Raw genomic sequence first — 72,089 nt, forward strand, 5'->3', positions numbered from 1 at the left:
GATGACAGAATTTTCTTGGCCCAGCAGAAGGTCCCAATACAAAATATCTGTGTCTTGTATACACTTTACTTTGTTTTAATTCCCTGTGACCAAGTATAGACACATGCCTTCTATGTCCACAGTGCTTTCATCCCTTTTAGAATGTCAATAAGAAGAGAGAGATGACTCAGTTATTTCTCTCCAAGTTTTTTTCATCTGGAGTTTGGAAGGGAAAGTAAACGGCAAGTTAAGTGGGCAGATGATGAAATATGTGGATTATGGCTTGGACTACTTGCTGCAAGGTGAGCAGTTTAACACCAAAACATACTCTGCTAGAGAAAGAAGAGGTTTTCTACTCAGAGATTTAAAGAGTCAGAAACCCACAAGAACAATTCTATACTGTCTTACAGAGTAACTCTAAGTCAGAATTGTCTCAATGGCAGTGAGTTGTGGTCCTGTGAATTGAATCTCACTGCCAGGCCAAAAACTGAGATAACAGAACTATGTTTGTCTAACTCGGTTTCCTTTATTTACTTAGGCTATCTTGCACCATTCATCTGCTCTGTCTAGAGGGTAGCTGTGAGTAAGAATCATCATGATGGCAGAGACTACCTGTGCCAAAGTTTTGTGTTTTCTTTGTTATATACTACTTCTTCCTTTATTATTTATTAAATGTAGTATATTCAGAAAAATGTTCAGAAATTCAAGAGATTTTCATAAAATGAACACAGAAGAGGGAAAAGAGAAAGTGTAGGCATTCCTTCTTAATGTAATAAGAGAGTTATCAGCTAACTTTCTGCCATGTATTTTAAAATAAGATGATTGACCAAATTTTCATGGCATTGCTAAGAAAGTATTGAAATTTTTTGGTGTAAAAACAAATACTAAGATGAATAAATTTGATGGAGAAGTCATAACAAACTACTTATTAAATGCCAGACTGTCAGAGAATCAAAGATAGGGGACCATATGAGCCTTCGTTCCCTCTATCAAAATAGATTGAAGGCTTTCCACTTCATACCAACTTTGTTTCAAGGTGAACAACTGCATTCACTTCTCCTCTTGAGATCTGCTGAGTTCACCTGGAATTCACATGGAATGAGGCTGCGGTTTATAGGAATCTTTACAGGGCAAAAATTGTGGACCAAAGAGCTTTGATTGATATGGTAATAATTTATTGGACTAGTAAATTTACATTGAACACTCATTATTAGCTACTCCTCAAGTGACTATCCTTCATTTATACTTTTAAGTTATACAGATATTCTCACTTGTGGAAGTGGAAAAAGAACAAGGTTTACATAAGAATAGCCCTTATAATTATAATAAAAATCATGCCTGAGTGATATTAGTCTATTGTTTTCTGGAAGTATCTTTATCATATTTCATATCAGGGCAAAGGTAACCTCATCTCAAGAATTCCAGAGCATGTGTACATCATTTCATTTATTTATTTTTGAGTTAATAAAGCACTGGAGTCACTTCTGTAAATGATCGTTTGGAATCTCCAGTGAGACTTTGTCTCTGAACTCTCTTTGTTGGGAAATGTTTAATTACTGCGTTAACTTCTACACTTGTTATGATCTGTTCAACACTTTTATTTCTTTGTGAGTTATTTTTTTCATACTTTCTGTTTTAGTGTCTGTTTAAATGTGTATGTTCTTCTAAAGTCCTTCAGTAGAATGACTCTACATTAGTGTGCACAGACAGGGGTACAGAAACCAGTGAACAAAGAGTTCTTGGATTAGTGGATGTTCTATAACTGAGAAGTGTTGTTGATGGTGATTTTTGGATATTTAAATGGGAACATTTTCCACGTGAATTTCCAGAACTCAAAAAACACCCATTGGCCTTTTATTAATTTCCTCTCCCCACCCCCCCACCCCCCACTTAGGAACCTTCCTTTTTCTTCTCAACAGGTGTCTATGCTACATGGAAGCAGAGAATTTTACACGTGTCTCTATGTTCATTCTCCTGGGCCTGTCAGATGATCCAGAACTGCAGCCTCCTCTCTTCACAATCTTCTTATTCATGTATGTGGTCAGTGTGCTTGGGAACCTCTTCATTATCCTGGCAGTAAGCTTTGACAGCCGCCTCCACAGCCCCATGTATTTCTTCCTTGCCAACCTGTCCTTGGCGGACATTGGTTTCACTTCCACCACAGTTCCAAAGATGCTTCATGATATTCACACACATCTCAAATTCATTTCTTATACTGGCTGCCTGATTCAGTTGTCTTTTTTCTACCTTTTTGCATGTATGGACAGTCTGCTCCTCAGTGCAATGGCCTATGACAGGTTTGTAGCCATTTGTCATCCCCTCCATTACTCAGTCATCATGAACCCCCAGTTCTGCGGTCTGCTTGTTCTGGTAGCTGTTTTCAGTAGCCTTTTGCCGTGCCTGTTGCATTTGTTGGTGGTCTCACTCCTTTCCTTCTGCACTGAGGTGGAAATCGCAGGGTTCTTCTGTGACCCTCCACAACTCATCAACATTGCCTGTTCTGACACTCACACCAGTATCATATTGACATATTGCATTGGGGCCATCTTTGGTGGAGTTCCAGTCTCATGGATCCTTTGGTCATATACACGAATCGTTGCCTCCATTCTGAGAGTCCCATCAGCAGGTGGGAAGTACAAAGCCTTCTCCACTTGTAGCTCTCACCTCTCAGTTGTCTGTTTATTTTATGGGACTGCCATTGGTGTGTACACTGGTTCAGTTGTCTCACCTTCCCACAAGAGTGGTGTAGTAGGCTCAGTGTTTTATACCATTATCACCCCCATGCTGAACCCCTTTATTTACAGCCTCCGGAACAGGGATATCAAGAGAGCTGTGAATAGATTCTTCAGCAAAACACCTTATTTTAAATAAATATGCCATCTCCTCTCGTCTGTAGATTGGAGTAAGCAGCAAGCCAAGCATGTGAATGGAGAAAACATACTCCTTTGATTATCAAACTTTTGTACTTCTTATATTTTTTATTTCCTCTGGTTTTACTCTTCATAATAACTTTTTGTGATTTGTGACTTAGTAGTTTATTCTATTCGAGATGAAATTTGAATGCTTAGCCGATTGAACCCACTGACAACTCCAGTAGGATTGCAGCCTTCAGTGTGGACTGCAACTCAATGTAAGGAAATCCAAATCTTCAAAGCTTGACCATTAATTATCATCATGATAAATGGAGAAAAGATTTAACTTGTCTAGTCTTTAATTTTGCTTGTGTCCACGTTCAAGGCTCATGGACAATATGGACAAGAGATGCAAGGACACATTGCATGGGAAAGTCAAGATGTGACTTTGAGAACAAAGGGGTGCCCAACCCGATTCACGGTATTTACAATCACCTCATATCTATGTAAAAGTTGGATATTGAAAAAAGAGGAACACTGAAACATAATCAATGAATTTAAATTATAGTAGTGAAGAATATTGAAAGTACCATGGACTGATAAACAAACAAGTCCATCGTGGAGGACTATCATCAGAAAGCTCCTTAGAGGCATGGACGGCAAGACTTTTTCTGATGTATTTTGGAGATGCCATCAGCAGTAACCAGTCCTTGGAGAAAGATTTTATGCTCAGTAAATAAGAGGGGCAGTGAGAAAGAGGAAGACCTTTGACAAGATGGATGGATAGTGTACTTGCAACAAAGACTTCAAGAGAGGAACCATTGTGAGCATGGTCTACTTTTCCATTTTTTCACTCTCTGTTACATAGAGTCACTATGTGTCAGAGCAGACAAGAAGGCATCAAACAATAAAAACAGGAATTCTGTGGGAGAAAGAGGAAGCTGTCTACTGCAGCAGATTTTTAAAGTCTCAGAAATCCTTTACAGTGTTGCTACAGACTCAGTAGAAGGTGTTGTTGTTGTTCTTTTTCTATTCTAGGGTTTGGCAATATTGTGAAATTCATATTATACCACAATTTCTGATACTGAGTCTTATAACATCCATGGAGCATTCTGCTTTTGTCATCTATGAAACATCATGCTAATGCAATTCAGAACTGAATCTCTACTTTATAAATGTAGTCTCTTGGTGTTGCTGTTTTTGTATGCGTTTCAGTCTTTTAAGAATGAGTATAGACAAGTGAGCGCTCAACTTGCAGCAACTGTAGAGAACTAGTATAGTAATTTTCATATGAAGCGATGATTATTAAAGTGACAAATGTGGTTTACTGATTGTTCATGAACACTAATTGACTTCTTGATTAACACTAACTGACATATCTTAACAAAGCAAATAAATGCAGTTTTCCATGTATCTGCATTAAGAAGACATTGTGGGATAAAAGTATTTCTAGTCTTTGGTCAAGAGTGAACAAAGGAAAATAAAGCTAGTGGTAAGCTAGTGGTATCGTAATTTCAGACATTGTATGACTCTAATTGTGCCTCATTACATTATGTCATCAAAGTTTAATGAAGAAATTGAAATTTTTCTCTTCTTGTTTTGACTCTAGAACACTGAAGAGCCCATTTTCTCAACAAAGAGGAGGTCTTCTTTCTCTAGTAATAGCCTTGTTAGAAATTAACTCTGTAACCTGGCTTTCCTGACTTCCCTCCCGATGAATCTCTCTTGGGAGTCCTTCTGCCTTTCAACACATGGGTATCCAACTTTCTTATACAGATGCTACACACAGTTCCTGATTTAAAAATGAAGTGTATGAACATCTGTTGAATCACTAGTTTAAATTACTCTGTATCACCACCATGGTGAAACCTCACCGAACTTCCTTGATGAGGAACTTTGAAACTCCATGTGACCTTCAAGCTAGATGAGTAACAGAACACCTTACAATTTCATCTTTAGACAGTGAAAAACCTGTGGTCAAAGGGCAAGGACAATATATCATTGGTCCATATAGTAAAACTATGCCTTAGTTAGGGCATTGTTTTTGTACATTGCACTTTGTTTAATTTGGAATAACGATGCACTATCCCTTAAAGAAAAAAAAATCTTTACATTAAAGCATCCATTATCAGATGGCTCCATAGACTTCTGATGCAGATCTCAGTTCAAACTTTGATTTAAGATACATGTTGGAACTGTGTGTTTTGTACACTTAAATAAACAGATACATTTTCAGTTATTATGAATATCTCATGATAGCTTTTTTAAAGCTAACAATCTGTGTAAATTAAGAATCGTGGAATAAAGAATGGGTTTTCGTAAGTTATGCAAAACACGCCACTAGCAACATCAGTTGTAGATGAGTCACTCGGAAGTCCTGGTGACACCATATATGTTTAGAGTAGAACTGTGCTCTTGATATCTAAAATGGCTAATGTTTCAGAAGTAGCATATGATGACATTTTTCAAGATAACATTAGGTGAACTTGAAGTTCCAGCCTTTCAATTAGAAGCCAAATGAATGGACTGGTTGTGTCACTCAGGCATACTATAAATGCTCTTACTTTTTGTTTTGTTTTGTTTTCTGCTCTTACTTTCTATCATGAATGCCGCAATAGGAATGGGAAGGAGCACTGGTTACCACTCGCTCATTATTCTCTTTGGTTTTCAATTGCTTGGATGTGGCCTGATTCTATTCTCAGAAGGTTTATGTTTTTAAGGGCAGTTTAGTTGGTTCCAGTGCATCGACAGCCTGTGTAAAACAGAAGAAAACACTACACCATCCTTTACATGACACCATTACAGTCACTGTCACATTTCAGGCCCATGGTTGCAGCAACAATGGGCTCAAATATAAGGAGATTGTGATAAAGCCGCAGAAGCAGCTCTGCTTTGTTCTGTGGTACATAGGAATGTTATGAGTTTGATCAAACTCAAAACCTCCTACAAGGTCAACAAGTTATTTCATAGACCCCACCCAGACTGATCCCATGCATAATAGTTAAAAACACTCCTTAGTCCTGAGCTATGCTCACAGTGGTTTCCATGACTGAGCCCATAGTTATAGCCACTGTGTGAGGGGAGGTCAGATGCTCACAGGCATCCTCCCTGAGGGCGATCAGTTGCCAGACTGCAGCAGACCCTACTCCCTGCTGTTAAAGACAATGGATGCCTGCAGTCATCTATTTGGTTATTGTAGGTGGGGTTTATACCCCACTGATAACGGTTCCAATGGAGATCCAGAGAACAGGTCAAGCAAGGTTAAGCTGCCATCCTAAACCTAGGATCCGCCCTTCTTCTCACATATATATCCCCAATCCCTCCTCTTCCTATTGTGTGTATGTCCCTAGACCATCCCCTCTCATTACTGTATTACTTATAACACAGCCCCTTCCAGTGGCGTATGTCCTCACCTGTATTTAGGGGGCTTGTACGACCCCAGAGAAGATAAAAAGCCTGGGCTAGCATTAAATCTCTCTCTCTCTACCGCCACGTGGACCATCAGTTGGGGCTGAGGTGAGCATGTACCATGAATTGTGTCTGACTCCATTTATTTCAATACTTCACTTCTATCTCTCATGCTCTCTATAACTTTACTATGAGCTTTACTTATTATCGCTGTACAATTGTACCTACCGCACCCGTAATGATGTGTTAGGGGCTGGCTTCTCCTGACACCACTGTGTCAATCTATCTCCCTGAGAGCCTTCGTCGTTTTCACTGCCCCTCCACTTTACCAAGCATGATGTCCTTCTTCAGGGGCTGGTTGCTTCTAACAACATGCACAAAATATGTAAGACTAATTCTTGTCATATTCATATTTACGGATCACTCTGGCCATGCTTCTTCTGAGACTGATTGATTTTTTCCTTTTAGCATATGAGGACACTCTCAATATTCTTCAGGACCACAGTATAAATGTGTCAATTGTACATGAACTACAGGCAAGGAGGTGGGATTGGTGTTATCATTCAATGATCCAGTCTAGCTCTACTACATCATGAGTCTTTCAGATGGTTGTAAGTTAGGGTTTGTCTACTGTTACAATGGTAAACATTATGGTAACACTACCAAAAATATCACCCATGTTGGATTAGTTTCATAAGCTTCCCAGTGAAGACTGATTAAATAAAGGATAGAAGATACATAGACAGCCTGTCCATGATTTGGACATGTTGTTAGCAGTGACCAGTCCCTGAAAAAGGACATGATAATTGGTGAAGTAGGGTGGGCAAAAGAGAGGAAGGCCCTTAATGGGAAGGACTGACACAGTGGCTGCAGCAATGGGCTCAAATAGAGGAATGATTGTGAGGAGGTGCAGGACAGGAGGTGTTTTATTCTATTGTGGATGCTGTGGCTCTGGGTTAGAATCTTCAATGGTACCTAAGACCAAGAACAGATAGAAGGAAGAAGTGGACCACATCTGGAAAATTGTCCACTGAAAATCTTATGGATAGCACTGGAACATTGTCTGAAATACAGCCAGATGAGGAGCCTCTCAGGTTAGAAGGTCTAGAAATATCAATAGTGAAGAACGACCTCCTCAAAGTCCGGTTGTGCATAAAATAAAGGTCTCAGAATCTCCATTGGTATGATCTGAAATTGAGAAGAAAGAGCTGCAAAGAGACATCAGGCTGAAAGAGATACATGTGTTTGTGCCCGTTCCAAAGAAATGACTCAACGTAAGTAGGAGATCATTGAACAATGTTATCATTACATCCAAGATAACTTTTCTTAACAACATTCAAAATAGTTATACTAATACAGCATGAGGGAACTCCCTGAAATTCCAGCCAGACTTACAAGAACACATGAAATGAGGGATATCATTGCAGATATTGGAAACATGTTCGTTAAAAGCCAGGATTACAATAAAGATACTAATGCCTCTTATTAGGATGCGAAGGCTTCAGCTTGTAGATCATAATTAACTATGGATAGCATTGTGAAGGATGGGAATTTCAGAATGCTTCATGTGCTCATCAGAATCTGTAAGTACACCATGAGGTAATCTTTTTGGGAAAAAAGCAAGGGGCTATTGAGTATTTTAAAATCAGAAAAAGTGTGCTTTGGGTTTGCATTTCCACCTATTTTTAACTGGAAAACTGCACATAATTGATACAACCAAGAATGCAGCTTCGTGATAGGAGGCTCATAAACAGCCTGGGTAATGCAGTTGACCGACCTTACATACTAGTAGTGAAGAGGATGTGAACCCCTTGATGATGCAGATCCAAGAGTACAGCCTTCTGTTTGATTACGTGTCCATGAAAAGAAAGCAAGAGCCTCACAACTGTACCGACAAACATCGTAATGAGTGGAGAAATGATTGAAGTAGTCAAGGAATTTTATTTTTTCTTAGAAGTAGCAGTCAAGGAGTCAAATGAGGTATGAGTTGGGCAAGTCAATTTTAGAAGATCTCTATAGGGTTATAGTGCTCTATAACTAAGGTGCGTTTGACCCAAGCAATGGTGTGCCAATGCCTTCATATTCAGGTTTAAACTGGACAGTGGATAATGAAGGGGGCCAAAGGATTGGTGTATTTGAATTTTGGTATTGCTGAAGGTTATTGAATGTTTCAAGAACTCCCAGAAGAATGGACAAATCTGTCTTTGAGAAGTACAGCTGGAATTTTGCTTGCAAGCTTGGATGGCTTATATGGATGTGCTTGGGTCATAAATGACCTACACTCGCAGGGGTCCTCAAATATTTTAAACAGGGGGCCAGTTCACTGTCCCTCAGACCCGTTGGAGGGCTGGACTATAGTTTAAAAAAACAATGAACAAATTCGTATGCACACTGCACATATCTTATATTGAAGTCAAAAACCAAACCGGGCAAAAACACCTGGCGGGCAGGATAAATGTCATCGGTGGGCTGCATGTGGCCCATGGGCCATAGTCTGAGGATGCCTGAAGGGACCACCACAAGAACAGATAGAACTCTAAATAATGTTAAAGCTGAACAATGGAAGAAGTTATCCTTGGGAAAGGCATCTTAATTCAGAAATGGCAAAAAAACATCTTCATGATATAGAAGATTTTACTCTTATTAATGTTAGGAGCCATTAATTTGGTTCTTACACACAGGGACACTTTGTGTTACAGAAGAGAACATAGGCCTATTTTGTGTCAGATTCACAATCTTTGTGCATTTGATCCCATTTTTGCAGTCACTCTGTCAATCTCTCTCTTTGAGAGCCTTCCATATTTTCACTGACCCTTTACTTTCTCAAGCAGTTTGTCCTTCCCAGGAAGTAGAACCTTTTGAAAATAAAAAAGGCCAAACTATGTGAGACTAAGTCTTGTCATCTTCACTTCTTTTTTAAATTTTTTTTAATCATGCAAGTGCTCACCTCCAGATGGCCATGATCTCAGCACTCAGATCCGCAAAGAGAGGGAGAATATATTTCCAACCAAGGCTTACATACACTAAGGGGGCATGCATGCCCCCCTATGAACAGGTTCCCACATGCATAACAGGAAGGTGTCTTACAATAGGTATATGTGTGACAGGGTGGGGACGAGCTAGGGATATACAGGCAATAGGAAGGGGAGGCACAAGAGGCATATATGGGACAGGAAGGCATACAGGTTCAGCGGACTCTAAAATCAAGATGGCAGCCTAACCTTGGTCATCCCTGTGTTGGCTTGACCTTAGCTGTCTCTTGACTTACCTTCAGGGGAACAATCCATTACTCTTATAGAAGTGAGTGGGCTCTACTTAGGGCGGGATAGACTATACGGTCTGATTGCTCTAGATGGTTGATAACCTTCATACAGGTATCCTTTAAGCAGTTGACATACAAATGTATAGCCATTGACCCTGTGTTAAGCAAACAGCACACATCATGCCGCCCTCACTTCTAAGAAGTATCTTTGTTGTACTTCTAAGATCATTACTGGTTCAAAATATCCAGCCTCCCTAAATTACATGAATGATTCAGCAAGTTTTGGAATATAAAATCACATACTGAGTGTTTTGTTGTTGTTGAATATCTGTACTATTATACTAAGATGGGTACAATGAGGAAATGAGAAATGGGGAATAAAGGCGCACGTCCTCTTCCGAATAGACACAGGGACTCACTTTCTCCCCTTCCTGTTTCATTAATATTAAGGGGAACTCAGTAATTGGAATAAGGTGCACTTGTTTGACTACTTGTATGCTCAGGACTTTGAGTTCTAAGGCCATATATCTGCAAAGAACACATCTGTAACATATAGGACCTACAGTTTTCCACTCCCAGTCTAGTGAATACCGTACTTGTGGCTCTCATCTAGACACATTGCTTCCTCTATCTCTCACCTAGACTTGTTGCTGTGTCTGATTCCGGGGTCGACAAGTGAGTTTCTCATCTTCCCAGTCATGGAAGAAGCAGTCTCAGCCCTTATCACCCACCAGGCTATGGAGAGGTGGTATATCTGCACGTCTTCATACCACAGAAATAAGTTCGCATATTTCAGGGAGTCCTGTGGGAGGTAATGGAAATGGGAGGAATGAGCATTGTCTCCTCCTTATGCAGACAAGCAGCCCACGTTGATGGGCATATAAGACACTCAGAAGCACTATTCAAACTCAGCAGACTGTGAAGTTTCTGCTCCTGGTTCTGGTAGAGGCTGAAGAAACTTCATTTGGAGTTTGTTTTGTTTTACATTGCTTTTAGTTTCCATACAAAAATTCCCAACCTTGAAGGACATGGTCTCTCTCATCTATTCCCCGAACTTCCAAATGCTCTTGTACATGACACTGATAATGCAAATGATGAGAATGATGGTAGTAATCCCATGTCATGAATATTTATTGAATTCAGTCCACTGTCAAGGTCCAAGTAGAACTTTTTATGTAACTTGTGTACTTTTATTTTTTTACACAATCAAAACCAGAAAAGAGTAATGCAATTCCTAGTCAATCTATAGAAGAGAAATAGCCCTTTTATGGACCGTTTGCAAGTCCTGGACTAGAATATTTTTCACCCGGTTCTGAATCTCCACAATCTGACAGCAGACACAAGACACCTCCCGTGCTCACTTTTGCCATTTCATTTCTCCACATGCATTCGCATCTCTCTCCTGCTCGTTGGTGATAGCGGGGGCTGGGCCTGCTGGACTATGGTGGACAGCAGCAAGTTGACTCTAGGAAGGGTGGCTGAACTCACATATGGGAATCAGGAGAGATTTCACAGATGAAAATTAAGGACAGATCTGTCTCCGGCCACCATTCCTACATTTTGTCTTCCTCCCACATTCTCTTCAATTAGCTCTTCCCGTCTCAAATGGGGACCCTAAAGGTTAGTTCTGGGTTCAATTCTTTGTCAAGAAATTGGAATATGGTTAAACATGAAGCTTAGATGTGTTTTTGTTCATTTGAAGTGTGAAGAAAGATAGTTCAGAGACTTAATAGAGTTATAATTTAGTTGTGGATCCATGTTCTTAGTTTATTTTGACCACTGGATTGTCCCTAGAATTGATATGAACCCGACAGAGTAATGTGTGCTGATGTAAGGGTTGGCTAGATAATGGATACTGTTCCAGTGAATAAGATGTGATGGATGCATATCACTCATTTCCATGGTGTTGATACTCACCCACAGCAACGTTACAGGACAGGGTAGAACTGTTCCCTTGCATTCCTGAGACTCTAACTCTTTCCTGGAATAGAATGTTCCCTATTTCTCCCTCAGAATGGCTAGTGGTTTTGAACTGATGACCTTGCCGTTAGCAGCCTCATGTATTATCACTATGCCAATAGGGCGCCCGGATGAATATATATAATAAGGACAAATTATATTTTGGTATTATTTTTAACATTAGTTTAAGAGAGCCTCTTTGCTACGTTAGAATTTGTGGACATTTGATCATTTCAAAAGATACATATCATGAATAACAAATGGTATTGAAGGAAGTCCTCCAATTACACTGAAGACATTAGGGAAAAGCACTTCTTCTTGTGTAACATGCACCCGCGGTGTGTAGTCCTGTTGTAGGAACTGCTTTGAAGCATAGAATACTTGGACAGCTATGGAATGTCACCTTCAAAATTAGGGTGCAATAAAGCACTGCCATTAGTCTTGCAATGTTCCCTTCACATCCTTCTGACCCTCAATCAAAACGACTGTCATGTTGTCAACTACCTTATACAGAAGCCCATGTAGCTAGACACTGAGGGAGACCTTCAGAGAACTAAAGACAGACAGAATTACCCCAGAGTCACACAGGCGAACACAGAGGTGAATCCCTTCCTAGTCACGTCTTGGGATGACTGCACCCCTGGCAACACTCCAAATGCTGCCTTGTGGAATCCATTGCTATAAAATCCTACTAATCCCTGGTTATATTTATAAAAGTACTGAATTTGCTGATATTAGATACACTCTCTGCATCTTTGATGAAGAAATGAGGATGAATCACACATTCAGATGCCTGCTACATCCTTGTGTGATACAAACGTTCTATGCTTGACTAGTAACCCAATGTTTGGGAGTTTAACCTAATCAGCTGTGTGGTTGAAGAAAGGCCTGGTGATTTGTTTGCACAAGGAGTCCCATGAGCACAGTTCGACCTTATAACACATTGGTGGGCAGAGCGCAGAACTGAGATGAAAGCAATGATGTACTGTGTTAGCTTTTAAATGTACAAGTTAGAAATGAGGCGTTCCCGTGTGATTTCCCTTGAGCCTGGGAAGGATCCTGTCCCTTTCTGGACACTCACTTTCATCCTACCTCATCTGGAACATAACAAGTCCTCAGAGACTGAGATTACATAGAACAATAATGCGTGAGTTGAATTTTCAGAAACAGAGGAGTATAAATTTTTAGGCTAGCTGGCCAATCCTGCAATGTGCATGAAGCCTTCCAGCAGACTACATGTGTGGCTTCTTCTCCAAGAGCCATTGTCTACAACAGGAAACCCATGTCTGAGTCTGTCTTCCAGTCAGTCTTGTGGAAGAAACCTCAGCACCATTGCACACCAGAAAGAGAGGAACATTGAATGGACAATGATTGACCAGACCCCGCACTGAAGTGCAGCAATCCAGTGAGAAGGCGACCGCCGCTCCAGAAGCATCAATTGTCATTGGTAGAACCAACAGAGCAATCAACACTGTAAGGAAAAAAAGGATGCAATGGATACTTTTATCTAAGAAGACTCTGAAATTGAAGTTCTTGGCATTGGTAAGGAGTTCAAGATTCATCCAGGGTTCTGTACTCAGGCTCCACTGCTTGCAGCGTCCATAGCCATTGCCTGCAGCCGAGAGCAAAGCTAGTTCCTCGATATTATCCCATCCAGGTTCCAGGGCAGTGCATTCATCGAATGCCCTCGGCAGCTAAGGGGAATGCTGACATTCAAGTCAAACCTGTAGATTGAAAGTCTGGGGAACCGCATCCAGCAACCCCGCTATAGAGAAAAATTTTACTCTGCTGCCCATGGGGTCTGCATGTGGCAGAGTACACTGGACTCTGTAGAATACGGGTTTGTTTGTTTTTTGGTTTGGAGCAATCAGTTCCTTAAAATTGTCCCTGATAGCTCTGGGGTCTAACTCTTTGACTAGTAACTGCCAGGTGTTAGGTTCAATACCAGAAGTAGCTCCCATGGAGAATAATGAGGCTGTTTGTTCCAGCAAATATTTATCGTCTTGTAAACTCTATAGAGATGGCTATGAGTTAGGGCCAAATGCATAGTGGTGGGTTTGGTCCTTTAAGAAAAAACGTAAAACAGAACAGAATAAAACAAAGAACAGTAGCTAGTGGGTTTGAATCTCATGAATGGTGACTCTTCATATGGCACTGTAGAAATAGACTTTGTTGAGGTTTCATGGCAAGTACCTTTAAAGAGCAGATCATTGTGCATCATATTGAAGTGCCTCCCCATAAGGTTGGAGCAGCTGATCTTTTGCTTAGTGAATGCTTAACCTTCAACCATCTCTTAAGTACTGCTAATAGACGAGGAGCTGGAGCAAGATGAGAATGATGCTGACAGCAGTAGTCGCCATACTCTCCAGAACATGTGTGCTGGTGTTCTTGGTGCCAGACTTTGCAACCATTACCATGTAGTTTTAAAACATTGTCTTTAAACCATATCTTTAAAATCACTTTCAGGATTCAGATGTAAATGTTATTTCTATTTAAAGATAACGAATGTATTTTAACTGCATTTGGAGCACAAGATGTGTTGGCAGTGCTACTCCATTCACAGGTACCTAGCCGGTTTTCTAACCTGTCAATTCAACTGTTAACACACCCTATCTGGGTTAGCTGGGGTGCGATGCTTGAGTGAAAAAGCAAGAGTTGCATTTGTTTCCTACCTAGAGCTGACAGCATTTCATGGGCCAGCAGAGTGTCCCAATACAACATATCTGTGTCATATATACATGTTACTTTGTTTTAATTCACTGTGACCAAATATAAACACATGCCTTCTGTGTCCAAGGCTCTTTCAGCCCATTTAGAATGTCCAGTAGGAAGAGAAATGTGATTCGGACTCAGTTATTTCTCTCCAAGTTTTTCATCTGGAGTTAGGAAGGAAAGATAAATGGCAAGTTAAGTGGACAGATTAGTAAATGTGTGGTTTGTGGCTTGGGCTACTTGCTGCAAGGTAAGGAGTTCTAGCTCAATACATACGCTGCTGGAGAAAGAAGAAGCTTTAAAGTCTCTGAAACCCACAAGAACAAGTCTACGCTGTCTTATAGAGTAGAGATTTAAAGTCTCTGAAACCCACAAGAACAAGTCTACACTGTCTTATACAGTAACTATAAGTCAGAATTGACTCGATGGCAGCGAGTTGTGGTCCTGAGAATTGGACCTCACTGCTTGGCCAATGAATGAGATAGCAGGACTATGCGTGTCTAACTCAATTTGACTTATTTACTTAGGCAATGATACTCCATTCATCTGCTCGGTCGCAGAGGGTTGCTGTGAGTCAGAACTATCTTGATGGCGGAGGCTAAGTGTGCTGTAATCATGTTTCTATGTTATACACTACTTAGTCATTTATTGTTCATTTAACGCAGTATACTCAGCATAATGCTTAGTAATTCGAGATTTTCATAAAATGAAAACAGAAGAAGAGGGAAAAAAGAATTTGTAGACATTCCTTCTTAATGTGATAAGATAGTTTTCAGCTTTCTGCCATATATTTTAAAATAAGGCGATAGATCCTTCCATTGCTAAGAAAGTATTTAAATTTATGGGTGTAAGAACAAATATGAAGTTTAATACAGTTGCTACTCCACTAATGATTCAAATTTGATTTACAAGTAAGAATGGACGACTTATTAAATGCCAGACTGTTAGAGGATGAAAGATAGGGGATTCTCTGAGCCTTTGTTCCCTCTATCAAAACAGATTGAAGGCTTTCCTCTTCATACCAACTTTGCTTCAAGGGCAACAGCTAAACTCATTTCTCCTCTTCAGATTTGCTGAGTTCACCTAGAATTTGTTGAATGAGGCTGTGGTTTACGGAGTCTTCATGGGATAAATATTGTGGACCACAGAGCTATCATTGATATGGAAATAATTTATTAGACTAGTAAACTTAAATTGAACACACTTTAATACCTACTACTGAAGTGACTATCCTTCATTTATACTTTTAAGTTATACAGATAGTCTCACTGTGGAAGTGGAGAAAGAACAAGGTTTACATAAGAGTAGCCCATATAATTGTAATAAAAATCACTGCTGAGTGATATTGGTTTATTGTTTTCTTGTGGTATCTTTGTCAGATTTCGTATCAGGCTAAGGTAACCTCGTGGCAAGAATTCAGACACAGTTGTACATCGTTTCATTTATTTCTTTTTGAGTTTATAAAGCACTGGAGTCACTTCTGTAAATGATGGTTGGGAATCTCCAGTGAGAATTTGGCTCTGAACTCTGTGTTGAGAAATATTTCATTACTGCGATAACTTCTTCACTTGTTATGATCTGTTGAACACTTTTATTTCTTTGTGAATGATTCTTTTCATACGTTCTGTTTTATGGTTGTTTAGATGTGTATGTTCCTCTAACATTCCTTAATAGAATGATTCTACCTTGGTGTGTATAAACTGGGGTAGAGATTGCAGTGAACAAAGAGTTCTTGGATTAGTGGATGTTCTATAACTAAGAAGTGCTGTGATTTTTGATATTTAAATGTGGATGATTTCTGTGTGAATTTCCTGAATTCAAAACACACTCATTGTTTTTTTTGTTCATTTTCTCTCTCCCACACTCCCACCCCCTTTGGAAACGTTCCTTTTCTTCTTTGCAGGTGTCTATGCTACATGGAAACAAAAAATATTACGCGTGTCTCTATGTTCATTCTCCTGGGCCTGTCAGATGATCCCGAACTGCAGCCTCCTCTCTTCACACTCTTCTTATTCATGTATGTGGTCACTGTGCTTGGGAACCTCTTCATTATCCTGGCAGTAAGCTTTGACAACCGCCTCCACAACCCCATGTATTTCTTCCTTGCCAACCTGTCCTTGGCAGACATTGGTTTCACTTCCACCACTGTCCCAAAGATACTTCATGATATGCACACACATCTCAAATTCATTTCTTATGTTGGCTGTCTGATTCAGTTGTCTTTTTTCTACCTCTTTGGGTGTATAGACAGTCTGCTTCTCAGTGTAATGGCCTATGACAGGTTTGTAGCCATTTGTCATCCCCTCCATTACTCAGTCATCATGAACCCCCGGCTCTGTGGTCTGCTTCTTCTGGTAGCTGTTTTCAGTAGCCTTTTGCTGTGCCTGTTGCATTTGTTTATGGTCTCACTACTTTCCTTCTGCACTGAGGTGGAAATGCCAGGGTTCTTCTGTGACCCTCCACAACTCATCAACATTGCCTGTTCTGACACACACACCAGTATCATATTGATGTACTGTATTGGGGCCATCTTTGGTGGGGTTCCAGTCTCATGGATCCTTTGGTCTTATACCCGAATCGTTGCCTCCATTCTGAGAGTCCCATCAGCAGGTGGGAAGTACAAAGCCTTCTCCACTTGTAGCTCTCACCTCTCAGTTGTCTGCTTATTTTATGGGACTAGCATTGGTGTGTACATTAGTTCAGTTGTCTCACCTTCTCACAAGGGTGGTGCAGTGGTCTCTGTGTGTTATACCATTGTCACCCCGATGCTGAACCCCTTTATTTACAGCCTCAGGAACAGGGATATAAAGAGAGCTGTGCATAGACTCCTCAGCAAAACATCTTATTTAAAATAAATGTGCCATCTCCTATGGTCTGTAGATTGGAGCATGCCCCAAGCCAAGCACGTGAGTCTAGAAAACTTTCTACTTTGATAAGAAAACTTTGTATTTCTTATATTTTTTTATTTCCACTGGTTTTTCATTTCATAATAACTTTCTGTGATTGGTGACTTAGTAGTTTATTCTATTTGAGCGTTAATTTGAATACTTAGCAGTTTCAACCCACTGAAAACTCCAGTAGGACTTGAAGCACTTGCTGATGAAGATAAAGGATTGCAGCCTTCAGTGCAGATTGCAACTCAGTGTAAAGAAACCCCAAATCTTCAAGACTTGACCAATAAGTAACATCATGGTAAATGGAGAAAATATTTCAGTTTGCCTAGTCTTTAATTTTGCTTGGGTCCACAATCAAGGCTCGTGGCAAAGGACACATAGCAATGGACAAATCTGCGGCACAGGTCAGTTTTAAAGTTTTGAAAAGTCAAGATGTTACTTTGAGGACAAAGGAGTAGCTGACCCAACTCACGCTTTGTTCAATCACCTCATAGGTATGTGAAAGTTGGATATTAAATAAAGGACACTGAAAGATAATCATTGAGTTTAAATTATGGTAGTAGAAGAATATTGGAAGTACCATGGACCGATAAACAAACAATCCATCTTGGAAAACTATCGTCAGAATGCTCCTTAGAGGCATGGATGGTGAGACTTTCTCTGGTGTACTTTGGAGATGATGTCAGCAGTAAGCAGTCCTTGGAGAAAGATTTCATGCTCTGTAAATTAGAGAGGCAGTGAGAAGGAGGAAAACCTTGGAAAAGATGGATGGACAGTGTACCTGCAATAAAGACTTCAAACAGAAGAACCATTGTGAGCATGGTCTACTTTTCCATTTTTTCATTCTGTGTTACATAGAGTCACTATGATTCAGAGCAGACAAGAAGGCATCTAACAATAAAACCAGGAATTCCATGGGAGAAAGAGGAAGCTGTCTACTGCAGCAGATTTTTAAAAAAGTCTTAGAAACCCTTTACAGTGTTGCTATAGATCCAATAGAAATTTTTAAAAATGTGTTTGTTCTGTTTCTCATCTAGAATTTGGGGATTATTCTGAAATTCATATTATACAATAATTTTTGAAAATGAGCCCTATAACATCCATGGAGCTGTCTGTTGTTATCTAGGAAAAATAATGCTGATGATATTCAGCACTTTATTTTTTTTTAATTCCACCTTCTTCATGGTTTATGCCTATCTCCATATATTTGTATATATCTTCTCTATGTAGTTCCGGTGCGATGGTGCTTACAGGTCCTCAATTTGGGCTTCACATTGCAAATACCTGGACATCTCCAAAATTACTCATGATTGTCTTGACTCTAGAGTTCCTTACTTTTTTAGACTGAGTGTTTGATGAACCTGTGTATTTTTCAAAACACCCTAGCAGATGCCAGTAGGCAGGCAATGTTGAAGATTATTGATAACTCACACCATTAGTTATCTTAGGTCCTTTATCCTTCATGTGTTTATGCCAAATAGCTTTAATTTATCAGAATTCTCATTCGGTTATCATATTACAGAAATAGCCTGAAATACAGGCAGTGTTGTTTTTCTTAATATGCCTGGTAATATTTCATCATATATGTTCTCCGCAACAGATACCTAGTTACACTGCTGGATATTGCCCTGGAGTCTCCCTGCTCCAAACCACCTTTTTATAGAAAACATCGTTATGCAAGGCTAGAAATCCTCTTATTAGGCTCGTGTGTTCCACTGGCAGTTCTTACGCGATTCTCCTAATTTTTTATTATATAATAACCACTGCCAATCAGCCCAAACTTTTCATTGTACTCCTTATAACTTTGAGTAGTCTCTACTTCATCAAAGTAGTATCTTTGTGGTAATCTTTGGGGTATGTGTTTCGGTCTTTTAAGAACTATTATATAAATTACCATATTAAATGATGTCCATTAAAGTAACAAATGTGGTTTGCTGATTGTTGATGAATCGTAATTGACGTCTAACACCAATTGATATATCTTAACAAAAGAAAGAAATGCATGTTGTGATATATCTGCAATAAGAAGGCATTGTGAAATCAAAGTATTGCCAGTCTTGGGTCACGAGTGAACAAAGGAAAATGAAGCTGGTGGTATCATAATTCCAGACATTGAATGACTCTAATTGTACCTCAGTATATTATGTCACCAAAGTTGGATGAAGAAATATAAATGTTTAGTTTCTTGTTATGACTCCAGGATAATGAAGAGCCCAAATCTTAACAAAGAGAGGCTCTTCCTTCATCTAGCAATAGCCTTGGTAGGATTCCATTCTGTAACCTGGCTTTCCTGATTTCTGTCACGATGAATCTCTCTTGGGAATCTTTATGCCTGTCAGCACATGGGTACCCAACTTTCACACAGTTCCTGATTTGAGAATTAAGTGTATGAAAACTATTTAGTAAATAGTTTAAATTACTCTCCATCACCACTATGGAGAATCTTCACCCAAGTTTCCTGATGAGGAACTTTGATCCTCCAAGTGTCCTTCCAGCTAGATAAGTAACATGACACCTTATAATTTCATCTTTATACAGTGAAAACCCATATGATCTAAGGACAAGGACTTTATATAAATTGATCCTTATAGTAAAAATGTAGCTTAGTTAGGGCATAGATTTTATACATCTCAGTTTGTTTAATTGTGAATCACGGTGCGCTATCCCTTAGGGAAAAACAAAGATATCTTTACATTAAAGCATCCATTATCAGATGGATCCATAGACTTCTGATGCAGATCTCAGGTCAATCTTTGATGTATGATATGCTTTTGAACTTTGTATGCTTTTGTACACTTAAATAAACACATATACTTACTGTTATTATGAATATCTAACAATAGCATTTTTAAGCTAATAGTGTGTTTAGATTAAGAATTATAGATAGAAAAAAGAATGGGTTTTGATAAGTTATGCAAAGCACACCACTATTAACATCAGTTGTAGATGAATCAATCAGAAGTCCTGGTGATACCATATATGTATAGAGTAGAACTGTGCTCTTATTATCTCAAATGGCTAATGTTTCAGAAGTAGCATATTGAGTTAGTTTATTGTGCCAACCTGGCCATTAAACATATGTGGGATTGATTGAAAAGTGGGGGGATAAATGGCTTGGTGAGCCTTGCCTTTCGAGTTCTTGGGTCTCTTGCTTTCTGATGGTCAGACCAGGGTGCAGCTGCCTTAGCCAGTTCCCTGCTTCAGTTTGCAAGACTGACTTCCTACAAGACATCCCCGAGGAGAAGTCACATGGACCAACCTCGATGCAGCCCTGGGTGCTGGAGCAGCCCTGTGGAGACCCCTTCCAGTGCTGAGATGCTTACCCATTCACTGACTCGGCTTTCCTCCTGCAGTTGACATCATTGTGTCTGCTTTGTGAGATGGAGGAGGACTTTCTGGATTGGTGTTGGACATATGGGTTAATGGGTTAATTTTGGACTTGTGGGCTTGGGCAGCACTGAGCTGGGATGTGTTCTTGATGCGCACTTAACCTTTATATAAAACTCTCTCTCACACATGAGTTTCTATGGATTTGTTTCTCTAAAGTACCCAGACTAACACACACATGATGACTTTTTTTTAAGTTAACACTAGGTGGACTTGATCACACTTTCCATTGTAAGAAGAGCCAGCCAAAAATCTTCCCTATATTAGTCATCCTAACAAAACTTGTGAAAATTAGCAAAGATAAGATCACTCAGAGCCTCTCCTTTTGCCAGCACCTCATCTATCTGTGATGCTACTGTGGATATTAGCTTTGCTATTTCACACAATGGATTAGTAAGAGTAGCAGACTTATCCTTGCTTTGGGGTATAGAATTAACATTATTAGTGCTGTTAAGACTAATCAGGCTGGAGAGCCAATTTAAGAATCCCATATTTATGATTTATTTCTCTAGAAGAACTCCTGGTACCAAATGTGTTAGACAGGATTCTCTAGAGAAACAGAATACTAATAATTTTTACATATTTATACAGATAGATAGATAACATAATAGACAAACAGTTAATTAAACTATAAAACAGTACAAATGGCTCAGTGCATCTCACTCCCGTGAGACAGTTGTGAGACACTGGCAGTCCTTCAAGTCTTCAGGACCGTTGGATATTCTTCTGTAGAGTAATTCAGGCTATACAGGCATATGCAGCAAACAGCAAGGCAGGTCACCAACAGTCAGCCAGATGACAGGGTCTGAGAGTACCCACCTAAAGAGATGTAAATTCCAATTGTGTGGCAAAGCAGGTCTTGAAGAAACCTAATATTACAATGACACAGTGCCCGGGATAGGTGTCCCACAAGTAGTGTAGCTTGCAAATTGAGGCACAGAACAAGCAAGGAGGCTGCACACTGATCCGATGATCAAAGAGCAAGAGACAACAAAGGCAAGGCTCCCCGAGCTATTTATCTCTCCACCGTTCAGTTAGTCCCATGTCTGTTTATCGACCAATTGGACACAATAAACTAATGACCTCACTACCTGCAAAAATGTAGAATTGATGTTACCATTCAAATGATGCAGGATAAATCTGCTACATCACTTGTCTTTCAGTTTGCTGTAATGTAGGGACTTGTCTGCCGTTAAGATGGTAAACATTATGATAACGATATCACAAATATCAGGAGCTTCACTCATGGTGGATCAGTTTCATTAGCTTCCCGAAGAAGACTGAATAGATAAAGGGTAGAAGATCTATAGAGAGTCTGTCCATGTTTGGGACATGTTGTTAGGAGTGACCAGTTCCTGGAGCTGGACATCATACTTGGTGACGTAGGTGTGCAGCAAAAGAGAGGAAAGCCCTTAATGAGAAGGACTGACACAGTGGCAGCAACAATGTTCTCAAAGAGAGGAATGGTTGTGAGGATGGTGCAGGACAGGTGGTGTTTCATTCTATTGTGGATGATGTAGCTCTGGGTTAGAACCCTCAATGGCAACGAAGACAAAGAACAGAAAGAAGAAAGAAGTGGACCACATTGGGAAAATTATTCACCGAATATCTCATGGCTATTACTGAAACATGGTCTGAAATACTGCCAGAAGTAGAGCCACTCAGGCGAGAAGACGCTAGAAATGTGAATGGGGAAGAACTAGTCGGGTTGTGCATAAAATAAAGGTCTCAGAACCTCCATTTGCATGACCTGAAATTGAGAAGAAAGAGCTGCAAACAGACATCAGGCTGAAAGAGACACATGTGTTTGTGCTCGTTCCAAAGAAATGACTCAACATAAGTAGGAGATCATTGAACAATGTTATCATTACATCCAAGATAACTTTTTCTTAACAAAATTCAAAATAATTATGTTATTATAACATGAGAGAACTCCCTAAAATTCAAGCCTGGCTCACAAGAACACATGAAATAAGAGATATTATTGCGTATATCAGAGGAATTTTGGTTAAAAGAAAGGAATACACTAAGTTGATGCCTCTTATTGGGATGCAAAGGCTTCAGCTGTGCAGATCATAATTAACTGTGGATAACAGTGGAAAGTATGGGAATTTCAGAATGCTTCATAGTGCTCATGCAGACTCTGTATATACTCCAAGAGATAATCTTTTGAATAAAAAAGTAGGGGCTATTGAGTATTTTAAAAAGAGAAAAGGTGTGCTTTGGGTTTGCATTTTCACATACCTTTTAACTGGAAAACTGCGCATAATTGATATGAACAATAATGCAGCTTCATAATAGGAGGCTTATATACAGGCTGGGTAATGCAGTTGACCCACCTTACTTACTAGAAGTAAAGAAGATGTGAATCACAAAATGACACACATCAAAGAGTAGAGCCTTCTATTTGATTACCTTTCCATGAAAAGAAAACAAAAACCTCACAGCTGTACCAACAGACATCATAATGAGTTGAGAAATTATTAAAACAGTCAAGGAATTTTAATTTCCTTGGAAGCAGCAGACAAGGAGCCAAATGAGGTATGAATTAGACAAGTCTGATTTAGAAGATCTCTAAAGGGTAAAAGAGGACCAAGGTGGGATTGACCCAAGCAATGGTAATTCAATGCCTTAATATTCAGGTTTAAACTGGACAATGAATAATGAAGAGAGACAAAGGGTTGATGTATTTGAATTATGGTATTGCTGAAGAATACTGCATGTTTCAAGAACTCCCAGAAGAATGGACAAATCTGTCTTTGAGAAGTACAGCAGGAATTTTGCTTATAAGCTTGGATGGTTTATATGGATGTGCTTGGATCAGGAATGAATGAACTACAGGGACCAACACAAAAAATAAAGAACTCTAAACAATATTAAAGCTGGATAATGGGAAATAAAGAAGTTACCCTTAGGAAAGACATTGAATTCACGTATGGAAAAAAATCTTCATGATATAGCAGATTTTAATAATATTAATGTTATGGGCCATAAGCTTAGTTCCTACTCATATGGATCCTTTGTGTTACAGTATAACATGTGGGCCTATTTTGTGTCAGATTCTAATCTTTTGTGTATTTGATCCCATGTTTGCAATCACTCTGTCAATCTGACTCATTGAGCATCTTCCTCTTGTTCACTGACCCTTTACTTTATCAAGCATTCTGTCTTCCCTTGAAAACAAAAGCCAAATTACATGAGACTAAGTGTTGTCATCCTCGCTTCATTTTGTATTTTAACTATTTTTAAGCATGCAAGCGCTCATCTCTAGGATGGCTGTGATCTCAGCACTCAGATCCGGGCAGAGAGAGTGAATATATTTCCAACCAAGGCTTATATACACTCAGGGGGCATGCAAGCACCCCTAATTAGGTAATCGCATGTTTACAGGAAGGGGTTGTATAAGAGGCACACCCGTGGCAGGGTGGGGACGAGCTAGGGGTGTACAGGAATAGGCAGGGGAGACTCTAGAGGCATACATTGGACATGAGGAATACAGGAGGAGCAGACTCTAAAAACAAGATGGAAGCCTAGCCTTGGTCATCCCTATGTTGTCTTGATCTTTGTTGTCTTTGGCTCTCTTTCAGGGGAACAATCCATTACCCTTATAGAAGTGAGTGGGCTTTATTTAGGGTGGGACATGCTAGAGGATCTGATTCCTCTAGATGGTTGATAATCTTCAGGCAGATAACCTTTGAACAGTTGACCTCAAAATGTGTAGTCATTGACCTTATGTTAAGCAAGCAGCACAGATAACGTCATTGTCCATTCTAAGAAGTGTCTTTGTTGTACTTCTAGGACCATTCCTGGTTCAGAAGATCAAGCCTTCCCTAAATTAAATGAGTAATTCAGCGAGTTTTGAAATATAAATCACATACTGAGTTTTTGTTGTTGTTGTTGTTGAATATCTGCATTATTATATTAAGATGGGTACAATGCAGACATTAGAAATGGGGAATCTAGGTACACATCCTCTTTAGAATAGACAGAGCAAATCACTTTCTCCTCTTCCTGTTTCCTTAATATTAAGGAGAATTCAGTGATTTGAATAACATACACCTATTTGCCTAATTGTGTACTCTGGACACTTAGCTCTAAGGCATATGTCTATAAAAGACACCCCTGTAACATCTGAGCCCTACAATTTTCCACTCCCAGGATAGGGAACACCATACTTGGGTCTCTCATCTAGACACGTCGCTACCTCTCTCTCTCATCTAGACTCATTGCTACCTGTGTCTGACTCCAGAGGTCCACGTTTGCATCTCTCCTTCCCGTCATGGAAGAAGCATTCTCAGCTCTTATTATCCACCTGGCAGTGAAGAGGTAGTACCCAGGCACTTCTTCATACACAGAAATAAGTTAGCACATTCCAGTGAGCGCTGTGAGGGACTATGGAAAGGGGAGGGATGAGCATTGTCTCCCCCTTATCCAGAGAAGCAGCCAACGTGGATGGGCATATAAGACACTCAAAAGTTCTATTCCAACTCAGCAGACCGTGAAGTTTCTGCTCCTGGTTCTGGTACAGACTGAAGAAATTTCATTCAGGGGGGACTTCCGGGAAGATGGCCATGGAGAAACATACAGCAGAGGGACTCTGTAGAATTCAGCCCAGGAGAGTTGCTTAGAGGGAAATATAACACAGCTGGAACACAGGAGGAGCATGATAAAGATAAGTAGGCACAGACCCACTGGGTTTTCAAGGGCTAGCAGCTTTGGGCTTACCTCACTGGAGGCTGGCTGGGGCTTGACCTTGGCCCTGCCACTGTCTCTGTGGGAGCTGGGACAATTTGCAGCCTGTGAGGGGTCTTGATCTGGACACCGCCACAGCTTGCCTCCACTGCTACACAGGCGGGGACTAAACCCTTGCTGGTCCACAGGCAGGGATCAGCTACATTGTTGCTTTTGTTTCCATCTGTCCCCTGATACTATCACTGAAGACAAATGGGTGCATAAGCAAATGTGGTGAAGAAAGCAGATGGTTCCCGGGTTTCAAAAGCTATGGCATCTGTGGTCTTGAAGGCTTGAAGGTAAACGAGTGGCCATCTAGCTACCAGCCTGTGTGATCACGAGATGTCGAAGGGATCAGGCATCATCAGAACAAAAAATTTTACCATAGTGATTGAGCAGGGGAGTGCGGAGTGGAGACCCAAATCCCATTTGTAGGCCACTGGACACCCCCTTGCAGAAGGGTGTCGGGTAGAAGATGAGCCAGTCAGGGTGCAATGTAGCAAAGATGAAAAATACAACTTTCCTCTAGTTCCTAAATGCTTCCTTAACGCCCCCCCTCCCACCCCACCCCCACTATCATGATCCCACTTCTCTCTTGCAAGCATGGCTAGACCAGAGGATGTACACTGGTACAGATAGGAACTGGAAACACAGGGAATCCAGGACAGATGATCCCTTCAGGACCAGAGTTGTGAGTGGCAATACTGGGAGGGTGGAGGGAGGGTGGATTGGAAAGGGAAAACCGATTACAAGGGTCTGCGTGTGACCTCCTCCCTGGGGACAGACAACAGAAAGGTGGGTGAAGGGAGATGTCAGATGGGGGCAAGATATGACAAAATGATAATTTATAAATTATCAAGGGTTCCTGATGGAGGGGAGAGTGGGGAGGGAGGGGGCAAAAAGAGGAGCTGATGCCAGGGGCTAAAGTGAAGAGCAAATGTTTTGAGAATGATGAGGGCAATGAATGTACAGATGTGCTTTACACAATTGATGCATTTATGGACTGTGATAAGAGTTGTATGAGCCCCTAATAAAAATAAATAAATATTTTTTATTCATTTGGAGTCTTTGTTCTTAATACATTGGTTCTAGTTTCCACACAAACCTTCCCACTATTTTTTTTAATTTTAACAATTTATTGGGGCTCATACAATTCTTATCACAGTTCATACATATGCATACATCAATTGTATAAAGCACATCTGTACAGTCTTTGCCCTAATCATTTTTTTCTCCTCTTTTCTTTTTTTACCTTCCCACTATTGAAGGCATGGTCTCTCTCAATTATTCTCTGAACTTCAAAAGGCTGTTGTATATGATTCTGATAATGATGATGATGAGAATGTTGAGCGTAATCAGATATCACAAACATTTATTGAATTCGGTCCAGTGTCAATGTCCAAGTAGTGCTTTCTTTGTAACTTGTATACTTTTTTCACACAATCACAACCACAAAATATTAGTGCAATTAGTTGCCAATTTATAGGAGGAATTAGCCCTTGTATGTACCTTGTGCCAGGTCTTGGACTAGAACGTTTTTCACTCAGAATTGAATCTGATCAACTGACAGCAGACATAAGACAGCTCCCATGCTCACTTTGCCATTTCACTTCTCTACAGGAATAGGCATCTCTCTCCTGCTCTTTGGTGCTGGCAGGGTAGTGCCTGCTGGACTACGGTGGACAGCAGTAGGTTGACTCTAGAAAGGTTGGCTGAACTCACACATGGGAATCAGAGAAAGATTTCACAGATGAAAATTAAGGACAGATCTGTCTCAGGCCACTGTTCCTGCACTTTGTCTTGCGCCCACATTTTTGTTCTTGAGCTCATCTCAGTCTCTAATGGAGACGTTAAAGGTCAGTTCTGGCATTCATTTCTTTGTCAGGAAATTGGGATATGGGTAAACATGGAGCTTTGATGTGTTTTGTTAATTTCTCGTGGACTTTTTACACAATTTGAAAAGTGAAGAAAGAAAAATAGTTCATGGACATAATAGAGTTATAATTTATTTGTGAGTCTAAGTTCTTGGTTCCTTTGGGCATCTGGATTTTCCCGAGAATCAATATGCACACGACAGAGGAATCTGAATAGATGTAAGGAATGAAGAGATACTGGATATTGTTTCTGTGAATAACTATGTGATGGGTGCCTATCACTCACATCCATGGAGTTGAAACTCACCCACAGCGATGTTATGAGACAGGGTAGAACTGTTCCCTTGTGTTCCTGAGACTTTAACTCTTTCCTGGAGTAGAATGTTCCATATTTCTCCCTCAGAATGGCTAGGGGTTTTGAACCGATGACCTTGCAGTTGCCAGCCTCATGCATTACCACCATGCCATCCCTGATGAATGCATATAAGAAGGACAAATTATATTTTGGTATTAGTTTTAACATTAGTTTAAAGTAGCCTCCTTGCCAGATTAGAATTTGTTGACACTTGATCATTTCACGAGATGCATGTGAGAAATAGCAAATGGTTTTTAAGGAAGCCCTTCAGTTAGATAGAAGACAATAGATAAAAACACTTCTTTCAGTGTAACATGCTCCCGTGGTGTGAAGTCAAGGTGCAGGAACTGCTGTGAAGCATAGAATACATGAAAAGCTAGGAAAAGTCACCTTCAAGACTAGGGGGCAGTAAGGCACTGCTGTTGGTCTTGCAATGTTCTCTTCACATCCTTCTGACTCTGAATCAGAACAACAGTTATGTTGTCAACTACCTTATACAGAAGCCCATGTAGACACTGAGGGAGACCTTCAGAGAACTAAAGACAGACAGAATTATCCCAGAGTCACATAGGCAAACACAGAGGTGAATCCCTTCTTAGTCACGTCTTGGGATGACTGCATCCCTGGCAACACCCCAAATGCTGCCTTGTGGAATCCATTGCTATAAAATCCTACTACTGCCTGGTTGTATTTATGAAAGCATTGAATTTACTGATATTAGATTCACTCTCTGCTTCTTTGATGAAGAAATGAGGATGAATCACACATTCAGACTCCTGCCACGTCCTTGTGTGGTACACATGTTCTAAGCTTGATGAGTAACCCAAAGTTTGGGGGCTGACCCTAATCAGCTGTGTGGTTGAAGAAAGGTCTGGTGATCTGTTTGCACAAGGAACCCCATGAGCACAGTTCAACCTTATAACACATTGGTGGGCAGAACGCAGAACTGAGATGAAGGCAATGATGTACTGTGTTAGCTTTTAAATGTACAAGTTAGAAATGAGGAGTTTGTGTGCGATTTCCCTTGAGACTGGGAAAGGCCCTGTTCCTTTCTGGACACTCACTTTCATCCTCGCTCATCTGGAAACTAACAAGTCTTCAGAGACTTAGAGTACATAGAACACTAAAGCCTGAGTTGACTTTTCAGAATCAGAGGACTATAAATTTTGGGGCCACCTGGCCAATCCTCTAATGTGCATGAAGCCTACCAGCAGACTACATGTGTGTGCTTCTTCTCCCAGAGCCATTGTCTACAGCAGGAAACCCATGTCTGAGTCTATCTTACCATCCGTGCTTAGGAAGAAGCCTCAGCTCCACTGCACACCAGACAAGGAAGGAACTTTGAATCAGCACGGGCTGACCAAACCCCAGCCAGGAAGCCAGGTAACCCGGTGAGTTTTGTTGAGTTTTCATGGTGAGTACCTTTAAAAAGCAGATCACTGTGCTTCACACTTGAAGTGCCTCTTGATAGGGTTGGAGCAGCTGGCCTTCTGCTTAGTGAATGCTTACCCTTCAACCGCCTCTTAAGTGCTACTAAGATGATGCGGTTGAGGAAGTTGAGAATGATGCTGACAATAGTAGTTGCCATAAGATCAAGAGCGTGTAAGCTGGGTTTCTTCGTGCCAGACTCTACAACCATGTGGTTTTAAAACCATTTCTATAACATCACTTTCAAGATTCAGATGTAAAGTTTATTTTGGTTTAAAGATTAGGAATAGATTGTAACCGCATCTTAAGCATAAGAGGGGATCAGTTCAGATGTGAATGCTGGCAGTGATACTCCATCACAGGGCACCTAGCCAGTATTCTATCCTGTCACCTCCCCTGCTAACACACCTGCAGTTTATCTGTGTTAACTTGGGTGTGATGCTTGAGTGAAAATGGTTGAGTTCCATTCATTTTTTTCCCCTAGAGCTGACAGCATTGCTTGGCCCAGCAGAGAGCCCAATACCAAATATCTGTATCATGTATATGCTTCACTTTGATTTAATTCCCTGTGACCAAGTATAAACGCGTGCCTTCTATATCAAAGGTGCTTCATTCCGTCTTAGCATTGCCAGTAGGAAGAGACAGATGACTCAGACTCAGTCATTTCTCTCCAAGTTTTTCATCTGGATTTAGGAAGGGAAGATAAACAGTAAGTTGAGTGGGCAGGTTATTAAATATGTGGTGTATGGCGTGGGCTCCTTGCTGCAAGGTGAGCAGTTTAAGACCAATACTTACTCTGCTAGTGAAAGAAGAGGTTTCCTACTCAGTAGAGATTTAAAGTCTCAGAAACCCACAAAAACAATTCTGAACTGTCTTATAGAGTAACTATAAGTCAGAGTTGTCTTGATGGCAGTGAGTCGTGGTTCTGCGAATTGAATCTCCCTGCTTGGCCAATGAATGAGATAACAGGGCTAAGCGTGTCGATCTCAATTTGATTTATTAGGCAATGATGTGCCATTCATGTGCTCTGTCCTAGAGGGTTTCTATGAGTAACAAATATCTTGGTGACAGAGGCTAACTGTACCTAAGTCATCAGTTTCCTTGCTATAAATTACTTATTCATTTATTATTCATTTAACGCCGTATGTACAGCACAATGTTTAGAAATTGGAGAGATTTCCATAAAATGAAAACAGAAGGGCAAAAAGAGACTGTGAAGGCACTCCTTCTTAATGTGATAAGATAGTTTTCAGCGTTCTGCCATATGTTTTAAACTATGGTGATTGACCCGTTCACGGCATGGCCAAGAATGTATTAATATTTATGGGCATAAAAACTAATACTAAGATTAATAAAGTTCCTACTCCAATAATGATTCAAATATGATGGAGAAGTCATAATGGACTGCTTATTAGATGCCAGACGGCCAGGGGCTGAAAGATAGAGGAACCTCTGAGCCTTTGTTCCTTTCCTCTACATACCAACTTTGTTTCAAGGTGAACAATTACACCCATTTCTCCTCTTGAGATTTGCAAGTTCACCGAGTACTTGTCGAATGAGGCTGTGGTTTATCGGAGTCTTGATGGGATAAATATTGTGGATCATAGAGCTTTCATTTCTAAAGTAATACTTTATTGGACTATTAAACATAAATTGAACACATATTGATACCTACTACTCCAGTGAATAGTAAACACCTAGATCAGTCAGATGTTTCCTACAATTCTTCATTTATACTGTTAAGTTATACAGATATTCTCACTTGTGTAAGTGCAGAAGAAACAAAGGTTACATAAGAGTAGCCCTTACACGTGTAATAAAATAAAACGTATCTGAGTGATATTGGTCTATTTTTTTCTTTTGGTGTTTTTGGCATATTTCATATCAGGGTGGGGTAACCTTGTGGCAGGAATTCAGCAACAGTGTACATCAGTTTATTTATTACTTTTTGAATTGATAAAGGACTGGGATCACTTCCTTAAATGATTGTTTGGAATCTCCAGTGAGACTTTGTGTCTGACCTCTCTTTGTTGAGAAATGTTTGATTACTGCGTTAACTTCTTCACTTGTTATGATCTGTTGAACACTTTTATTTCTTTGTGAGTTATTTTTTTCATACTTTCTGTTTTAGTGTCTGTTTAAGTGTGTATGTTCTTCTAAAGTCCTTCAATAGAATGACTCTACATTGGTGTGTACATACAGGGGTACAGAAACCCGTGAACAAAGAGTTCTTGGATTAGTGGATGTTCTATAACTGAGAAGTGCTATTGAGGGTGATTTTTGATATTTAAATGGGAACCCAGTCCATGTGAATTTCCAGGATTAAGAATTCCCTCACTGACGGTTTGTTCTTTTCCTCCCCCTTCACCGTAAGGAACCTTCCTTTTTCTTCTCTACAGGTGTCCATGACACATGGAAACAGAGAATTTTACATGTGTTTCTAAGTTCATTCTCCTGGGCCTGTCAGATGATCCAGGATTGCAGCCTCCTCTCTTCGCAATCTTCTTATTCATGTATGTGGTCAGTGTGCTTGGGAACCTCTTCATTATCCTGGCAGTAAACTTTAACAACCGCCTCCACAGCCCCATGTATTTCTTCCTTGCCAACCTGTCCTTGGCAGACATTGGTTTCACTTCCACCACTGTCCCAAAGATACTTCACGATATTCACACACATCTCAAATTCATTTCTTATGTTGGCTGCCTGATTCAGGTGTCTTTTTTCTACCTCTTTGGGTGTATGGACAGTCTGCTCCTCAGTGCAATGGCCTATGACAGGTTTGTAGCCATTTGTCATCCCCTCCATTACTCAGTCATCATGAACCCCCGACTCTGCCGTCTGCTTCTCCTGGCAGCTGTTCTCAGTAGCCTTTTGCTCTGCTTGCTGCATTTGTTGGTGGTCTCACTACTCTCCTTCTGCACTGAGGTGGAAATACCAAGTTTCTTCTGTGACCCTGCACAACTCATCAACATTGCCTGTTCTGACACGCACACCACTATCATATCGATGTACTTCATTGGGGCTGTCTTTGGTGGGGTTCCAGTCTCATGGATCCTTTGGTCTTATACCCAAATCATTGCCTCCATTCTGAGAGTCCCATCAGCAGGTGGGAAGTACAAAGCCTTCTCCACTTGTAGCTCACACCTCTCAGTTGTCTGCTTATTTTATGCGGCTGGCATTGGTGTGTACATTAGTTCAGTTGTCTCACCTTCTCACAAGAGTGGTGCAGTGGGTTCAGTGTTTTATACCATTGTGACCCCCATGCTGAACCCCTTTATTTACAGCCTCAGGAACAGGGATATCAAGACAGCTGTGCTTGGGCTCCTCAGCAAATCATCTTACTTTAAATAAACATGCCATCTCTGTTGGTAGGTAGATTGGAGTAGCTAGAAAGCCAAGCATGTTGATCTAGAAAACATACTCCTTTGATTATAAAGCTTTTGTATATCTTATTTTTTATTTCCTCCAGTGTTTCATTTCATAATAACTTTTTGTGATTGGTGACTTAGCGGTTTACTCTATTTGAGTTGCCCTTTGAATGCTTAGCCATTTGAAGCCATTGACATCTCCAATGGGACTTGGAGTCTGTGCAGATGAGATCAAGGATTGTAGCCTTTAATGTGGATTACTACTCAATGTAAAGAAAGCCCAAATCTTCAAGACTTGACCAAGAAGTAGCATCATGGTAAAAGGAGAAAAGATTTCAGTTCTCTAGTGTTTATTTTGCTTGGCTCCACACTCTAGGCTGATGGCAAAAATGGTCAAAAGATGCAATGACACATTGCACAGGGCAAATCTGTGGCATAGATCTGTTTCAAAGTTTGAAAAGTCAAGATGTTACTTTGAGGACAAAGTATCACGGTTGGGTGATTTTCAATCACCACTTATGTAAATGAAGGTTGGATAGAAATAAATAAAGGACACTGAAAGATAATCATTGAATTTATGTATGGTACCAGTGAAGAATATTGGAAGAACCACGGACTGATAAACAAACAAATCCATTGTGGAGAACTATAATCAGAATTCTCCTTAGAGGCATGGACTGTGAGACTTTCTCTTATGTACTTTGGAGATGCCGCCAGCAGTAACCAGTCCTTGGAGAAAGATTTCATGCTCAGTAAATTAGAGGGGCAGTGAAAAGGAGAAAGGCCTTGGACAAGAGGGATGGACACTGTACCTGCAACAAAGACTGCAAACAGAAGAACCATTGTGAGCATTGTCTACTTTTCCATTTTTTCATTCTGTGTTACATAGAGTCACTACGAGTCAGAGCAGACAAGAAGGCATCTAACAATAAAAACCACGAATTCCATGGGAGAAAGGGGAAGCTGTCTACTCCAACAAGTAGCAGAGATTAAAGCCTCAGAAACCTTTGACAGAGTTGCTGTAGACTTAATAGAATTTTTTTTTAATTTTTGGTCTGTTTCTGTTCTAGGGTTTGGCAATATTGTGAAATTCATATTATACCGTAATTTTTGATACTGAGTCCTGTAACATCCATGAAGACTTATGATTTTGTCACCTAGGAAAAATCATGCTGATGAAATTCAGTACTTTATCTTAATAAAGTCCCACATTTTTGATGGTTATGTATATCTGCATACATTTGTATATACCTACCCTATATAGTTCAGGTGTGATGGTTCTTACTGGTTCTCAATTTGACCTTCATATTGCAAAAACCTGGACATCTCCAAAATTACTCATGATTGGATTGCACCACTAGACATTCTTATTTATTTAGACTGAGTTTTTGGTGAACATGTGGAATTTTCAAAACACCCTAGCCGATGCCAGTAGGCAAGCTATGTTTAAGATTAGTGATAAGTCACGCCATTAATTTTTTAGGTCCTTTATCCCTCATGAGTTTATGCTGAATAGCTTAAAGTTACCTGAATTTTCATTGGGTTATGATATTACAGAAATAGCCCAAGACACAGGCACTGTTGTTTTCCTTAATATGCCTGGTAGTATGTCTTCATATATCTTCTTCCTCCAACACAAATACCTGGTTATACTGCTGGATATTACCTTCCATTCTCCCTGCTCAAAGCCCACCTTTTTATAGAAAACAGGGTCATGCAAGGGCAGAAACCCTCTCATTATACCCTTGTTTTCCATTTGAAGTTATTACGCTAGTCTCCTAATTGTTGAATATAAAATAACCACTCCCAATCAGCCCAAACTTTTCACTATACTCCTTATACCTCTGAGTAGTCTCCACTTCATGAGAGTAGTATCTTTCTGTTACTGATATTGTATGTCTTTCAGTCTTTTAAGAACTATCATATTAATTATATTAAATGATTATTATTGAATTAATATATGTTGTTTGATGATTGCTGATGAACACTAATTGACGTCTTGATTAACAATGATACATCTTAACAAAAGAAATAAATGCAGGTTGCCCTGTGTCTGCATTAAGGAGACATTGTGAGTTAAAGTATTGCCAGTCTTGGGTCGAGACTGAACAAAGGAAAATGAAGCTGGTAGTATCATAATTCCAGACATTGAATGACTCTAATTGTGCCTCATCACATTATGTCACCAAAGTTTTATGAAGAAATCTAAATGTTTATTTTCATATTATGTCTCTAGGATAATGAAGAGTCCATTCTCTCAACAAAGAGGAGCTCTTTGTTTCTCTAGGAATAACCTTGTTAGGATTCCACTCTCTAACCTGGCTCTCTGACTTCCCTCCTGATGAATCTCTGTTGGGAGTCCATCTGCCTTTCAGCACATGGGTATCCAACTTTCTTACACAGATGCTAGTCACAGTTCCTGATTTAAGAATGAAGTGTATGAAATCTGTTTATTAACTAGTTTAAATTACTCTGCATCACTACCATGTTGATTCCTCACCGAACTTTACTGATGAGGAACTTTGATACTCCAAGTGTCCTTCCAGCTAGATGAGTCACAGAACACCTTACAATTTCATCTTTAGACAGTAAAAAAAAACATGTGGTCAAAGGGTAAGAATAATATATGATTGATCCATATAGTAAAAATGAAGCTCTGTTAGGAGGATAGTTTTTGTACATTTCATTATGGTTAATTTAGAATAACAATGCACTATCCCTTAAGAAAAACAAAGGGATCTTTACATTAAAGTATCCTTTATCAGATGGATCAATAGACTTTTGATGCAGATCTCAGCTCAATTTTTTATTTATGATATGCATTTGAGCTTTGTATCTTTTGTACACTTAAATAAACATATATTTTCTGTTACTATGAATATCTAATGATAGCCTTTTTTCAAGCTAACAATATGTGTAAATTAAGAATCAGAATAAAGAATGGGTTTTCATAAGTTATGCAAAACACACAACAACCAACATCAGTTGTAGATGAGTCAATCAGAAGTCCTGGTGACACCATATATGTTTAGAGTACAACTGTGCTCTTAGTCTCTAAAATGGCTAATGTTTCAGAAGTAGCATATAATGACTTTTTTCAAGTTAGCACTAGGTGGACTTGAACGTCCAACCTTTCAATTAGAAGCCAATGATTGAACTGGTTGTGTCCCTCAGGCATACTATAAATGCTCTTACTTTTCATTTCAAGGATACTTACCACTCGATCACTACTCCCTTTGGTTTTCACATGCTTGGATGTAGTCTGACTCTTTTTTCAGTAGGTATATGCTTTTCAGTGCATTTTAGTTGGTTTCAGTTCATCGATACTGTATGTGCAACAGGAGAAAACACTATACCATCCTTTACACGGCACCATTACAGCCACTCTTACATTTAAGCCCAATCGTTGCAGCAACATCAGCTCAAAACCAAGGAGAATGTGATTAAACCCCAGAACCAGCTCTGCTTTGTCCTGTTGTCCTGGATCAAACTCAAAACCTCCAACAAGGTCAACAAGAGCTATTTCATAGACCCTCTGATATATTTCAGTGGAGGATTATGTACAAAATATGTGTGACCAAATAAATACTTCTGTAGTGCATTAACAGACATTTTATTGTTGGGTGCTATCCAGTTGGTTCCGACCCATATCAATACCATTCATAATAGTAAAGAAACACTACGCACCACAATGCAAATGCACCAATTGCACATTAAATACCCGCAAAAAATGTAGAATTGGTGTTATCATTCAAATGATCCAGTATAAATCTACTCCATGACTTGTCTTTTGGTGTGTCATATTGTAGAGTTTGTCAGTTGTTATGATGGTAAACATTAGGGTAATGATATCACAAATATAATCAAAGTCACTCGAGGTAGATCAGTTTCATTAGCTTCCCGATTAAGAAAGACTAGATAAAGGATAGACGATATATAGACAGTCTGTCCATGTTTGGGACATGTTGTTAGCAGCGACCAGTCCCTAGAGAAGGACATCATACTTGGTGAAGTAGAGGTGCAGAAAAAAAGAGGAAGGCCCCTAATGAGAAGGACTGGCACAGTGGCTGCAGCAATGGGCTCAAGTAGAGGAATGATTGTGAGGATGGTGCCGGACCGGGGAGTGTTTCATTCTTTTGTGGATGATGTAGCTCTGGGTTGGAATCCTCAATGGTACCTAAGACAAAGAATGGATAGAAGGAAGAAGTGGATCACATCTAGAAAATTATCTACAGAAAATCTTATGAATAGCACTGGAACTTTGTCTGAAATACAGCCAGATGAGGAGCCCCTCCGGTTCGAAGACTCTAGAAATGTGAATGGGGAGAGCAAAGTCGGGTTGTGCATAAAATAAAGGTCTCAGAACCTCCATTTGCATGACCTGAAATTGAGAAGAGCTGCAAAAAAGACATTAGGCTGAAAAAGACACATGTGTGTGTGCCCGTTCCAAAGAAATGACTCAACAGAAGTAGGAAATCATTGGACAATGTTATTATTACATCCAAGATAACCTTTTCTTAACAAAATTCAAAATACTTATGCTATTATAGCATGAGAGAACTCCCTGAAATTCAAGCCTGTTTACAAGAGCACATGAAATAAGGGATATCTTTGCAGATATCAGAAGAATCTTGGTTAAAAGCAAAGAATTCGATCAAGAAGTTAATGCCTCTTATTAGCTATGCAATGGCTCCAGCTGTGTAGATCATAATTAACTATAGATAACGGTGTGAAGCATGGGAATTACAGAATGCTTCATTGTGCTCATGCAGAATGTGTACATGTGCCAAGAGATCATCTTTTGGGGATAAAATCAAGGGGCTATTGAGTATTTTAAAATCAGAAAAAGTGTGTTTTCGGCTTGCATTTTCACATAACTCTTAACTGGAAAACTGCACATAATTGATATGTCCAAGAATTCAGATTCATGATAGGAGACTCATAAACCTCCTGTGTAATGCAGTTGACCAACCTTACATACTAGTAGTGAAGAGGATGTGAATCGCATAATCACGCAGATCAAAGAGTACAGCCTTCTATTTGATTACGTGTCAACAAAAAGCAGACAAAAGCCTCACAACTGTACCGACGGATATCATAATGAGTGGAGAAATGATTGAAGTAGTCAAGGATTTTAATTTCTTGGAAGCAGCAGTCAAAGAGTCTAATGGAGTATGAATTGGACAAGTCTGCTTTAGAAGATCTCTAAAGAGTTAAAGAGGACCAAGGTGGGCTTGACCCAAGCAATTGTAATTCAATGGCGTCATAGTCAGGTTTAAACTGGACAATGAATAATGAAGAGGTAAAAAGGACTGATGTATTTGAATTATGGTATTGCTGAGGGATATTGCATGCTTCAAGAACTGCCAGAAGAATGGACAAATCTGACTTTGAGAAGTACAGCAGGAATTTTGCTTACAAGTGTGGATGGCTTATATGGTTGTGCTTGGACCAAAAGAACACATAGACACCAATCAATATTAAAGCTGGATAATGGTAAATAATGATGTTATCCTTTGGAAAGACATTTTAATTCAGAAATGGCAAAAAATCTTCATGATATGAAGATTTTACTCTTATTAATGTTGGTGCCATAAACTTGGTTCCTATGCATAGGGATCCTTTGTGTTACAGAACAGAACATGGGCCTATTTTGTGTCAGATTCACAATTTTTTGTATTTGATTCATAATTTTTTGTATTTGATTCCAATTTTGCAATCACTCTGTCATTCTATCCCATTGAGAGACTTCCATTTTTTTCCTTGACCCTTTATTTTAGCAAGCATTTTGTCCCAGGAAGTAGAACCTTTTGGAGAAAAAAGGGTCAAACTATGTGAGACTAAGTCTTGTCTACCACAATTTTTTTAAGCATGCAAGTGCTCACCTCCAGGATGGCCATGATGTTAGCACTCAGATCCACACAGAGAGGGAGAATATATTTCCAACCAAAGCTTATATATGTATACTCAGGGGGCTTGCAACAATCCCCTAATTACAGGTAGCCACATGCGTAACAGAAAGGGGGTCTTACAATGGCATATGAGTGACAGTGTGGGGATGAGCTAAGGGTGTACAGGCAATAGGAAGGGGAAGCACTAGGGCATACAGGTAGGCATACAGGATGTGCAGACTCTAAAATCAAGATGGCAGCCTAAACTTGGTCATCCCCGTGTTAGTTGACCTTAGTTGTCTTTTGGCTCTCCTTCAGGGGAACAATCCATTACCCTTGTAGAAGTGAGTGGGTTCTTTTTAGGGTAAGACAGAATATACAGTCTGATTGCTCTAGTTGGTTGATAACCTTCAGGCAGATAACTTTAAGCAGTTGACCTCCAAATGTATAGTCATTGACCCTGTGTTAAGCAAGCAGCACCTTAGGATTGGCATATAATGCCATTCTCCCTTCTAAGAAGTGTTTTTGTTGAACTTCTTCTAGTACCATTCCTAGTTCAGAAGATCTAGCCTCCCCTAAATTACATGAACAATTCAGCAAGTTTTGAAATATAAAATCACAAACTGGGTCTTTTGTTGGTGGTGAATATCTTTACTATTATATTAATATTAAGATGGGTACAATGTGGAAATGAGAAATGGGAGATGTAAGCACATGTCCTCTTTAGAATAGACACCAACCTCTGTGATCGCGTGGTCCCAAAGGGATCAGTTATCAGGCATCAAAGAACAAAAAATCATATCATTGGCTGCACACCTCCATGATACAATCGCCGAAGACAAAGGGGTGCATAAGCAAATGTGGCGAAGAAAGCTGATGGTGCCCAGCTATTGAAAGAGATAGTGTCTGGGGTCTTAAAGGCTTGAAGGTGAACAAGCGGCCATCTAGCTCAGAAGCAATAAAGCCCACATGGAAGAAGCACACCAGCTGGTGCGATCACGAGGTGCCAAAGGGACCAGGAATAAGGCATCATGCAAAAAAAAGAGAATATATATGTGTGTGTGTGTGTGTGTGTGTGTGTGTGTGTGTGTGTATGCGTATATATATATATACCATAGTGAATGAAGGGGGAAGTGCAGAGTGGAGACCCAGGGCCCAAGTGTCGGCCACTGGAGATCCCCTCATAGAGCAGTTTAGGAGATGAGATGGGTCAGTCAGGGTGAGATGTAGTACCGATGAAGAACACAGCTTTCCCCCAGATCCTGGATGCTTCCTCCCCCCAACTACCATGATCCAAATTCTACCTTGCAGGACTGGATAGGGCAGAGATTGTACACTGGTGCATATGGGAGCTGGAGGCACAGGGAATCCAGGGTGGACGATACCTTCAGGACCAGGGGTGTGAGGGGCAATGCTGGGAGAGTAGAGGGTGAGTGGGTTGGAAAGGGGGAACTGATTACAAGGATCCACACGTGACCTCCTCCCGGGGAGATGGATGGCAGAGAAGGGGGTGGGGGGGAAGGGAGACTCCGGATAGGGCAAGATATGACAAAATAACAATCTGTGGATTATCAAGGGCTCATGAGGGAGGGGGAAGCAGGGAGGGGGGGCAAAGAGGACCTGATGCAAAGGGCTTAAGTGGAGAGCAAATGCTTTAAGAGTGATTAGGGCGAAGAATGTACGGATGTACTTTATACAATTGATGTATGTATATGAATGGATTATGATAAGAGTTGTATGAGCCCCTAATAAAATGTTTTTTTAAAAAAAAGAATAGACACAGGGACTCACTTTCTCCTTTTCCTGTTTCTTTAATATTAAGGAGAACTCAGTTATTGCAATAATGTGCACCTGTTTGCCTAGTTGTATGCTCTGGACATTGAGCAGAAAGGCCTTATGTCAGTAAAAATGCACCTGTAACATCTAGGCCCTACAGTTTTCCACTCCCAGGCTAATGGACACCATATTTGTGTCTCTCATCTAGACTCATTGCTAACTGTGTCTGACTCCGGAGGTCCACGTTGAGTCTCTCCTTCCCGTAAAGGAAGAAGCATTCTCAGCCCTTAATACCCATCAGGCAGTAGGGAAGTGGTACACCTGCACTTTTTCATACACAGAAATAAGTTAGCCCATTTCACTGAGCGCTGTGAGGGACTATGGAAAGGGGAGGGGTGAGCATTGTCTCCCCCTTATCCAGACAAGCAGCCCACGTGGATGGGCATATAAGACACTCAGAAGCGCTATTCCAACTCAGACTGTGAAGTTTCTGCTCTTGGATTTGGGAGAGGCTGAAGAAATTCCATTTGGAATTTTTGTTGTTAATATATTGGTTCTAGTTTCCACACAAATCTTCCCACCATTGAAGGACATGGTCTCTCTCAATATTCCCTGAACTTCAAAATGCTCTTGGATATGATACTGACCGTGACAATGACGAGAATGATGAGAGTAATCCCACATCATGAACATTTATTGAATTCAGTCCAGTGTGAAGGTCCAAGTTCAGCTTTTTATGTACCTTGTTAGTGAAGACTGCGCTTTGTGTGATGACCTCACACCAGCTGAAGCTCTGCATTGGGACACGGATGATGATGAGGAATCCAGTTTTGAAAGATTTTTAAAAATTATTATTATTATTTTTAATAAATATTTTTATCGGGGCTCATACAACTCTTATCACAATCCGTACATACATCAACTGAGCAAAGCACCCTTATACATTCATTGCACCCGTCATTCTCAAAATTCATCTTCCACTTGGGTTCCTGGAATCAGCTCGGTTTCCCTTTTTTACCCCTCCCCCTCCCTCCCCGCTCCCCCCTTCCCCCTGGTCCCTTGATAGTTTATAAATAATTATTATATCTTATCTTACACTCCCCGGCATCTCCCCTCACTCACCTCCCCATTGCCCATCTCCCAGAGAGGAGGTTACTCATAGATCATCTCCAAGATCGGTTCTCCCTTTCTACACCCCCTTCCATCCTGGTGTTGCCACTCCTACTGCGGGTGTTGAGGGGTTCGTCTGTCCTAGATTACCTGTGTTTCCAGATCACTACTGCACCGCTGTGCATCCTCTGGTATAACCAGGTCCGCAAGGTAGAATTGTGGTCATGATAATTGGGAGGGGAGGAAGCGTTCAGGAACTAGAGGAAGGTTTTGAGTTTCATTGTTGCTACACTGAACCCTGAGTGACTCATCTCCTCGACTGGTAGGGAGTGCCAAGGGCAAGGTAACTGAGAGGAATTACTGAAACTAGAATGAAGGCTGAACATGGTGGTGGGATAGGAGAAAGTCGAAAGGAAATAGAGGAAAGGAGTAGGAGGCAAAGTGCATACAGAGAAGCCTAAATACAGACATGTACATATGTAAATATATTTATGACTTTGGGGGCAATAGACCTATGTGCATATATTTATAGGTTCAGTAGTAGGGTAGCAGGTGGACATTGGGCCTCCTCACGCATACTCCCCCAATACAAGAGCACCTTGCCCTGCTAAACGGTCATTGCATGACACCCACCTTCCCGACATGATCACTGAAGACAGACATGTGTGTAAGCAAACGTGGTGAAGAAAGCTGATGGTGCCCAGCTATCAAAAGATATAGTGTCTGAGGTCTTAAAGGCTTGAAGGCAAACTAGCGGCCATCTAGCTCAGAAGCAACAAAACCCACAGAGAAGAAGCACATGGCCTATGAGAATACAAGGTGTTGAATGGACCATGTAGCAGACACCAAGGAACAAAAACAATCATTGTGTGATCACCTTCCTCACATAATCACTGAAGACGAATGTGTGTATAAGCAAGTGTGGTGAAGAAGGCTGGTGGTGCCCTGCTACTGAGAGATATAGCGTCTGGGGTCTTAAAGGCTTGAAAGCAAACAAGCAGCCATCTAGCCCAGAAGCAACAAAGCCCACACGGTAGCAGCACACCAACATAGGTGATCATGAAGGGCAGAGGAAACAAGGTCTCAAACAACAAAGGCAGGCGGGGTGGTGGTGAGAATCACATCACCGTGAATGAGGGGGAGTGCGTGATGGGGACCCAATGCCCATCTGTAGACAACTAGACATCCCTTCCAGAAGGGCAGTTTTGAAAGATTTTAACTCTTTACATTTTAGCTTGGTTGCTGATTGAACTCAGGGAATAGTACTCTTAAGATATCATTGTTGATACCTTATTGTTTTTGTTGAACCTATTTTCCACATACTGTGCTGGTTTACTAATGTCAAATGACTTGTCCTTTTATTTATGTTTTTATTTAAAATAAATATTTAAATACATTACCACACTGATGTCTGAATTTTTAGTAATTTTATTTTCATTTGTTTTGATTATTGAAACTCACCAATAGCTTCTGCATTTTCCACCTTAGGCTTATACTCAAGTCAATCCGTTTTTGTTTTTTGTTTTTGTTTCCCAGGTAATAGTTAGGTACCTCGGCTTATACTCGGGTTGGCTTATATTCGAGTATATGCGGTAGTTACATTTATGAAAGTACTGCATTTGCTGATATTAGATTCACTCTCTGCTTCTTTGATGAAGAAATGAGGGAGACCTTCAGAGAACTAAAGAAAGACAGAATTATCCCAGAGTCACATAGGTGAACATGGACGTGAATCGCTTCCCAGTCATGTCTTGGGATGACTGCATCCCTGGCAACAACTCAAATGCAGCCTGTGGAATCCCTTGCTATAAAATGCTACTACTCCCTAGTTATATTTGTAAAAGTACTGCATTTTCTGATGTTAGATTCACTCCCTGCTTCTTTGATGAAGACATGAGGATGAATCACACATTCAAACCCTGCTACATCCTTGTGTGGTACACATGTTCTAAGCTTGACAAGTAACCCAAAGTTTGGGGGGTTGACCCTAATCAGCTGTGTGGTTGAAGAAAGGCCTGGTGATCTGTTTGCACAAGGAACACCATGAGCGCAGTTTGACCTTATAACACATTGGTGGGCAGAACGCAGAATTGACATGAAAGCAATGATGTACTGTGTGAGCTTTTAAATGTACAAGTTAGAAATGAGGAGTTCACATGTGATTTCCCTTGAGCCTGAAGGGCCCTGTCCCTTTCTGGACACTCACTTTCATCCTCCCTCATCTGGAAAATAACAAGTCCTCAGAGACTGAGATCACATAGAACACTAAAGCGTGAGTTGAGTTTTCAGAATCAGAGGACTATAAATTATTGGCCCACCTGGCCAATCCTTTAATGTATATGAAGCCTTCCAGCAGACTACATGTATGTGCTTCTTCTCCCAGAGCCATCGTCTACAACAGGAAACCCATGTCTGAAACTGTCTTCCAGTCAGTCCTGTGGAAGAAGCCTCAGCTCCATTGCACACCAGACAGGGAAGGAACTTTGAATCAACACTGCTTGACCAAACACCAGGGAAAAAGTCAGGAAACCCCTTGAGTTCAGAAGGAGACAGCATCTCCAGAAGCATCAGTTGTCATCAGCAGGTCCAATAGAACAACCAATACTGTAAGGAATAAAAGTCTGCAATGCATACTTTTATCTAAGAAGACTCTGAAATTTAAGTTCTTGGCATTGGTAAGAAGATCAAGATTCATCCAGGGTTCTGTACTCAGGCTCCACTGTTCCCACCGTCCATAGCCATTGCCTGCACCAGAGAGCAAGGTGAGCTCCTCTATATTATCGCATCAGGTTCTAGGGCAGTGCAATTATCTAGTGCCCTCAGGTGCTAAAGAAAATGCTGGCTTTCAAGTCAAACCAGACACCCTGTGGATTAAAGGTCTGGGAAACTACATCCAGAAATTCAGCTATAGAGAAAATTTTACTCTGTTGTACATGGGGCCTATGTGTGGCAGAGTACACTGGACTCTTTGGAAAAGTGGGTTTTTGTTGTTGTTGTTTTCTGGTTTGAAAATGTGTTCCTTAAAATTGTCCCAGATAGCTCTGACGTCTAAATCTTTGACTAATAACAGCAAGATGTTAGGTTTAATACCACCAGCAGCTCCAGTGGACAAAAATAAGGCTGTTTGTTTCAACAAATATTTATCATCTTGTAAACTCTATAGAGATGGTTATGAGTTAGGGCCAACTGGATAGTAGTAGGTTTGGTCCCTTCGGAAATAAAAACAAAACAGAACAGAATGAAATAAAGTGCAGTTACTAGTAGATTTCAATCTCATGGATGGTGACTTTATATTGCAGTGTAGTTTGTTGAGTTTTCATGGCGAGTACCTTTAAAAAACAGATCACTGTGCATCACACTTGAAGTGCCTCTCGATAGGGTTGGAGCAGCCGACCTTCTGCTTAGTGAATGCTTAACCTTCAACCGCCTCGTAAGTGCTACTAATGGATGACGAGGTTGAGAAAGCTGAGGATGATGCTGACAGTAGTAGTTGCCATAATATCAATAACATGTATGTTGCTTTACTCGTGCCAGACTTTGCAACCAGTATCATGTAGTTTTTAAACCATGTTTTTAAAATAACTTTCAAGATTCAGACATAAACTTTATTTTTATTTAAAGATTAGGAATACATTCTAAACTCATTTTGAGTACAAAAGGGCATCAATTCAGCTGTGAATATTAGTAGTGTTGCTCTGTTTAAAGGGTACCTAACCAGTATTCTAACCTGTCAACTCACCTGCTAACACACCTGCAGTTTATCTGAGTTAGCTTGGGTGTGATGCTTAAATGAAAATGAATGAGTTCCATTTATTTTTCCCTTGCGTTGACAGAATTTCTTGGCCCAGCAGTGGCCTAATAGAAAATATCTGTGTCATCTGTACATGTTACTTTGTTTTAATTCCCTGTGACCAACTATAAACACGTGCCTTCTACGTCCAAGGCGCTTTCCTCCCTCTTAGGATGTCCAGTACGAAGAGAGAGATGACTCAGACTCAGTTATTTCTCTCCACGTTTTTCATCTGGAAGTGGGAAGGGAAGATAAACAGCAAGTTGAGTGGGCAGATTGGTAAATATGTGGATTATGGCTTGGGCTGCTTGCTGCAAGGTGAGCAGTTTATGATAAATACATACTCTGCTAGAGAAAGAAGAGGTTTTCTACTCCTGAAAAGATTTAAAGTATTAGACACCCACAAGAACAATTCTACACTGTCTTATAGAGTAATCATAAGTCAGAATTGACTCAATGCCAGCAAGTTGTGGTCTTGAGAATTGGATCTCACTGCCTGGCCAATGAATGAGTTAATAGGGCTTGGTGTGTTTTACTCAATTTGATTTTATTAACTTAGGCAGTGATATTCCATTCATCTGCTCTGTCCTAGATGGCTGCTATGTTGTCAGAACAATCTTGATGGTAGAGACGGTGTCTAAGACATGAGTTTTCTATGTTATACATTACTTATTCATTTATTAGTCACTTAACATAGTATCTACAGCACAGTGTTTAGTAATTGGAGAGATTTTCATAAAATGAAAACAAAAGAAGAGGAAAAAGAGAATGTGTAGACATTCCTTCTTAATGGCATAAAATATTTTTCTGCTTTCTGCCATATATTTTAAACTAAGGTTATTGACCCTTACATGGAATTGCCAAGAAAGTATTGAGATATATGGGTGTAAATACTAGTACAAAGATTAATAAAGATGCTACCCTAATAAATATTCAAATTTGGTGTAGAAGTTATAATGGACTGCTCAATAGATGCCAGGCAGTCAGAGATGAAAGATGGGGCACCCTCTGAGCCTTTGTTCCCTCTTTCAAAACAGATTGAAGACTGTCCTCTTCCTACCAATTTTGTTTGAAGGTGAACAACTATACTCACTTCTCCTCTTGAGATTTGCTGAGTTCACCTGGAATTTGTCAACTGAGGCTGTGTTTTACGGGAGTCTTCATGGGATAAGTATTTGGACCATAGAACTTTGATTTATATGGCAATAATTTATTAGACTATTAAATGTAAATTGAACACACGTCAATAGCTACTACTCAAGTGACAATCCTTCAGTTATACTTTTAAGTTACACGGATATTCTCACTTGTGTCAGTGGAGAAAGCACAAGATTTACATAAGAGGAGCCCTTATAATTGTAATGAAAAATATACCTGAGTGATATTGGTGAATTGTTTTCTTGTGGGAACTTTGTCATATTTCACTCAGGGGTAAGGTAACCTCATGGCAAGAGTCCAGCAAGAATTGTACATATTTTTTATATCTTTTTGAGTTGATAAAGCACGGGGTCACTTCTATAAATGAATGTTAGGAATCAAGGTGAGAATATGGCTCTGAACTTACTTTGTTGAGAAATGTTTGATTGCTACATTAACTTCTTCGCTTTGAATGATCAGTTGAATACTTTCATTTATTTGTGAGTTATTTTTTTCATACTTTCTGGTTTAGTGTCTGTTTACATGTGTATGTTCTTCTAAAGTCCTTCAATAGAATGACTCTACATTGGTGTGCACAGACAGGGGTACAGAAACCAGTGAACAAAGAGTTCTTGGATTAGTGGATGTTCTATAACTGAGAAGTGTTGGTAGTGATTTTTGATATTGAAATGTGAATGATTTCCATGTGAATTTTCAGAATTCAAAATACACTCATTGGCTGTTTGCTCTTTTCCTCCCCTCCACCCTTAGGAACCTGTTTTTTCTTCTCTACAGGTGTCCATGATACATGGAAACAGAGAATTTTACACGTGTCTCTATGTTCATTCTCCTGGGCCTGTCAGATGATCCAGAACTGCAACCTCCTCTCTTCGGGGTCTTCTTATTCATGTATGTGGTCACTGTGCTTGGGAACTTGTTCATTATCCTGGCAGTAAACTTTGACAGCCGCCTCCACAGCCCCATGTATTTCTTCCTTGCCAATCTGTCCTTGGCAGACATTGGTTTCACTTCCACCACAGTCCCAAAGATACTTTATGATATTCACACACATCTTAAATTCATTTCTTATGTTGGCTGCCTGATTCAGGTGTCTTTTTTCTACCTCTTTGGGTGTATGGACAGTCTGCTCCTCAGTGCAATGGCCTATGACAGGTTTGTAGCCATTTGTCATCCCCTCCATTACTCAGTCATCATGAACCCCCGACTCTGCCGTCTGCTTCTCCTGGCAGCTGTTCTCAGTAGCCTTTTGCTGTGCTTGTTGCATTTGTTGGTGGTCTCACTACTCTCCTTCTGCACTGAGGTGGAAATACCAAGTTTCTTCTGTGACGTTGCACAACTCATCAACATTGCCTGTTCTGACACGCACACCACTATCATATCGATGTACTTCATTGGGGCCGTCTTTGGTGGGGTTCCAGCCTCATGGATCCTTTGGTCTTATACCCAAATTGTTGCTTCCATTTTGAGAGTCCCATCAGCAGGAGGGAAGTACAAAGCTTTTTCCACTTGTAGCTCTCACCTCTCAGTTGTCTGTTTATTTTATGGGACTAGCATTGGTGTGTACATTAGTTCAGTTGTCGCACGTTCTCACAAGAGTGGTGCCGTGGTCTCAGTGATTTATACCATTGTGACCCCCATGCTGAACCCCTTCATTTACAGCCTCAGGAACAGGGATCTCAAGAAAGCTGTGCATAGACTCCTCAGCAAAACATCTTATTTTAAATAAGCAGATCTGAGTAGGCAGCAAGCCAAACATGTGGAACTAGGAAACATACCCATTTGATTATAAAACGTTTGTATGTCTTATATATTTTATTTCGTTTGCTATTACACTTCATAATAACTTTTTGTAATCGGTTACTTAGTGGTTTATTCTATTTGAGCTGCTCTTTGAATGCTTAGCAGTCTGAACCCACTGACAATTCCAGTAGGACTTGAATTACTTGCTAATGAAGAACAAGGATCGCAGCCTTCAATGTGGATTACAACTCAATGTAAACCCAATTACAACTCAATTTACAGAAACCCCAATTCTTCATGTTTTTGGTGGAACCGTGGATTTTTCAAAATGCCCTAGCAGATGCCAGTAGGCAGGTAATGTTGAAGATTATTGGTAAGTCACACCATTAATTTGCTTCGGTCATTTATTGTTCATGAGTGAACGCAAATAGCTTAAAATTTTCAGAATTCTCATTGGGTTATAATATTACAGAAATAGCCCAAAATACAGGCAGTGTTGTTTTTTCTCAATGTGCCTGGTAGTGCATCTTCATATTTCTTCTTCTGCCACTATAAATACCTAGTTATAATGCTGGATATTACCCTCGATTCTTGCTGCTCCAAACCCACCTTTCATAGAAAACATTCTGATGCAAGTGTAGAACCCTCTTTTGATGCTCTTGTTTTCCATTTGGAGTTCTTATTGCATTCTAATAGTTGTTTATAAGCTAACTACCCCCAATCAGCCCACACTTTTCACTGTACTCCTTATAACTGTGAGTTGGCTCTGCTTTACACAAAAAGTATCTTGATGTTACTATTTGGGGTATGTGTTTCAGTCTTTTAAGAACTATTATAATAATTGTCATATTAAATATTGACTACTCGAGTAACCAGTGTGATTCGCTGGTTGTTGATGAATACTAATTGACTTCTTGATTAACGCTAACTGATATACCGTAACAAAAGGAAGAAATGCAGGTTGCCATGTGTCTGCATTAGGAAGACATTATGAGGTCAAAGTATTGGCAGTATTTGGTCAACGTATGAAAATGAAGCTGGTGGTATCATAATTGCAGCCATTGTATGACTCTAATGGTACCTTAGTACATTATGTCACCAAAGTTTTATGAAGAAATTTAACTGTTTATTTTCTGGCTATGACTGTAGGATAATGAAGAGCCCCTTTTCTCAACAAAGAGGAGCTCTTTCTTCCTCTAGTAATGAACTTGTTAGGTTTCCACTCTCTAACCTGGCTTCCTGACTTCCCTCCTGATGAATCTCTCTTGTGAGTCCTTCTGCCTCTCAGCACATGGGTATCCCATTCTCTTACACAGATGCTACACACAGTTCCTGATTTAGAATGAAGTGTATGAAATCTGTTGAATCACTAGTTTAAATTACTCTCCATCACCATTATGGTGAAATATCACCCAACTTCCCTGCTGAGAAACTTTGAAACTCCAAGTGACCTTCAAGCTAGATGAGTCACAGAACACCTTACAATTTCATCTTTAGACAGTGAAAAACCTGTGGTCAAAGGGCAAGGACAATATATCATTGGTCCATATATTAAAAATATACCTTAGCTAGGGCATAGTTTTTGTACATTTCACTTTGTTTACTTTTGAATAATGATTCACTATCCCATAGGGAAAAACAAAGATATTTTTACATTAAAGCATCCATTATCAGATGGATCCATGGACTTCTGATGCAGCTCTCAGCTCAATCTTTGATTTATGATACGTGCTTGAACTTTTTATGTTTTGTACGCTTAAATAAACAAATACATTTTCTGTTATTATGAATATCAAATAATAGCCTTTTCAAGGTAACAGTATGTGTAGATTAAGAATCATAGATAGAATAAAGAATGAGTTTTTGATAAGTTATGCAAAACACACCACTACCAACATCAGTTGTAGATGAGTCCATCGGATTCCTGGTGACACCATGTATGTTTAGAGTAGAACTGTGCTCTTAGTATCTAAAATGGCTAATGTTTCAGAGATGGAATATGATGACTTTTTTTCAAGTTAACATTAGGTGGACTTGAAGTTTCAGCCTTTCAATTAGTAGCCAAATGAATGAACTGGTTGTGTCACTCAGGCATACTATAAAAGCTCTTATATTTTATATAATGTGTGATTGAATAGGAACTGGAAGGAGTGCTGTTCACCACTCGATCATTACACTCCTTGGTTTTCACATGCTTGGATGTGGCCTGACTCTATTCTCAGAAGGTTTATGATTTTAAGTGCATTTTAATTGGTTCCACTTCGTGGACACCCAATGTAAAACAGAAGAAAACACTACACCTTCCTTTACATGACACCATTACAGCCACTGTCATATTTAAGTCCAATGGTTGCAGCAACACTGAGCTCAAATACAATGAGATTGTGATAAAGCCACGGAAGCAGCTCTGCTTTGTTCTCTTGTACATATGTATGCTATGAGTTGGAACAAACTCAAGAGCATCGAACAAGGTCAACAAAAGTTATTTCATATACCCACTGATGTATTTCATTGGCAGGTTATGATATAAAATATGTGTGACCAAGTAAACAATTCTGTAGTGCATTAACAGACATTTTATTGTTGGGTGCTACCCAGTAAGTTCTGACCAATATCGATCCACATGCAAATAGTAAAAACACTCCTCAGCCCTGGACTATCCTCACAATTTTTTCATGTCTGAGCCCATAGTTGTTACCACTGTGTCTATCTATCTCTCTGAGAGCCTTCCTCGTTTTCACTGCCCCTCCACTTTACCAAGCCTGATATCCTTCGTCGAGGGCTGGTTGCTTCTAACGATGTGCCCAAAGTATGTAAGACAAACTCTTGTCATCCTCACTTTTGCGGATCGCTCTGAACATACTTCTTCTGAGACAGATTGCTTTTCCTTTTAGCATTCCAGGACACTCAATATTCTTCTCCAGACCACAATTCAAATGCACCGATTGTACATGAACTACCCGCAAAAATGTAGAACTGGTGTTATCATTCAAATGATTCAGTATAAATCTACTACATAACTCCTCTTTCACTTTGTTATAATGTAGGGTCTTGTCTGTAGTCATGATGGTAAACATTATGGTAACGATATCACAAATATGAACAGGGTCACTCATGGTGGATCGGTTTCATGAGCTTCCCAATGAAGACTGACTAGATAAAGGATAGAAGATAGATAGGCAGCCTGTCCATGATTTGGACATGTTATGAGGAGTGACCTGTCCCTGGAAAAGGACATGATACTGGGTGAAGTAGAGGTGCAGCAAAAAGAGGAAGGCCTTTAAGGAGATGGACTGACACAGTGGCTACAATGGGCTCAAATAGAGGAATGATTGTGAGGTTGGTGCAGGACCGGGCTTGTTTCATTCTATTGTGGATGACATAGCTCTGGGTTGGAACCCTCAATGATACCTAAGGCCAAGAACAGATAGAAGGAAGAAGTGGACCACATTGGGAAAATTGTCCACAGAATATCTTATGGATAGCACTGGAACATTGAAACGCTGCCAGAAGAGGAGCCCCCAGGTTAGAAAGCTCTAGAAATATGAATGGGGAAGAGCTCCCTCCTCAAAGTAGGATTGTGCATAAAACTAAGCTTTCAGAGCCTCCATTTGCATGGTTTGAAATTGAGAAGAAAGAGCTGCAGACAGACATCAGACTGAAAGAGATACATCTGTCTGTGGCCATTCTAAAGAAATGATGCAACAGAAGTAGGAAACCATTGAATGATGCCATTATTACACCCAAAATATTTTTTCTTAACAAAATTCAAAATAGTTATACTTTTATAGCATGAGGGAACTCCCTGAAATTCAAACCTGTTTACAAGAGCACATGAAATAAGGGTTATCTTTGCGGATATCAGAAGAATCTTGGTTAAAAGTAAAGAATACAAAAAATATGTTAATGTCTCTTATTGGCAAAGGTTTCAGCTGTGTAAATCATAATTAACTATGTTTAACACTGTGAAGGATGGTAATTTCAGAATGCTTCATAGTGCTAATGCAGAATCTATAAGTACACCAAGAGGTAATCTTTTGGAAAAATCAAGCAGCTATTGAGTATTTTAAAATCAGAAAAAGTGGGCTTTGGGATGTGCATTTCCTCCTACTTTTAACTGAAAAACTGCACCTAATTGATATGACCAAGAATGCTGCTTCATGACAGGAGGCTCATAAACAGCCTGGGAAATGCAGTTTACTCACTTTACTTACTAATAGTCAAGAGGATGTCAATCACTTCATGATGACGATCAAAGCGTACAGCCTTCAATTTCATTACCTTTCCATGAAAAGAAAGCAAAAGCCTCACAACTGTACAGACAGACATATTAATAAGTGGAGAAATGACTGAAGCAGTCAAGGATTTTATTTTCCTTGGAAGCAGCAGACAAGGAGTCAAATGTATGAATTGGGAAAGTCTGCTTTAGAAGATCGCGAAAGTGTTAAAGAGGACTAAGGTAGGTCTGACCCAATCCAGTGGTAATTCAAAGGCATCATAATCAGGTTTAAACTGGACAGTGAATAATGAAGAGGTTCAAATGAATGATGTGTTAGAATTATGGTATTGCTGAGAATGCTGAAGGTGTCAAGAACTTCGAGAAGAATGGACAAATCTGTCTTAGAGAAGTATCATTGGAAAGTTGCTTACAAGCTTGGATGGCTTATATGGATTTGTTTGGGTCATGAATGACCTAGAGGGACCACCACAAGAACATATAGAACTCTAAAATATATTAGAGCTGGGTAATGGGAAATAAAGATGTTGTCCTTGGGAAAGAAATTTTAATGCAGAAATGGAAAAAATTCTCATGATATAGAAGATTTTACACTTATTAAAGTTAGGTGCCATAAACTTTGTTACTACTCATAGGGATCCTTTGTGTTACAGAATAAAACATGGGCCTATTTTATGTCAGATTCACAATCATTTGTGTATTTAATCCCATTTTTGCAATAGCTCTCTCGATCTGTCTCATTGAGTGTCTTCCTCTTGTTCACTGACCGTTTAATTTAGCAAGCATTCTGTCCTTCCCTAGAAACCAAGGCCAAGTTATGGGAGACTTGGTTTTCTCATCCTCATTTCTTATTTATGTATTCATGTATGTATGTATTCGATTGTTTATTTGTTTATTTATTTATTTTTAAGCATGCAAGCGCTCATCTCCAGGATGGCCATGATTGCAGCACACAGGTCCGGGCAGAAAGAGGGAATATATTTCCAATCAAGGTTTATATACACTCAGGGGGCATGCAAGACTCTGAATTACAGGTAACCACATATGTAACAGGAAGGGGTTGTACAAGAGGCACACCCATGACAGGGTTAGGAGTATACAGGAATAGGAAGGGGATGCACTAGCGGCATACATTGAACATGAAGACACACAGGATGAGCAGACTCTAAATTCAAGATGGCAGCCTAACCATGGCCATCCTGTGTTGCTTTGACCTTTTCTCTCTCCTTCAGGGAAAGTAGCTTTTATAGTTGTCTTGTGGCTCTCCTTCAGGGGAACAATCCATTACCTGTATAGAAGTGAGTGGGCTCTTCTTAGGGTGGGGCAGACTCTAGGGTCTGATTTCTCTGGATGTTTGATAATCTTCAGGCAGATAACCTTTAAGCAGTTGACCTCCAAATGTATAGTCATTGACCCTGTGTTAAGCAAGCAGCACGGATAATGCCATTCTCACTTCTTAAGAAGTGTCTTGGTTGTACTTCTTCTAAGGCCATTCCTGGTTCAAAAGATCTAGCCTCCCCTAAATTACATGAACAATTCAGCGAGTTTTGAAATATAAAATCACAAACTGAGTTTTTTTTGTTGGTGGTGAATATCTGTATTATTATTTAAGATGGGTACCATGTGGAAATGAGAAATGGTGGATATCGGCAAACATCCTCTTTAGAATAGACACAGGGACTCACTCTGTCCTCTTCCTGTTTCCTTAATATTAAGGAGAACTCAGTGATTGGATTAAAGTACACCTATTTGCCTAATTGTATGCTCTGGACACTTAGCTCTAAGGCATATGTCTGTAAAGAACTCTCCTACAGTTTCCCACTCTGAGCTTAGTGAACACCATGCTTGGGTCTCTCGTCTAGACTCATTGCTACCTGTGTCTGACTCCAGAGGTCCACGTTTGCATCTCTCCTTCCCGTCATGGAAGAAACATTCTCAGCTCTTATTATCCACCTGGCAGTGGAGAGGTGGTACCCAGGCACTTCTTCATACACAGAAATAAGTTAGCACATTCCAGTGAGCACTGTGAGGGACTGTGGAAAGGGGAGGGATGAGCATTGTCTCCTCCTTATCCAAACAAGCAGCCCACGTGGATGGGCATACACTCAGAAGCACTATTCCAACTCAGCAGACTGTGAAGTTTCTGCTCCTGGTTCTGGGGGAGGCTGAAGAAATTTCATTTGGAGTTTTGGTTCTTAATATATTGGTTCTAGTTTCCACACAAACGTTCAAACCAATGAAGAACATAGCCTCTCTCAACTTTTCCCAGAACTTCAAAATGATCTTGGGTATGATACCGATAATGATGATGATGATGAGAATGTTGACAGTTATCTGATGTCACGAACATTTTTTTTTAATTCAGTCCAGTGTCAATGTCCAAGTAGAACTTTTTATGTAACATGTGTAGTTTGGGGTTGTTGTTTTTTTACACAATCACAACTAGTAATGAAAAGAGTAATGAAATTGCTTGCCAGTTTATAGGAGGGAAGTAGCCCTTGTATGTACTTTGTGCCACGTCCTGGATTAGAATATTTTTCACCCAGATTTCAATCTGATCAATCTGACAGCAGGCATAAGACAGCTCCCGTGCTCACTTTGCCATTTCACTTCTCTACAGGAATAATTATGTCTCTCCTGCTCTTTGGTGCTGTCAGGGTACAGCCTGCTGGACTACGGTGGACAGCAGTAGGTTGACTCTAGAAAGGTTGGCTGAATTCACATATGGGAATCAGAGAAAGATTTCACAGATGAAGATTAAGGAAGGATCTGTCTCAGGCCACTGTTCCTGAATTTTGTCTTCCTCCCACATTTTTCTTAGTTAACTCATCTCAGTCTGAAAGGAGAACCTAAAGGTCAGTTCTGGGGTTCAATTCTTTGTCAGGAAATTGGAGTACAGTTAAATGTGTCGCTTGGATGTGTTTTTGTTCATTTCTCTTGACTTTTACACAATTTGAAATGTGAAGAAAGAAAGTTAATTAATAGACTTATAATTTAATTGTGAATCTAAGTTCTTTGTTCCTTTTGGTGTCTGAGATTTTCCCTAGAATCAATATGCACATGGCAGAGGAATCTGAATTGATGTAAGGATTGTATAGATACTGGATATTATTTCTGTGAATAACTATGTGATGGGTGCATATCACTCACATCCATGGAGCTGATACTCACCCACAGCAACGTTATAGGACAGGGTAGAACTGTTCCCTTGCATTCCTGAGACGTTAACTCTTTCCTGGAGTAAAATGTTCCATATTTCTCCCTCAGAATAGCTAGAGGTTTTGAACTGATGGCCTTGCCGTTAGCAGCTTCATGGATAACCCCTATGCCACGAGAGTTCCCAGATGAATGCGTATAATAAGGACGAATTATTTTTGTTACTCTTCTTAACATTAGTTTAAAGTAGCCTCTGAGTCAGATTACAATTTGTTGGCATTTGATCATTTCAAAAGATACGTATGATAAGTGACAAATGGTATTGAAGGAAGCCCTCCAGTTACACTGAAGACATTAGGGAGAAGCAATTCTTCTTCTGTAACATGCTCCCGTGGTGTGCAGTCAGGTTGCAGGAACTGCTGTGACGCATAGAATACATGAAAAGCTAGGAAATTGTCACCTTCAAGATTAGGGGGCCGTAAGGCACTGTTGTTTGTCTTGCAATATTCTCTTCACAACCTTCTGACTCTTTGAATCAGAACAACAGTAATGTTGTCAACTACCTTATACAGAAGCCCATGTAGCTAGACACTGAGAGAGACTTTCAGAGAACTAAAGACAGACAGAATCATCCCAGAGTCACATAGGCGAACATGGGCATAAATCCCTTCCTAGTCACGTCTTGGGATGACTGCATCCCAGGCAACACCTCAAATGCAGCCTTGTGGAATCCCTTGCTATAAAATCCTACTACTCCCTGGTTATATTTATGAAAGTACTGCATTTGCTGATATTAGATTGACTCTCTGCTTCTTTGATGAAGAAATGAGTAGGAATCACACATTCAGATGCCTGTTACATCCTTGTGTGGTACACATGTCCTATGCTTGACTAGTAACCCAAAGTTTTGGGGGTTGCCCCTAATCAGCTGTATGGTTGAAGAAAGGCCTGGTGACCTGTTTTCACAAGGAACCTCATGAGCACAGTTCAACCTTATAACACATTGGTGGGCAGAACGCAGAACTGAGATGAAAGCAATGATGTACTGTGTTAGTTTTAAGATTTACAAGTAAGAAATGAGGCGTTCACGTGTGATTTCCCTTGAGCCTAGGAAGGACCCTGTCCCTTTCTGGACACTCACTTTCATCCTCCCTCATCTGGAAACTAACAAGTCCTCAGAGACTGAGATCACATCGAACTATAAAGCGTGAGTTGACTTTTCAGAATCAGAGGAGTATAAATTATAAGACCACCTGGCCAATCCTCTAATGTGTATGAAGCCTTCCAGCAGACTTCATGTGTGTGCTTCTTCTCCCAGAACCATCGTCTGCAACAGGAAACCCATGTCTGAATCTGTCTTCCAGTCAGTCCGTAAGAAGAAGCCTCAGGTCCATTGCACACCAGACAGGGAAGGAACTCTGATCCGACACTGGTTGGCCAGACCCCAGTGGTGAAGTGAGACAACCCAGTGATTTCAGAAGGAGACAACGACTCCACAAAGTTCAATTGTTATCAATAGGATCAACAGAACAATCAACACTGAAAGGAAGAAAAATCCACAATGCATACTTTTATTTAAGAAGACTCTGAAATTGAAGTTCTTGGCATTGGTAAGAATCTCAAGATTCATCCGGGGTTCTGAACTCAGGCTCCACTGCTTGCAGCGTCCATAGCCATTGCCTGCAGCCGAGAGCAAAGCTAGTTCCTCAGTATTATCCTATCAAGGTTCTGGGGCAGTGCAATCATCGAATGCCCTCCACAGCTAAGGGGAATGCTGACGTTCAAGTCAAACCAGACGCCCTGTGGATTAAAGGTCTGGGGACCCGCATCCAGCAATCCCACTATAGAGAAAATTTTTACTCTGCTGCACATGGGGTCTACGTGTGGCAGAGTACACTGGACTCTGTAGAAAGCTGGGTTGTTGTTTTTTGTTTTGTTGTTGTATTTTTAGTTGTTTGTTTTGGTACTCTGTACCTTAGAAGGATAGTTCTTTAAAATTGTCCCTGAGCGCTCCGAGGTCTAAATCTTTGCCTAGTAATTGCAAAGTGTTAGGTTCAATACCACCAGTAGTTCCAGTGGAGAAAAATGAGGCTGCTTGTTCCAGCAAATATTTATCACCTTGTAAACTCTGTAGAGATGGTTATGACTTAGGGCCAACTGGATAGTGGTGGGTTTGATCCCCTCGGAAATAAAAACAAAATACAACAGAATAAAATAAAGAGCAGTTGCTAGTGGATTCGAATCTCGTGAATGGTGACTTCATATTGCAGTGTAGAAAGATACTTTGTTGAGTTTTCATGGCGAGTACCTTTAAAAGGCAGATCGCTGTGCTTCACATTTGAAGTGTCTCTGGATAGGGTTGGAGCAGCCGACCATTTGCTTAGTAAATGCTTAATCTTCAACCGTCTCTTAAGTGCTACTGAGAGATGACGAGGGTGAGGAAGATGAGAAGGATGCTGACAATAGTAGTTGCCATAATGCCAAGAACATGTATGCTGGGTTTCTTAGTGCCACACTTTGAAACCAGTATCATTTGGGTTTTAAATCATGTCTTTAAAATCACTTTCAAGATTCAGACATAAAGTCTATTTTTATTTAAATATTAGGAATACATTTTAACCGCATTTTGAGCATAAGAGGGGATCAATTCAAATGTGAATGTTGGCAGTGATACTCCATTCACAGAGTACCTAGCCAATATTCTAGCCTGTCAATTCCCCTGCTAACTCACCTGTGCTTTCTCTGTCTTAGCTTGGGTGCAATGATTGAATTAAAATGAATGAGTTCCATTTATTTCTTCCCTAGGGCTCAGCGCATTTCTTAGTCTATCAGAGTGTCCCAATATAAAATATCTACATCATGTATACACTTTACTTTGTTTTAATTCATTGTGACCAAGTATAAACACGTACTTTGTATGTCCAAGGTGTTTTCATCCCTCTTAGAATGGCCAGTGGGAAGAGAGAGATGATTCAGACTCAGTTATTTCTCTCCAAGTTTTTCAGCTGGAGTTAAGAAGGGAAGATAAATGGCAAGTTGGGTGGGCAGATTAGTAAATATGTGGTTTATGGCTTGGGGTCCTTGATGCAAGGTGAGCAGTTTAACACCAATACTTATTCTGCTAGTGAAAGAAGAGGTTTTCTAATCAGTAGATACTTAAAGTCTCAGAAACCAACAAGAACAATTCTATACTGTCTTAGAGAGTAACTATAATAAATCAGAATTGACTCAATGGCAGTGAGTTGTGGTCCTGAGAATTGAATCTCACTGAGATAATACAGCTCTGTGTGTCTAGCTCAATTTGACCTATTTACATAGGCAATGATACTCCATTCATCTGCTCTGTCCTAGACGGTTGCTGTGAGTCAGAACTATCTTGATGGCAGAGACTAACTGTGCCTACGTCATGAGTTTCTATGTTACACATTACTTATTCATTTAACGCAGTCTGTACAGCATAATGCTTAGTAATTGGAGAGATTTTCATAAAATGAAAGCAGAAGAAGAGGGAAAAGAGAATGTGTAGACATTCTTCTTAATGTGATAAGATAGTTTTCAGCTTTCTGCCGTGTAGTTTAAAATAAAATGATTGACCATTTCATGGCACTGCCAAGAAAATATTGAAGTTTACAGATGTAAAAACAAATAGTAAGATTAATAAAGTTCTTAATCCAACAATGATTCAAATTTGATGGAGAAGTCATACTGGACTGCTTATTAGATGCCAGACTGTCAGGGGATGAAAGATAGGGGATTCTCTGAGACTTCGTTCCCTCTATCAAAACAGATTGAAGGCTTTCTGCTTCATACCAACTTTGTTTGAAAGTGAAAAACTATACTCACTTCTCCTCTTGATATTTGCTGAGTTCATCTGGAATTTATTGAATGAGGCTGTGGTTTACAGGAGTCTTAGTGGGATATTACTGTGGACCACAGAGCTTTCATTTATTTGGCAATAATTTATTAGACTATTAAATTTAAATTGAACACACATTGATAGCTACTACTCAAGTGACTAGCCTTCATTTATACTGTTAAGTTACACAGATATTCTCACTGTTGTAACTGGAGAAAGAACAACATTTAAATACAAGTAGCCCTTATCGTTGTAATAAAAAACATAACTGAGTGATATTGGTGTGTTTTTTTTCTTGTGGTATCTTTGTCATATTTCACATCAGGGTAAGGTAACCTCGTGGCAAGAATTCAGCAACAGTTGTACAACATTTTATTTATTTATTTTTGAGTTGGTAAAGCACTGGAGTCACTTCTGTAAATGAATGTTAGGAATCTTCAGTGAGAATTTGGCTCTTTGATCTGTTGAATACTTTTATTTCTATATGAGTTTTATGTTCTGTGTAATTGTGTATGTTCCTCTAAAGTCCTTCAATAGAATGACTCTACATACGTATGTACAGACAGGGGTACAGAAACCGTGAAGAAAAATTTCTTGGATTAGTGGATGTTCTATAACTGATAAGTGTTGTTGAAGGTGATTGTTTATATTTAAATGTGAATGCTTTCCATATGAATTTCCAGAATTCAAAATACACTCGTTGGCGTTTGTTCATTTCCTCCTCCCCACCACACCGCCCCTTAGGAACTCTCCTTTTTCTTCTCTCCAGGTGGCTATGCTACATGGAAACAAAGAATTTTACTCGTGTCTCTAAATTTATTCTCCTGGGCCTGTCGGATGATCCAGAATTGCAAATTCCTCTCTTCGGGATCTTCGTATTCATGTATCTGGTCACTGTATTTGGGAACCTGTTCATTATCCTGGCAGTAAACTTTGACAGCCGTCTCCACAGCCCCATGTATTTCTTCCTTGCCAACCTGTCCTTGGCAGACATTGGTTTCACTCCCACCACTGTCCCAAAGATACTTTATGATATTCACACACATCTCAAATTCATTTCTTATGTTGGCTGCCTGATTCAGGTGTCTTTTTTCTACCTCTTTGGGTGTATGGACAGTCTGCTCCTCAGTGCAATGGTCTATGACAGGTTTGTAGCCATTTGTCATCCCCTCCATTACTCAGTCATCATGAATCCCTGACTCTGCGGTCTGCTTGTTCTGGCAGCTGTTCTCAGTAGCCTTTTGCTGTGCTTGTTGCATTTGTTGGTGGTCTCACTACTTACCTTCTGCACTGAGGTGGAAATCCCAGGGTTCTTCTGTGACCCTCCACAACTCATCAACATTGCCTGTTCTGACACTCACACCAGTATCATATTGACATATTGCATTGGGGCCACCTTTGGTGGGGTTCCAGTCTCATGGATCCTTTGGTCATATACACGAATCGTTGCCTCCATTCTGAGAGTCCCATCAGCAGGTGGGAAGTACAAAGCCTTCTCCACTTGTAGCTCTCACCTCTCAGTTGTCTGCTTATTTTATGGGACTGGCATTGGTGTGTACACTGGTTCAGTTGTCTCACTTTCCCACAAGAGTGGTGCAGTGGGCTCAGTGTTTTATACCATTGTCACCCCGATGCTGAACCCCTTTATTTACAGCCTCCGGAACAGGGATATCAAGAGAGCTTTGAATAGATTCCTCAGCAAAACATCTTATTTTAAATAAATGTGCCATCTCCTCTCGTCTGTAGATTGGAATAAGCAGCAAGCCAAGCATGTGGATGGAGAAAACATACTCCTTTGATTATCAAACTTTTGTACTTCTTATATTTTTTATTTCCTCTGGTATTACTCTTCACAATAACTTTCTGTGATTGGTGACTTAGTGGTTTATTCTATTCAAGGTGCAACTGAAATGATTAGCCATCTGCACCCACTGACAACTCCAGTCAGTTTTGAAATACTTGGCAATGAAAATCGAGGATGGCAGTCTTCAGTGTGGATTACAACTCAATTTAAAGAAAAGCCCAATATTCAAGACTTGACCAATAAGTAGCATCATGATAAATGGAGAAAAGATTTCAGTTGGCTAGTCTTTTATTTTGCTTGGGTCCATGTTCAAGGCTCATGGACAATATGGTCAAGAGATGCAAGGTCACATTGCACTGGAAAGTCAAGAGGTTACTTAGAGCACAAAGGGGTGTGTAGCCCAAGTAATGGTATTTACAATCACCTCCTATCTATGTGAAAGTAGTATAGTAAATAAAAAGAACACAGAAACATAATCATTGAATTTAAATTATAGTAGTGAAGAATATTGAAAGTACCATTGCCCGATAAACAAACAAGTCCAAAATGGAGGACAATCATCAAAATGCTCCTTAGAGGCATGGACGGCGAGACTTTCTCTGATGTACTTTGGAGATGCTGTCAGCAGTAACCAGTCCTTGGAGAAAGATTTCATGCTCTGTAAATTAGAGGGGCATTGAGAAAGAGGAAGACCTTTGACAAGATGGATGGACAGTGTACCTGCAACAAAGACTTCACCAGAGGAACCATTGTGAGCATGGTCTACTTTTCCATTTTTAAATTCTGTGTTACATAGAGTTACTATGAGTCAGAGCAGACAAGAAGGCATCTAACAATAAAAACAGGAATTCCATGGGAGAAAGATGAAACTGTCCATTTCAGTAGGGATTTAAAACCTCAGACTGAATAGAACGTTTTTGAACATTTATGTGTTCTGGTTCCATTCTAGGGTTTGGGGAATAATCTGAAATTCATATGATAATATAATTTTTTATAACTGAGTCCTGTAATATCCATGGAGCCTTCTGATTTTGTCATCTAGGAAAATATCATGCTGATGAAATTCAGAACTTCTTGCATTTGGCATCATTGCATGGCTGTGTGAATATAAAGATGACTTTATGGTCTAATATTAGATATATGGGCTTATGAACTTGATATGCACAAGGCTGAATGTTTCTAAATTTACAATTGCTCTTTGATAAAAGCTTTTTCTATATATGAGTATCTATAAATTTGTTTCTCTAGTCAACCAGGATTAACACATTATGGTACCAGGAATGGGGTACTAGATAAACAAATTATAATGATGGAGAATAGATGTTTATTTGACCTCTGCGTCATGGTAGTTTTCTTTCTTTGGTAGCCAGAGGTCAGACATGATCATGCAGTTTACTGGATAGTTTCTTTTCTGGAAAGAATATGGGAAGTTAAAGTTTTGATTATTTCCTTCAGTTGTTGTCTTTGGTTATTCCTGATTTAAATGGCAAAAATGGATGTTGGTAATGTATATTTAAGCTCAGGGGTAGAAATCACTCCTTGAATTTCTGTGAGACCATGCTGCTTAGTGAAAATGATTGTCAGAGGTCAAAATGGATGATGGAATGCCCTGGCTAGATGAAGTCTGAGACCTAAGGCCATAGTTTTGTATCCATAGAATGGGGAATTAAGATAAGATAGATAATGATTGAACTTTACTGTTTTAAGAATTGAGTTTAGGATCTGGCTGTATTAGGTTTATACTGTTCTCTTCTGCTTATTGTTATTGATAAATGGCTGATAGAAATGATTATTGGAGAGTATGGAAATAGAGATCTTGTAAGCCCACTTTAATTTGAATCTTTAAATGGGTTAGGACATACCTGTAGAGAAGGCTCTGAAAAGCTAAGCCTCACTCAGTGTCTTGAGTGCTTAAGACATTAGAAGAGGAAGAAACTTGCCTAGAGGGTCGTTGACAGATTGAAAGGGGGGGAGGGTAGGAATCCTTTGTTGTTGTTGTTTTTATTTTGAACTAGTGGTTTGTGCCAGAAGCTGGAAAATATTTGGAGCCATGGAAGGAAGTCTTGGCAAGGGGTGGTCTGTGGAAGTTACATAATCTCCTCTCAAGCAGGTCACAGGTAATACCTACCAGGAAGACTCTGGAAACTTCCTCATCTTCTTCTGGGAAGAGGACAACACACTCTCTCTGCAAGGCATTCCTGTTGACATGCCACAAGGAGCCCTGTTGATGACTGCCAGAGCTCTGGAACTGGAGTAGCCATGTGGAGACCTGAACCAGGCGTGAGATGTTATCACCGCCACTGGATTCACCACTGGCCTGTGATCTTTCTGCATTTGGCATCATTACGTGAGTCTAAAGAGGGATTTATTGGCTAGTATCAGACATATAGGTTAATATCAAACTTATGGGCTTGATCTGGCCTGGGCTGGGATGTTTTCTTAATACACTATTACTCTTTGATATAAAGCTCTTTATTATACATAAATGAATGTTCCTGGATTTGTTTCTCTAGTCAGCGGGCTTGAACTTCCAACCTTTCAATTAGGAGCCAAATGAATTAACTTGTTTGTGCCACTCAGGCATGCCATAAATGCTCTTAATTTATATTTCAGGGATACTTTAATAAGAATATAAAAAACTCATACACTTTGACTTGTACATGCTTAGATGGGGCCTGACTCTATTTTCAGAAGGATTATGTTTTTAAGTGCAATTTGGTTGGTTGCAATGCATAACGGTCCTATGTAAAATGGAACAAAACACTACACTGTATCACTCCATCCTCACAGTCATTGCAGCAGCAATTGGCTCAAACAATTAGACCACAGGATTAGACCACAGGATCAGCTCTGCTTTGTTCTATTTTGCATATAGTTACCCATTTATTGGCAAACTGCAAATATCTGAAAGGGAGAACCATCCAATGAAGAATGCAGTTCTATAATAGGAGGCTCATCAACAACTTGAGTGATGCATTGGCCACACCTTGTTTGCTGAAAGTGAATAGGACTTGAAGCACTTCCTGATGAAGGTCAAACATTACAGCCTTCTTACTGATTACACTTCAATGAAAAGGAAACAAAACTCTCCCAACTGTACCATAGACATCATAATCAATGGAGAAATGATTGAAAATATCAAGGATTTTATTTTCTTTGGAAGCACAATCAAAAATTCAAATGAGGTATTAATTGGACAAATCTTCTTTAAAAGACCTATTTAAAGTGTTAAAGAGAGCTAAGGTGGGCTTGATCCAAGGATAATTTCACTGGCTTCCTATACAGGCTCAGACTGAGCAAGGAATAAGCAGGCCAGCAGAATAAGTGACCTTGAATTATGATGTTGCTGAAAAAATACTGAATGTATCAAGAACTTTCAGAAGAAAGAACAAAACTTTGATCTGTTTTGATAAGTATAGCTGGAATTTTCCTTCCAAGCAAGGCTGGTTTCTAAGGATGTGTGTGTGTGTGTGTGTGTGTGTGTGTGTGTGTGTGTGTGTGTTGTGAAATGACCTGGCGGGACCACAACCACACATATAGAATTCCAAACAGCACCAAATGGATAACTGGAAATAAAAAGTCATCCTTACGACAGAAATTTTAAGTCAGAAATGGCACAATTATGAGCTTCATGATATAGAATATTTTACTCTTAATGTTAGGTATCATGAACTTGGTTCCTACAGCGATCTTATGTACCAAAGAATGAAACCTTGGGCTGTCCTACACCATATTCACAATCTTTTATATTTTTGATCCTGTTTATGCGAACACTCCATCAATATATCTTGAGTGTCTTCCTCTTTCTCGATGACCCTTTATTAATCATTTTGTCCTACACAGGAAGTAATCCCTTTTGTAAACAAGTCCAAACTATGTGGGACTAAGTCTTGCCCTCCTTACTTATAAGAAGCATCTTTTGCTGTACTTCTTCTAAGACTATTCATGGTTTAGAAGTTCTCTCCTTTCCTAAATTACATGGATAATTCAGTCCTCAGGATAAAAACAAACACTGTTTTTTGTTGTTGAATATTTTATTACTATATTAAGATTGGTACAAAGTGGAAATTAGAAATGAGGAACATAGGCACATGTCATCTTTAGAGCAGGAAAGGCTAGAAGACACCAAGGACTCACTTTCCTCTCTTCTTGTTTCATTCATGGTAAGAAAAACTCAGTGATTGGAATAACATGTACCGATATGGGTGATTGTATGCCCTGGACGTTGATCTCTTGAGTCCATATGAGTGTAAAGAATCCCCTAAAAGCATTTAGGTTTTCGATTTTCCTACCCTACCTGTGTCTCTCCTCTACAGCAGTCATCTGACTCTGGAGGTCCATGCTTGAGCTTGTCTTCTTGCCAGTCATGAGGAAGAAGCCCCGCCCTTAGCACTCACCAGGTAGGGGAGAGATACAACATTTCCACGTCTTTACAGTACAGCAGCGATTTAGCACAATTCCGTGAATGCTGTGGGAGTGGAAAGTGGAGGTCTGGGGGGCGGTGTGGGTGAACATTGTGTCCTCCTTATCAAGTCAATCTGCCCACGTCGATGGACAGATAAGAGACTCAGAAGTGCTGTTTCAACACAACAAATGTGACGTTTTTGCCTCAAGTTCTTCTAGAGGCTCAAGAAATTTCATTTCAATTTTTTTGTTTTTGTTTTTAAAACATTGGTCTTAGTTGCCATTCAAGCTTCCTCACCATTGAAAAAAAAGGTCCCTCTGACATTTTCCCTGGACGCTTCAGAACGATTCTGTAGATGACGCGGAGAGTGGCGACGATGGCAGTAACCACAATATGATTAATATTCATTGAATTCAGCCCAAAGTCAGCCCAAGCAGAGCTTTTAATGTAACTTCTTTCCTTTTTCCTGCCCAACCTCAATCAGAAAAGAGCGATGAAACTGAGTGCCAATTTATAGAAGCGAAAGGGAAAATAGCCTTGTTATGGACCTTGTACCAAGTCCTGGGCTAGAACATTTTTCACTCAAGTTTGAAACTGGAAAATCAGACACAGCACAGCTGATCAAAGCCTCCCTTGTTTGCTATGCCATTTAATTTCCTGATTTATCCAGGTTTAGGTATATTTCTCCAGGAACAAGCCCCTACTCTTTTGTGCCGGTGGGGGTAGAACCTGATAGACCACAGTGGACAGCAATGGGTGCTCTTGTCCAATTAACTCCAGAGTAGTGGTTCTCAACTTGTGGGTCATGACCCCTTTGGGGGTCAAACATCCTTTTCCTAGGGGTCGCCCGTTTCATAACAGTAGTAAAATTACAGTTATTAAGTAGCAATGAAAATAATTTTGTGCTTGGGGTGTCCCCACAACATGAAGAACTGTATTAAAGGCATCAGGGAGTTTGAGAACCACTGCTCCTGCATTTTGTCTTGCTTATATATTCTTTTTACTTAGCGCATTTCAGTCTCACGTGGAGACACTAATGGTCAGGTCTAGGATCCAATTCTTCCTCGGGAAATTGGAATGCGCTTAAAGGTGTAGCTGAGATTAAACAATTTAATTTCTCTGTACTTTTGATTTAAACATTTTGAAATATGAAGAAACGAAGATGGTCAATTCATGCACTTCATAGAGTTATAATTTAATTATGAATCTAAGTTCTTAGTATCTTTTAGCTTCTAGGTTGCCCCCAGAATTGATATGCAGATGATAGAGCAATCTGTATAGATGTAAGGATTGAATAATGGATATTATATCTGTGATTAACTATGTGAAGGATGAAACCTTAAAGTAAGGGTAGAAATGCTCCCTTGCGTTTCTGAGACTGTACTTTTTTCCCAGAGTAGAAAGCCTCATCTTTCCTCTCAGGGTGGCTGGTGGTTTTGAACTGATGACCTTGCAGTTAGCAGCGTGATGCATAACCTCTATAGCACTAGGGCTCCCAGATGAATGCATACAGTAAGGACAAATTATTTTTTGCCATTGTTCTTAACATTAGTTTTAGGTAGACTCTGCCATATTAGAAATTGTTGACCTTTAATCATTTTAAAAGATACGTATGATAAGTGACAAATAGTATGGAAGGAAGCCCTCCAGTTGCATTGAAGACATTAGTGAAAACCAAGTCTTCAGGTTTATTCAATACTCGGTGAAATGTTTCAAAAAATGATGGAGTATTGAAAACAAAAATAGGAAAGCATGAAACAATATTATTATTACTCCCAAGTAAATTTTGGGTGAAAATAATTTTTAAAAGTGGTTGTAGCAGTACAGACCACAGGTCTTCCATATTCAAGCTGCATTCAGAAGAAAACATAGAATGAGCAACAGCACTGCTGATGCCCAATAGACCTTAAAATACTCAAAGCAAGCAACAAATCCACTGTCGTGGAGCCCGTATTGACTCATAACGTTCTATAGTACAGGATAGAACTGTCCTAGGGAGCTTCTGAGATGGTAACTCTTTAAGGAAGTAGAAAGCCCCTTCTTTCTCCCTTGGAAATTCTGTTGGCTTAGACCTGCTGACATTGTGGATTGTAGCCCAACTTTTTTTTTTATATTCTCTGCTTTCAACCAAGTACCATTTTTTTTTAAAAATCATTTCATTGGGGGCTCGTACAACTCTTATCACAGTCCATACATACATCCATTGTCTCAAGCACATTTGTACATATGTTGTCATTATCATTTTCAAAGCATTTTCTTTCTACTTGAGCCCTTGGTACCAGCTCCTCATTTTCCCCCTCCCTCCTTCCCTCATGAACCCTTGATAATTTATAAATTATTATTTTTTCATGTCTTGCACTGTCTGATGTCTCCCTTTAACCCCTTGTCTGTTGTCCATCCCCCGGGGGGGGGGGGGCGAAGGGGATGTTATATGTAGGTCATTGTGATCGGTTCTCCCTTTCTTCCCCAACCTTCCCCTTCCCCTCCTGGTATGATTACTGTCAATACTGGTCCCGAAGGGTTTATCTGTCCTATATTCCCTGTGTTTTCAACTCTTATCTGTACCCAGTACATTCTCTGGTCTTCTAGACAGATGTATAAGGTAGAAACAGGGTCATGATATTGGGCGGGGGTGGGTGGGGTGGGGGAGGAAGCATTAAAGAACCAGCAGAAAGCTGTATGTTTCATAGTCAAGTGCCATTTGCTATCAATAATGGTATCCCTAGTTCCGTATCCCACTCTGGTTTCAGCTTGAATTTCTGGCCCATTCCTTGTGGATGTACAGCTGCAACTATTCTATTGGGTCAAACTCCTTTGAAACAGGCCCAAGCATGGGCATAAAAATCCTGTGGGAATTAACAGTCTGAAGGCTCCTTAGAAACAAAGATAATGAAGTTTTCGTCTCAGGTACTTAGGACATGTTATCAGGAAGCATCAATCGCTGAAGAAAGACGCCATCATGTTTGGTCGAGAGGGTCACTGGGAAATGGAAGATTCTCAGAGAGATGGATGAACACATTGGCTGCAATAACAGGCTCAAGTACAGGAAAGATTCCAAAGATGACACAGGATGAGGCAGTGTTTCCTTCTGTTGCACACAGGACTGTTATGGGTGAGAACCAATATCACTAGTATACGGCTAGTAAGAACCAATATCCTTAGTGTATGAGAAAACCACTAGTGTACAGCTAGTAAGGGTGACTCAATAAATTTTAGAAACTTAGTTAAAATAAATGATCACAGGCAAGAGTCGCCTTTTCTCAGTTTCAACTTCTAAAAACTTATTGAAGTAGACAATGCAAGTGAGAGATTCCAATAACTAGAAAGACACAAAATGCAAGCATTAAAAAAGGACAGTTTTTAGATAAAGTCATTTTCAGATAAAGGAGCTCCTTTGTCGGTATTAAAAATTAAAACTTTAAAAATAATTTAAGCAGCTTATTGCAGACACTTGCTTCGCATAAAAACAAATGTGAACTGTATATGAGAAGTAAGAATTGGGGAGAATAGAATGAATGGTAATTCCATGGGCCAAGTACCAATATTATTTCTCATGCTTTCAGATGCAATTTTCCACAAATTACCTTAGTAATTTTTCTGCTCAATGTCACTAAGCCCAAATATGTGGAAGAGCTAAGTTTGAACCAATTTTCACAACTAAATTCCATATTTATAAAGGCACAAAATGTTTCAACTTGTCCATCAATGTGGTAAAGGCCATCAATACATAGCACTTAAAGAGAAGTTCAGAGAAAGTTAAGGCGTTACAGCAGATGACGAGAAAGGTCCTCTTTTCCAGTTCTAAAGTTCAATGATTCCATACGGAAAAAGAAAAACAAAACAAAATCAAACAAATGGCATTTATCATAAGGTCTTTTTGGTGTAGTCCAACTTTTAACCACCCTGCCACAAGGATTCATGGCTAGAACTTAGGAAACAGATAACACCAGAATGATGTTGACGACTGTTTTTGAATATATAAAGGCATTGACAATGTGGATCATAATAAACTATAAATTGCATTGTGAAGATTAGGAATTCCAAAACACTTAATCCCAAAACACTTAATTGCGCTTTGTGGAAGCTGCGCATAGACTAAGAGAGACTCAGACAGAAGAAGCAAATATTACAAGACTTTAAAAAAAAAGGAATGGTGGGTATCGGTGTTGTGTCAATTCACCATACTTTTTCTGAGCAAATAACTTGAGATTTGGTCTATATAAAGCAGAACATGGCATAGGGATTAGTGTGTAGTTTATTAGCAACCTGCCTTACACAGATGACACGAACTTGCTTGCTGAAAGTGAGAACTTGAAACACTTTCTTCAAAATGAAAATCAGTGACTTTCAAGTGGAAAAAAATGTTTATGAAGTTCAAACCCACCAGCAATAAGTTCAAATGCAGGGAGATTTTGAGTCCGGCGCAGGACCAGCTGAGTGTTGTTTGGGTGTGTGTGTGTGTGTGTGTGTGTGTGTGTGTGTATCGCTATGAGTTAGAACCAATTTGATGTCACCTAACAATGTCAACAACAGTTACAGCGTATCCACACTGAGCTATTTAGTGACAGTGTAAGTTACCAAGTGTGTGTGACAAAATAAACAGTTCTTTAGAGAACCAACGTTCATTGCACACAAGAGCTTGTGTAGTCATTCAAATGATCAGAACCAAAAATGTCCTGCGTCACCTCTCTGTCAGTTTTTCATCCTGTGGGGGCTTGCATGTTGCCACGAGGCCACACACAGTGATAACAATACTTGAAATACATTTATGTCACTCGGGGAGGGAAAATTTCATCGGAACTTCGAGATGAAGACTGACCAGATAGGAGAAAACAGTGGACCCGGTCTGAAAAGTTATGCTTGGAAAACCTTATGAGTCGCACTGCAACATTGTCTAAAATACAACCATCAGAGGAGCATCTCAGATTGGAAGGCATGAAAAATATGACGGGGGAAGAGCAATCTCCTGAAAGGAGAGCTGTGTGTGAAGCCAAGTATTTAGAACCTTCATTTGCTGATGTGGCGTGATGCAACTTGAGATGAAATAGAGGCACATACGCCAGACTGTAAGAGATCCAACTATGTCCCTGTTCCAAAGAAATGACTAAACAGAGTGAGGAGATTATCGCATGATATTATTACCACACTCAAAGAATCTTTAGTTGAAAGTCATCCTACATGCCAGCATATCCTTAAGGGGCTCCCAGAAATTCTAGACAAGTTTAAAAGAGCACATAACTAGCTATCAGAAAGAATAGAGTCTGGGGTCTCAAAGGTTCATTGAAACAAGCAGCCATTTAAGTGAGGCATCAACTAAGTCCACCCGGAAGAAGCACATCAGCCTCTGTGATCCAAGGCTTATAAATAATATAATCCAAAGCCAAAGGAAGGAATTGCATCAGAGCTTAAGTTGTGTCTACCTGGTTTGCAGACGGACATGGATGCTAGTGAAAGTCCACAATCCATTTTCAGGGTCCACACAGGGATTAAGCCTCTGGGAAATTCCCTCTGATTATAGCTGAGGGATGGGAACAGCCTGTGATCAGTCAGAGGACACTGTAAAGTTGACACCATTGGGTTAAAATGCCATGTCTTAACATTTAATCATTTAATCTCCCTGTTCACCCATTTTATTTTTATTTTTTCAAACCATTTTATTGGGACATAAATTAGAAAACATACCACTCAGTAGTTTCGTCATCTCAAGCAGTGTTGCACAATCACTACCACGATCATTTCCACATATTTTTTTCCTTCTTCTCTTTCCTATCAGCTCCCCATGACACTCCCCCTCCCCTCCTGGACCACCAGGAACGCCGATTCTGGTTATTGTCTCTATAGATTCATCCATCTTGGGGTTTATATACTGAAAAAAAATCTTGGAGTTTATATAATAAAGAAGGCCAGAAACAATCATAAAATATATCAACGATATGCCCCTATTTAAAAAACAACCTCATGTAAAATATTTAAAACAAGATGAAGCTCAAAACATACCAAAAGGGAGATCAAATGACAAGGTTTTAAGCATTATAGTCATATCTTTCATTTTAAACAATTTAAATCATTTTATTGGGGGCACTTACAGATTTTATTGGGGGCTCTTATAACAAGCCATACATCAATTCTATCAAGCAAACTTGTACATATGTTGCCATCGTCATTTTCAAAACATTATCTTTCTACTTCAGTCCTTATTATCAGCTCCTCTTTTCCCCTCCCTCCTTTACCCTCCAACCCTCAGGAACCCTCGATATATTATATTATTTACTATTATTGTTTTCATAAAATGATGATTCTTAAATGACACACTCTAACAAGGTAAAGTCAAAGATGCTCCCAAGGAAGCAAATTGGATCACTTGGTTCACACCATCTACTAAAGTGGGATTTTTAAAAATCATTTTATTGGGGACTTGTACAACTCTTATCACAATCCACCCATCCATCCACTGTGTCACGCACATTTGTACATGTGCAGATTTATCATTTTCATCTACTGTCATCATCTCTATAACACTTCCAGTGTGATAACCAGACTGCTCCTCTCTCTCAATCATAGTCAGAGGAGAATCTCCGGAGGCTTTTCCATAGGTGGATTCTGCAAGCATATTTTGGACTTCCGCTGTCATCCACACCCTTCTGAGAACCATAATTTCACAAGTTAAGCTCGTTTACTATTCCTTCCTTTGCATTTGGATTAGATCATTCACAATCATTGGATCACTGAAGTTGGTGTACTTCTTCCACGTGATGGTTGCTCATTTGAAATCAAGCCTTTAAGACCACAGATGCTATTCTTATTTTATAGCAAGACCATTGACCCATTTAAATTTCAGTTTTAAAAAAAGTGAAGGGGAAATACACTTGAATTAAGTCTCTGGTGAATTCCCCTAGAATACAGGCTGGGGATGTGAATAACCTTACTTACCATTCAGAGTGAAATGGAAAGTGGATT

General features: G+C 39.8%; 4 protein-coding genes and 1 pseudogene across 4 annotated transcripts; all 5 read left to right on the plus strand.

Moving 5' to 3' along the window:
- Nucleotides 1-1,902: 1,902 nt before the first annotated feature.
- Nucleotides 1,903-2,850, plus strand: LOC142441963 (olfactory receptor 7E178-like). The gene has a single exon (XM_075543495.1). The coding sequence runs from the start codon at nt 1,912-1,914 to the stop codon at nt 2,848-2,850; it is 939 nt and encodes a 312-aa protein (XP_075399610.1). The 5' UTR covers nt 1,903-1,911.
- Nucleotides 2,851-16,079: 13,229 nt separating this feature from the next.
- LOC142442124 (olfactory receptor 7E178-like) lies at nt 16,080-17,027 on the plus strand. Its single transcript, XM_075543501.1, has one exon. The coding sequence runs from the start codon at nt 16,089-16,091 to the stop codon at nt 17,025-17,027; it is 939 nt and encodes a 312-aa protein (XP_075399616.1). The 5' UTR covers nt 16,080-16,088.
- A 14,226-nt stretch (nt 17,028-31,253) lies between these two features.
- Nucleotides 31,254-32,192, plus strand: LOC142442262 (olfactory receptor 7E178-like). Its single transcript, XM_075543530.1, has one exon. The coding sequence runs from the start codon at nt 31,254-31,256 to the stop codon at nt 32,190-32,192; it is 939 nt and encodes a 312-aa protein (XP_075399645.1).
- A 14,529-nt stretch (nt 32,193-46,721) lies between these two features.
- LOC142442372 (olfactory receptor 7E178-like) lies at nt 46,722-47,660 on the plus strand. The gene has a single exon (XM_075543557.1). It carries the CDS (start codon nt 46,722-46,724, stop codon nt 47,658-47,660), a length of 939 nt encoding a protein of 312 aa, XP_075399672.1.
- Nucleotides 47,661-59,702: 12,042 nt separating this feature from the next.
- LOC142442482 (olfactory receptor 7E178-like) lies at nt 59,703-60,644 on the plus strand (annotated as a pseudogene).
- The last annotated feature ends 11,445 nt before the right edge of the window (nt 60,645-72,089 follow it).

The sequence above is a fragment of the Tenrec ecaudatus genome, chromosome 1 (assembly GCF_050624435.1).
Source record: "Tenrec ecaudatus isolate mTenEca1 chromosome 1, mTenEca1.hap1, whole genome shotgun sequence".
NCBI classification, from domain to species: Eukaryota; Metazoa; Chordata; class Mammalia; order Afrosoricida; family Tenrecidae; genus Tenrec; species Tenrec ecaudatus.

Coding starts and splice junctions, on each gene's coding strand:
- LOC142441963 (XM_075543495.1), top strand. CDS start 1,912: ATGGAAGCAGAGAATTTTACACGTGTCTCTATGTTCATTCTCCTGGGC.
- LOC142442124 (XM_075543501.1), top strand. CDS start 16,089: ATGGAAACAAAAAATATTACGCGTGTCTCTATGTTCATTCTCCTGGGC.
- LOC142442262 (XM_075543530.1), top strand. CDS start 31,254: ATGGAAACAGAGAATTTTACATGTGTTTCTAAGTTCATTCTCCTGGGC.
- LOC142442372 (XM_075543557.1), top strand. CDS start 46,722: ATGGAAACAGAGAATTTTACACGTGTCTCTATGTTCATTCTCCTGGGC.